The 72,089-nt window shown below is 37.4% G+C and overlaps 3 protein-coding genes across 6 annotated transcripts; 1 reads left to right on the forward strand and 2 right to left on the reverse strand.

Annotated features, from left to right (window-relative positions):
- Nucleotides 1-22,575: 22,575 nt before the first annotated feature.
- Nucleotides 22,576-32,047, reverse strand: LOC114319251 (pyrophosphate-energized vacuolar membrane proton pump 1). The gene is made up of 8 exons (XM_028266256.2): nucleotides 31,399-32,047; nucleotides 28,906-29,480; nucleotides 28,001-28,380; nucleotides 27,753-27,839; nucleotides 27,067-27,397; nucleotides 25,980-26,390; nucleotides 23,306-23,365; nucleotides 22,576-23,164 (listed from the first exon to the last, which is right to left on the reverse strand). The coding sequence occupies exons 1-8, from the start codon at nucleotides 31,625-31,627 to the stop codon at nucleotides 22,958-22,960; spliced, it is 2,280 nt and encodes a 759-aa protein (XP_028122057.2). The 5' UTR covers nucleotides 31,628-32,047; the 3' UTR covers nucleotides 22,576-22,957.
- A 4,370-nt stretch (nucleotides 32,048-36,417) lies between these two features.
- LOC114319252 (Pseudouridine synthase family protein) lies at nucleotides 36,418-42,665 on the reverse strand. Its single transcript, XM_028266257.2, has 3 exons — nucleotides 42,263-42,665; nucleotides 39,947-40,676; nucleotides 36,418-37,451 (listed from the first exon to the last, which is right to left on the reverse strand). Exons 1-2 carry the CDS (start codon nucleotides 42,645-42,647, stop codon nucleotides 40,000-40,002), a joined length of 1,062 nt encoding a protein of 353 aa, XP_028122058.2. The 5' UTR covers nucleotides 42,648-42,665; the 3' UTR covers nucleotides 36,418-37,451; nucleotides 39,947-39,999.
- Nucleotides 42,666-47,078: 4,413 nt separating this feature from the next.
- On the forward strand, nucleotides 47,079-60,249 carry LOC114319253 (Peptide chain release factor 2). Of its 4 annotated transcripts, none has more exons than XM_028266258.2 (7): nucleotides 47,079-47,614; nucleotides 48,636-48,848; nucleotides 51,224-51,325; nucleotides 51,568-51,705; nucleotides 58,281-58,585; nucleotides 59,186-59,339; nucleotides 59,739-60,249. In XM_028266258.2, exons 1-7 carry the CDS (start codon nucleotides 47,186-47,188, stop codon nucleotides 59,871-59,873), a joined length of 1,476 nt encoding a protein of 491 aa, XP_028122059.2. In that variant the 5' UTR covers nucleotides 47,079-47,185; the 3' UTR covers nucleotides 59,874-60,249. The 4 variants fall into 4 exon arrangements, 2 of the variants coding, with proteins under 2 accessions (XP_028122059.2, XP_028122060.2); XR_003649358.2 differs by having other exon boundaries at nucleotides 47,097-47,614; nucleotides 58,281-58,611; nucleotides 59,186-59,364; XR_003649357.2 differs by having other exon boundaries at nucleotides 47,097-47,614; nucleotides 58,281-58,611.
- The last annotated feature ends 11,840 nt before the right edge of the window (nucleotides 60,250-72,089 follow it).

Consider the following 72,089-nt stretch of genomic DNA (forward strand, 5'->3'; position numbering starts at 1 on the left):
GTCACCTCCACATACCATCTAGCCATGAAGTTCCCCACCGACCTTGGAGTAGACACCGTGAGAGGCGAGCAGACGATGGCCAGAGAATGCTACGTCGCCTCACTAAAAGAGGTCAAGCTGAAGGAAGCTATGATCATTGAAGGACTCGACGTCAGAGACAAAAAAGAGTTAGTTAGAGGGAAACCAGTGGAAGAACTTGTCGAAGTCCCCATCGATCCTAAGAACTCAGCCAAAACAGCCAGAATCGGCAGTCAACTATCCTCCCAGGCCAAGGTCGACCTCACAGCTCTCCTAGCCAAGCACAATGATGTGTTCGCATGGACCCATTTTGACATGCCAGGCATCGATCCCTCTTTCATCACTCACCGTCTCAGTATTGACCTCCACTTCCAACATTTCTGCCAGAAACAGCGTATCTTTCACCCGGAACGCAATGCTCTTATCGCCTCTGAGATAGACAAGCTACTGAAGGCACAGTTCATTCAAAATGTGAATTACCCCAGATGGTTGTCCAATGTAGTCTTGGTCTGCAAAAATAATGGTAAATGGCGACTCTGCGTCGACTATTCCGATCTTAATCGAGCTTGCCCCAAAGATAGTTATCCCCTTTCCCGGATAGATCTGTTGGTCGACGCCACAGTCAGACACCAGATGTTTAATTTCATGGATGCCTTCTCCGGCTACAATCAAATTCTGATGCACCCGACCGACCAGGAACACACTTCCTTCATCACAGACAAAGGAACTTATCACTATTGTGTTATGTCGTTCGGACTGAAAAATGCCGGAGCAACTTACCAACGTCTGGTCAATACTGTCTTTCAACACCAGATAGGCTAGAACATGAAAGTCTACGTCGACGACATGCTAGTCAAGAGTAAACTCCCCTCTGATCATTTGGCAGACCTACAAGAAACTTTCAACCTTATGCAAATATCAGATGAAACTGAATCCAGAGAAGCGCACCTTCAGCGTAGGATCTGGAAAGTTATTGGGTTTCATGGTCAGCCAACAGGGCATCGAGGCCAACCCTAAAAAGATCAAGGCCCTAATAGAAATGCGATCTCCCAGAACGATCAAGGAGGTTCAAAGGCTTACGGGTAGAGTCGCTACCCTCAATCGCTTTATTTCTCCAGCAACAAACAAATGTCTTCCATTTTTTAAAGCCCTCCGACAGGCTTTTGAGTGGAACACCAAATTTGAGGAAGCTTTTCAACAACTTAAGCTTTACATGGCCGAGCCCCCCTCATTTCCCAAGCACTCCCAGGCAAAACTCTCTTCCTCTACTTAGCCGTATCAAATACTACAGTCAGCGTTGCCCTCATCAGGGAAGATAGCTTGGTACAACGTCCAGTCTACTATATCAGCCGCACTTTCAGGGAGGCGGAACAGAACTATCGTTTGTTGGAAAAAATAGCCCTTGCCTTGGTCATAGCCTCAAGGCGACTTCGACCGTATTTCCAAGCTCACTCCATAGTGGTTCTTACTGATCAGCCTTTGAAGAAAGTCATGCAATAGCCAGAGTTGTCAGGCAGACTTATGCAATGGTTCGTTGAGCTCAGCCAATTTGAAATCTCTTACCGACCTCGAACAGCGATCAAAGGCCAGGCCATCGTCGATTTTATCTTAGAATTCACCAATCCCACTCCTACCGCGCCCCCTCAGCCAACGTAATTCGACACTGAGACAGAAGACCCCTATTCTTGGACCCTCAATGTCAATGGATCATCCCGCAAAAAAGGCAGTGGGGCTGGTCTCATCCTCACCACCCCCGACGGCGGTTATTTCAAGTGTGCCCTCCGTTTCATGTTCGACGTGAGCAATAATGAAGTCGAATATCAGGCCTTGATAGCAGGTCTTTGCCTAGCCAGAGACATTGGTGTAAGCCACATCCAAGTGTTTAGTGATTCCCAATTGATCGTTGGGCAGATTACGAGGGAATTTGATGCCAAGGAAAGCACGATACGAGCCTACAGGGACATTGCACCCTCTTGTTTGCCTTTTCAATACTTTCCACATCAAACACATCATTCGATCAGAAAACTCTAAAACATACGAGATGGCCCAATTAGCCTCGGCCGACCAATCAGACCTCAGCCATGGCGTCCACATTGAATATTTGGTGCATTCGGCTAATTCGCCAAACCAGCAGGAGGTTCATTTTCTCCAAAACGAACCTATCCCATGAGCTGCAGTTATTCTTCTATTTTTGACAAATGAGGAGCTACCAGACGATAAACAGTAGGCCGCCAAGATTAGAGCCCGGTCGGCCAATTACATCCTCATCAACGGCCTACTATACAAATGCGAATTCTTATGCCCATACCTCAGATGTCTCAATCCTGCTCAACCGACCTATGTGATGAGGGAAGTCCATGAGGGTGTATGTGGTAATCATTTGGGTGCCAGATCATTGGCCTATAAAATTGTAACAACCCTCATACTGTTTACCGATTAATGACTGATTGATTACCGATAACCATCGATTACCGTTAAACTGAATTGATTATGACTGATTATGACTGATAATTGGATTGATTAAAGTACTGAACTGACTGACAGGAATCTGGAATTAAGTGACTGAGTCTATCTGTTGAATTGTGCATCTATCTGTTTGATTGATTATTTGATCTGTTCGTGTTTTACGTTTAAACTGCTAATTGAAGGCCTTGTCGGTGGCCGAACCGGGAATTGATTGATGTTTTAGGATCCTCATAATTAATGTGATTTTATGGTATAATTATCTGAAAATTGATTAGGTATGATTAAATTAGATTAATGGTGCTAAATTACATGAACTGGACTTATTACCAAATTGCCACCCTTAGTGGCCCACTCAATATAACACATTGGAGCCCTTGCATGCTTGAATCAAAACATTTCATTAGTTCTCCTTGTTCAACCGGCCTTAGAGAGAGAGGAAGGGAGAGAGTTGAATTGTTCTAGTGAATTGGCTTGAATTGCTTGGAATTGAAGTGCAAATTGTCAAATTGGACACCTAAACCTTGAACACAAGACGAAGGTAGGACATCATCTTCTTGTTGTTGTCATAGACTTGATTCTTGCATGATCCATGCTTCATTTGTAGAGTTAAGCCATGTTTTAGTTCATACATGTAGGATTAGAACATAATTCATGCATGCATGTTTGAATTGATGAGTTTTGAGTTGAATCCATCGTGAAATGGAACATGTGTGTTCATAATTTTGTAATGGTCCATGTTTTCAACTTGTTTTTGGATCGATTGGCTCCTTAGAGCATCAAATTGGAACTTCCAAGTGATTTGAATTCATGCATGCTTGCGTGTTCATATTGTTCATGAAATTGGTTTGAAATTGAGGTTGAATTAAACACCCTTGGGCCTTGATTTCTCAAAATTGAGCTTTGAACTATGATATTCTATGTGTTTATAAATGTTTTCCAGAAAATGGGCCCAAGAGGATTGGTTTTGATGCATTTGAATGTGAGTTTGAGCTTGGAGGTGCAATCTGGAATTCCCAGATTCTGCACTTCTGCTCGAGCGGGGGGAGTGCCGCTCGAGCGTGGAATCCGAGCATCCAGTATCTCTGAACTGTTTTATAGTCCGCTCGAGCGGAGGATTGGGCGCTCAAGCGGAGTCATGTCTCAAGCTCGAGCGAGCGTCGAGCGGAGATTTCACCCATCCAGTACTTTTACAGTATGCTCGAGCAGGAAAGTTGACGCTCGAGCGTGTACCTTTGTTGCATGACCGCTCGAGCGGGAAAACCTGCGCTCGAGCAGGACTCTGTTTTTTTGAAAATCCTGAAACAGTCTTCTGATCACATCTTTGCATCCTCATTCCATTCTAGGCATTCTTAGGCCTAGTTTAAGACATCTCGTTGAGGATAGATGTAGAACACACCGAGGCATTAGGGGTTAAATTATGTTATCTTCCAACTGTGTAGCTTAGTGTGTGTGTTCAATCTGTTAACTGTGTAGGGTTGGCGACTGGGGAGACGCGCTCTAGCATATTGTAGCCCAAACTCTATGAGTAACAACTGTGTAAAGATATGTTCAAAAATGATTATCGTCTGAACAATTGAACTGTACTGCTTTCTGAACTGTTACTGTTAATTGAATGAATGAATGTCCTCTATTCTGAACTGTATTGTGGCATCCTTAGCAACTACTGTTACTGACTGTTACTGTTACAGAGATCTCTGTCGGTTCCCTCGTGGAACCACTACTGTTTACTGATTGATGGCCATCATTACTGTTCGGTCTTTAAGACCTACTGTTTACTGCTATGCTAATGGATGTACCATATATGATTGAATAACTGTTCTGACTGAAAGACTGAAGTATTGTTTAATGAACTGATTTCATTACTGTAAGGACATTTCATTCTTAACCTCCTTACACATTATGTTATTCACTGGGCTTTAGCTCACTGTTTATATATATGTAGGTGCTCAGCCACCAGATCGGAGCTAGGAGCGCGGGTTAGACTCCAGTTTTGTCAAGCCAACCTTTGTGCCTCGCTGCGAGGTTCCGGGTTGCCATGCTATGGCTTTGGGGTGTCTTGTTTTTCCCCCGTCTGTCTCCGTACTGTTTGGTTTACTGTATAGACTGTCAGCTACTAGCCGTACTGTTATCAAGGGATTTGGTCCCTGTACTGTGTGACTGTAAATTTTGTATAGACTGTACCGTTTGTATATGTGAATGCATGAAAAAAATCTTTTTGGCATACAGACTGTCACAGCTCAATGGACATTATTTATTTACTGTATTGGCTTCCGCCAGGCCCTGTACTCTGTTTTCTGTGTTACTGTTCAGCAGGCCTTTGGTAATCTCGGATTACTGGCCGGTTACGGTGCTAAACCCATGGGGCCGGGTTTGGGTCGTGACAGAGTGGTATCAGAGCGATACTTAACCACGAGTTATACCGCACACACGTGTCCAAATGAGCTATAGGGTGTCCTAGAGAAGTGATTAGGGCATTTCATGAACTTGAAAAGTGTGTGGCTATGTTATGACTGAATACATGTTGATGTGATAACTGTCTAAATATGCAACTGTTTATGTTACAATTGCTATAACTGTTATAACTGCTTATAGTGAAATGGACAATGCAAATGAACCTGAATCCTCATCTACTGAGGCAAGAATGGAAAGAATGGAAAGAATGATGGAACTGATAACCGCTAGACTTGAACAACAACAAAACCAACAGCCCCCACCTCCTCCTCCGGTACAGCCGGAACCTAATGCGAATGCGAATGATGGGGATATTATTGCTCTCACCCATAAATTTAGCAAGATGAAACCGCCATCCTTTCAGGGAGGACTGGAACCGCTAAAGGCTGAAGCTTGGGTGCTGGAAACAGAAAAACTATTTAAGGTGTTTCCGTGCTCAGAAGCGAATAAAGTATTGTTATCTACCTTTACCCTACAAGAAGAAGCTAGAAGGTGGTGGCTGTTGATTCGCGATACAAATACTGTTATGACTTGGGCTCAGTTCAAGGAGTCCTTCTTTGAAAAGTATTTCCCTCAGTGTGTCAGGGATAGAAAAATGACTGAATTTGAACAGCTGAAGCAGGGCACAATGTCTGTTGCGGAATATGAGACGAGATTCACCGAGCTTGCTAGATATGCACCGCATATGGTGGACACTGAATATAAGAAGACCAGAAAATTTGAAGGCGGCCTTAATGTTGCAATTCTCGATAGAATAAATGTTTCGAAGCTACCGAACTATGTAAATGTTCTTGACCGAGCCTTGATGGCTGAGTCAAACATTGAAGCACTCTAAACCGAGACCGGGATTCAAATTTGATAATAATGTACTGAAATTTCAGGAAAGCCTGTGTGTACCGAATGATATTGAACTGAAAAGAAGAGTTCTGCAAGAAGGCCACAATTCGAAATTGTCTATCCACCCGGGGAATACGAAAATGCACCAAGATCTGAAACAGAATTTTTGGTGGCCAGGAATGAAGAAAGAAATTGCCGACTTTGTGTCCAAATGCCTTCATTGCCAACAGGTCAAAACTGAACATCAACGACCTGCCGGATTATTGCAACCCCTACCCATACCAGAGTGGAAATGGGAGCATATCACGATGGATTTTATCGTTGGATTACCTCGCTCCAGAAAAGGTATGGATTCAATTTGGGTTATTGTTGATAGACTGACTAAATCTGCTCACTTCTTACCTATCAAAACAATTTATAATGCGGATAAATTGGCCGTGATTTATATTGATGAGAAAGTGAAACTGATACAACAGAGATTGAAAACTGCACAGAGCCGTCAGAAAAGTTATGCGGATGTCAGAAGACGGGACAGAGAGTATGAAGTGGGTGATCACGTTTTTGTGAAGGTGACACCAATGAAGGGCCAGACTCGTTTTGGAGTCAAAGGCAAGTTAGCGCCAAGATACGTCGGACCATATGAGATCATTGAGAAAATTAATCCGGTGGCGTATCAAGTCGCGCTCCCTCCTGAAATGGAGCATATGCATAATGTTTTCCACATTTCGATGTTAAGAGATTATCTCCAGGATCCCTTCCATGTGATTGAGCCTACTCGAGTAGTGTTGAGTGATGACTACACTTACGAGGAACGGCCTATACAGATTGTAAACAGACGAATCAAGAAGTTGAGAAACAAAAAGATCCCGTTGGTGAAAGTCGACTGGCAGAACCATGGTGGCATATATGCCACTTGGGAAAGGGAAGACGACATGGCTAAAAGATATCCTGAACTATTTCCACTGAACCCTGTTTTCTTTCACAATGAAGGTAACTCGAGTTTAGAGGACTAAACTCTTTATAAGGAGGGGAGACTGTAACAACCCTCATACTGTTTACCGATTAATGACTGATTGATTACCGATAACCATCGATTATCGTTAAACTAAATTGATTATGACTGATTATGACTGATAATTGGATTTATTAAAGTACTGAACTGACTGACTGGAATCTGGAATTAAGTGACTGAGTCTATCTGTTAAATTGTGCATCTATCTGTTTGATTGATTATTTGATCTGTTCGTGTTTTACGTTTAAACTGCTAATTGAAGGCCTTGTCAGCGGCCGAACCGGGAATTGATTGATGTTTTAGGATCCTCATAATTAATGTGATTTTATGGTATAATTATCTGAAAACTGATTAGGTATGATTAAATTAGATTAATGGTGCTAAATTACATGAACTGGACTTATTACCAAATTGCCACCCTTAGTGGCCCACTCAATATAACACATTGGAGCCCTTGCATGCTTGAATCAAAACATTTCATTAGTTCTCCTTGTTCAACCGGCCTTAGAGAGAGAGGAAGGGAGATAGTTGAATTGTTCTAGTGAATTGGCTTGAATTGCTTGGAATTGAAGTGCAAATTGTCAAATTGGACACCTAAACCTTGAACACAAGACTAAGGTAGGACATTCATCTTCTTGTTGTTGTCATAGACTTGATTCTTGCATGATCCATGCTTCATTTATAGAGTTAAGCCATGTTTTAGTTCATACATGTAGGATTAGAACATAATTCATGCATGCATGTTTGAATTGATGAGTTTTGAGTTGAATCTATGGTGAAATGGAACATGCATGTTCATAATTTTGTAATGGTCCATGTTTTCAACTTGTTTTTGGATCGATTGGCTCCTTAGAGCATCAAATTGAAACTTCCAAGTGATTTGAATTCATGTATGTTTGCGTGTTCATATTGTTCATGAAATTGGTTTGAAATTGAGGTTGAATTAAACACCCTTGGGCCTTGATTTCTCAAAATTGAGCTTTGAACTATGATATTCTATGTGTTTATAAATGTTTTCCAGAAAATGGGCCCAAGAGGATTGGTTTTGATGCATTTGAATGTGAGTTTGAGCTTGGAGGTGCAATCTGGAATTCCCAGATTCTGCACTTCCGCTCGAGCGGGGGAAGTGCCGCTCGAGCGTGGAATCCGAGCATCCAGTATCTCTGCACTGTTTTACAGTCCGCTCGAGCGGAGTCATGTCTCAAGCTCGAGCGGGCGTCGAGCGGAGATTTCACACATCCAGTACTTTTACAGTACGCTCGAGCAGGAAAGTTGACGCTCGAGCGTGTACCTTTGTTGCATGACCGCTCGAGCGGGAAAACCTGCGCTCGAGCGGGACTCTGTTTTTCTGAAAATCCTGAAACAGTCTTCTGATCACATCTTTGCATCCTCTTTCCATTCTAGGCATTCTTAGGCCTAGTTTAAGACATCTCGTTGAGGATAGATGTAGAACACACCGAGGCATTAGGGGTTAAATTATGTTATCTCCCAACTGTGTAGCTTAGTGTGTGTGTTCAATCTGTTAACTGTGTAGGGTTGGCGACTGGGGAGACGCGCTCTAGCATACTGTAGCCCAAACTCTATGAGTAACAACTGTGTAAAGATATGTTCAAAAATGATTATCTTCTGAACAATTGAACTGTACTGCTTTCTGAACTATTACTGTTAATTGAATGAATGAATGTCCTTTATTCTGAACTGTATTGTGGCATCCTTAGCAACTATTGTTACTGACTGTTACTGTTACAGAGATCTCTGTCGGTTCCCTCGTGGAACCACTACTGTTTACTAATTGATGGCCATCATTACTGTTCGGTCTTTAAGACCTACTGTTTACTGCTATGCTAATGGATGTACCACATATGATTGAATAACTGTTCTGACTGAAAGACTGAAGTATTGTTTAATGAACTGATTTCATTACTGTAAGGACATTTCATTCTTAACCTCCTTACACATTATGTTATTCACTGGGCTTTAGCTCACTGTTTATATATATGTAGGTGCTCAGCCACCAGATCGGAGCTAGGAGTGCGGGTTAGACTCCAGTTTTGTCAAGCCAGCCTTTGTGCCTCACTGCGAGGTTCCGAGTTGCCATGCTTTGGCTTTGGGGTGTTTTGTTTTCCCCCGTCTGTCCCCACACTGTTGGACTACTGTATAGACTGTCAGCTGCTAACTGTACTGTTACCAAGGGATTAGGTCCCTGTACTGTGTAACTGTAAATTTTGTATAGACTGTACTGTTTGTATGTATGAGTGCATGAAAAATCTTTTTGGCATACAGACTGTCACAGCTCAATGGACATTATTTATTTACTGTATTGGCTTCCGCCAGGCCCTGTACTTTGTCTTACTGTGTTGCTGTTCAGCAGGCCTTCGGTAATCTCGGATTACTGGCCGGTTACGGTGCTAAACCCATAGTGCCGGGTTTGGGTCGTGACAAAAATCCTTCGCACCGGCTACTTCTGGCCTACTCTCATCCAAGATACCACCGAATTTGTGCTTAAGTGTGATAAATGCCAACGCTTTGCCAACATCCCCTATGCTCTACCGACAGAACTGACTACACTCTGTAGTCCCTACCTTTTCGCCAAGTGGGGCATCGACTTAGTTGGCACGTTGCCCACTAGTAGGGGCCAAACCAAGTTCGCTGTTATCGCCATTGACTACTTCACTAAATGGGTGGAAGCGAAAGCCCTCGCCACAATCACTGAGCGGAACACAACCAGATTCATCTAGCAGTCGATCGTGTGCCGATTTGGAATCCTTCAAGCCATCGTCTCAGACAACGGCAAACAATTCGACAATGCCAAGTTCAGGAAATTTTGTGCAGGGCTCCACATTAGACCATGTTTCTCTTCCCCAGGTCATCCCCAAGCCAATGGGCAAGTCGAAGTCACCAATCGTTCCCTCCTGAAGATCATCAAAACTAAGTTAGAGGCCGCTAAAGGACTCCGGGCTGAGGAGCTACCAAACGTACTCTGGGCTTATCGAACTACCGCCCGAACCCTTACTGGGGAGACCCCTTTTCGCCTAACATACGGCGCTGATGCGGTCATCCCAGTGGAAATTGACCTGCCAACCCCTCAAGTTTGGCACCCAGATCCAGAACTAACCGAAGAATTACGTCGGGCTGACTTGGACCTGATTGAAGAGCTCCAAGAGATGACTGCTGTCAGACGGGCGTCATATCAGCAAAAAATAAGAACACATTACAACAAAGTTTGACCGAGAGAGTTCGCAGTGGGGGACCTAGTCTTGCGCGAAGCAACCCTTGCCACTAAAAATCCCACCGAGGGCAAGCTGGCTGGCAAATGAGAAGGACCTTACATTGTCAAGGCCAGACCCTGCCCGGGCACTTACCGACTCCAAGATATGGAAAGGTAGAGACCTCCCTCATCCATGGAACACTGAGCACTTGAAGCGTTATTTCCAGTAAAATGGCATCTCCTATTTTTGTATTGATCGATTGTTGTTTGTTCTTTTCGACGATTTACACACTTGTTCATTTTTGCCCTTTCCATACATGGTGTAAACTTGTGATCGACAGGCTGCACTTTAAATGATAATAATTTGACATCTCCATTATTTGTGTTACATTTCAATAACAACTCTTTACCTAAAGCCTCAGCCAGACTGAGCACGAAGAGCTCAGCCAGACTGAGTTAACTAAAAGCCTCAACTAGGCTGAGTAGCTCAGCCATACTAAGTTAACTAAAAACCTCAACCACACTGAGCACAAAGAGCTCAGCCAGACTGAGTTAATTAAAAGCCTCAGCCAGACTGAGCACGAAGAGCTTAGCCAGACTGAGCTAACTAAAAGCCTCAGCCAGACTGAACATGAAGAACGCAGCCAGACTAAGTTAACTAAAACCTCAACTAGACTGAGCCCTCCAAATCTCGTCCAGACTTCGTTAAAACCCCAGAGCATGATCATTCGTTTTTTACTAATCACCCGTTTAACATTTTTTGCATCATAGTTTACTTATAAAATTTCATATTCCCAAATTTGAACATACAAGTTAACCTGATTGCCCATTTCTTCCATTTTTACATCACAATTTACTTACAAGTTTCATTTTCTCACCCATTTTTTATCCAATTCTGCTTAGCCATTTTCACCATTCAAAATTTACAAATCAAAAAAAATAACAACAACAACAATAAGTAAGAGAACTCGTTGTTTTGTTAACTAACTTACACTTTCATACAATTCGTTGCAAAAATTACATGTAAAAAAAAAAAAAAAAAAAAAACCAACAACAAAAAACAAACAAAAATAAAATTTTTACACTTAGTTACAGAGATCACTCCCCCTCGCTAGAGGCGAGATCTTCTTCTTCAATCCCCTCGTCCAAGGAGGTCTGGGCAACGTCGTCTTCCCCTATCTTCACGAGACTGAAGTCCACACCTGGGAACAACTCTTGTGCTTTATACTTGAAGCTCATCCAGCCGCTGTCCCAGTACTGACTGATCTCGTGCTTGTAGAAGTCTGATCGCTGGAAGCTTTGAATCACTTTTTCTTCGCTCCTCCCTCCAGCGGCCACTCCCGACAACCCAGCACCCCCTTCCCCCTCCTTCGTTATGCTCCTGGCGACCGTAGCATCAATGGCCATCTGGAACTCGGTGGACCCCTTGAATTGCTCCACGGTCGCCATGCACAAGTCGGGGTACGCCGCCCTCTCAGATGCCAACTTGGCCCTCTCTTCTGCCATGGCCTTCTCCAACTCTACGATCTGACCATCTACCTTTTCTTTGTCTTTGATCGCCTAGTCGCGCAGTTTTTCATTGTTGGTAAGGGCCTCTTCCTACCTCTTATTGGCGGTGGTGCGGGCTTGTTGGACCAGGTCTAGCTTCCTTTTCTCGCCTGCCAGCTCGAACTCTAGCGATACCACTTTGTGGCGTTTTGCTTCCAGCTTTGATTTGGTCGCGAGGAGCTCGGCACCAATACATTCTATTGAGTAGCTCTGCACCATGCAAGTACTTCCATCTTTTTTGCCCTTTGCGCACACTTCTGCCCCTTTGCGCACGCACTCCGAGCAGCCTTCCTCTAATCCGCTATCTCAACCCTCAGGTTCTGCAACTGTGCCTCCACCCCTTCTAGCTGGGCCCTCAGCGGCTCTATCTCTACCTTCGGGCGCGCTGCTTTATTCATCAGGGTAGCCGCCAAGGTCGTTGCCTCCATCTGCGCCGAGCAAAACCTTCTCAGGAGGTCGGCCTCTATCAACCGCACCATCGACTGCATAGCCACGTCCTCCACTACTCCAACGAGGCGGTCGACTGCGATCCTGGCTTCCCTCTCTTCTTTTGCCAAGCGACCTGCCAACACGCGCGCATAGTACATGCCGATTTTCAACGCAACGCTCGTCTTTGGTTTGCTAATCCCAATCTTCCCTTCACCTGGGCTGAGCGATACTTCTACCATAGGCCCCACCGTTGCCGCTGCTTGGGCACTTGGGCCCATGTCTACTTCGCCACTTGGGCAGTCTTCCTTTCTAGAGCCTCCTCCACCCTCGCCTCCTTCATCTTCTTCAAGACAGGGACGTCCTTATTTCCTTCTACCGCCGCCCTCTATTTCTTCATTTTCTTTAACACTGCCTTCACCTTCTGTTTGCCCTTCTCCTTCAACGGGTCTACTGGGGGCGATAGTAGGGCAAAGTTGGTTAGGTCTTTGTCTCCCAACGGTTTGGGACGCGGTCAGACCTGCTCCATCATCACCAGTTTAGGTGCAGGCCCCAACTGTGCCTCCTTATATTTGTTCACTTTGGCGAACGCTCTCCGTTCCTCTGCCTCCTCCGCCTTCCTCCTCGCCTCCAACTCCTCCTGTGTCGGATCCTCCTTCGTCGGCTGTGGCCCCAGGCTCAAGGCAAACAGGGTTGAAGGTTGGATTAAGTCATCCCACTTCGCCCCCTCCTTCTCCCTCCACTCCTTCACTATCTTCACCCTATTTTCAGCCTCCGCATCCAGTCTTGGCTCCATTGACTTTGTGGGGACTTTCCACATTGTGCGAACCCGTCTCCTACCGTTCACCGATACATAGAACCATCTCGGCCTCCACCACTTCACCGAAGATGGCAAGCCTGCCACTAGACCACGACCCGCCACCACCTGCAAGGTCACCCACGTTTCTTGCTGATCGGAGGCCTTGTAGTAGGAGAAGAATTCCTTTACCGTCATAGCCGCTCTCTCTGTCACCTGTGGCCATATGACCGCGGAGGCCATTAATAGCTTCCACACGTTGGGCATCAGCTGTCCTGGCGCCACTTCCAGTCGATTCAATACGTCCACCACTACTTGGGGGAGCGGCAGCCTCAGCCCCCTCCGCAGTGCCTCATCGTACAACGTGAATTCCATCGGTCGTGCGTCCGATGCCCTCTCCTTAGACGTGGACAACCTTAGCTCTATCTCCACCGAAATTTGGTACTTCTTTAGAACTTCCTCCAACTCTTTTGCCGTGAACGTAGATTTTCCGACCTTGGTATGCCAGTGGTTCGGTTCCACTTGGCTAATCGGCCTAGCGACTACAATCATCGTCGCTTGACGAGCCCGCACCGTTTGTCCGGCCCCTCTTTCCTCTCTCCTCTCTACTCTATATTGTTCAGGCAACTCCACTGCATCGTCCTCTTCCAATGCATCTAGCCTCATAGTTGACACTTCATCTCGAGCCATCTCTTCTACGTGTCTGCGTATCGCTTCAGACACTGGCAAAAGGAAGTTTGCAAAGTGTCGCAGCAGCGTGTCACACAAAACAAATGATTGCAGCTCTGGGATGTGTTGGTTTTTTGCGACAAGGTAAGTAAAACAATAACTCCAAATGCCCACGGTTTCCCTACATCCCAAGGATCGAGATTCAATTTCGCCAGTTTGAAAAATTCAAAAACTTATGCCCCCGCTTTTTCAACGCCCTATATTAGCCAATCCATTCGCTTCCTGCTAACGCATCACCTCCCTTCTTACGGGATTATGCCATGTGTACGACCACGATTCACTACTCTTTTCCCCTTCCCTGTCTATTCCACTTCACATCACCACGTACCTCGCCATTCCTCGAGCCCTGCGCACCGTCATTTCTTCCTCGCAGTCGGTCTTCTCGCTCGGTCACCCTTTGCGGTCAGCCCTCCTCTCAGTCGGTCTTCTCATTTGGTCACCCTTTGCGATCGACCCTCTTCCCAGTCGGACTTCTCGTTCGGTCACCCTTTGCGATCGGTCCTTCTCCCAGTCGGACTTCTCGTTCGGTCACCCTTTGCGGTCGACCCTTATCTCCGTCGATCCTTTCGTTCGGTCACCCTTTGCGGTTGGCCCTCCTCCCAGTCAGACTTCTCGTTCGATCACCCTTTGCGGTCAGCCCTCCTCCCAATCGGTCTCTCGCTCAGTCACCCTTTGCAGTCGGCCCTCCTCGCAGTCAGTTTTCTCTCACTCGGCCACATACAATCCCCGTCTTCTTCATTATTTCCTTCGTTGGACTGACGCTACACTCAGGAATGGGGGACTACTGACATAGGTGGGCCTATAGAGGCTTTTGGCCCACCATTGAGAGCCCAATACACGATTCAAACACTAAAGCCCAACATTACTGAAAGTCAACGTTACACCAAGAACCATTGACATCTAAACACTTGTCAAGAGAAGAACCAGCCACGTAAGCGGACAAAGATCCTGCAGAGTTATTACATCGCACATCAGTCATTAATGAGGTCCCCTACAGCATTTAATGCGATAACCCCTTCACGTCTGAACAAAACGGCCTCACCATGAACAAGGTAAGCTAGAGTATAGACTTTCAGGCAACATGACAGGTCGGAGTTGACAAGGAAATGATGAATAAAGGATATAACCAGGTTTCTAAGGAAAAAAGAAGGTTAAGTTCCCTATCATTACTTTATTCTCTACACACTATTAATCTCTCTCTTTTCTAACTTGCTCGTCGGAGGGTTCGCTGGAGGACTCCTGTTCCCCGTTGGACTTTTGTGCAGGTATCTTAGCAAGCCAAGCGACCGGTTAACAGTGTTGGGGGAGTGGATCAACCTGACCCGTCCATCAGGGACTAGTAGTATCATCAATATTGATGGTCCAAACTTAACTAAATCAAACTATTCTATCTTTATATGGTGCTCTAAATCAATCACGTAAAGGAAAATTTATAATTGAGACATGTTGATTCACTTTTGTTAGGTTTAGAACATATATGACAATTGATTGTTGCAATTTTTTTTATAATTAAGACTACTATATAAATAATATAACATAATATTTTGAATGTATCTACTAATTTTTCATTTATACCACTCATCGTCAATGAAAAAGAAAAAGAAACTTATATCCATAAATTATTTTTAATTTTGCTTATTTTGAGAAGTTATTTTTATTTTTTTTGTGTTTTTTGTTTTGGTGAACAGAGGAGATGAAACAAACAGAGCTGAACAAAAACAGAGCTAACCCCAAAGCTACTCTAGCCAAACCTTGTAGAGCATGAGGGTGGGAGAAGTTATGGTGTGTTTGATTGGACGGATTGGATAAAAAGGGATTAGAATTCATCGGACTTGAATCTTGAGACTAAAATATTCCGGACTATTTGGTTGAACTAGATTTGTATTCTATGTTTGTTTTCTCATGAGATTAGATGTTTGGAAAGAACTATTTTATTAAATCCAATATTTGATTGGATGGACTTAATAAGGATAAATATTCAAAAGACTATTTTACCCTTGTAATTTATAATTTATATTTTTTATTTAATATATAATTTTAAATTTGTAATCTATAATTTTTAATTTTTAATTTAACAACACTAAAAAATTTTAATTTATAAGGCCATAATTTTTAATTTATTATTTTTAATTAAATTAAATTTATAATTTATATTTAATATATAATTTTAAAATTGTAATTTATAATTTATAAATGTTCAAAAGATTAGGGGAAAATGTAATAAAAACACTAAAAAAATTTAATTTATAAATATTTTAAATTTTAATTTTTTTATCATTTAATTTAACAATACTAAAAAATTTTAATTTTTAATGCCATAATTTTTAATTAAATTCAATTTATAATTTATAAATATTCAAAAGACTATTTTACCTTTAGTTAATTATTTACTAAATAATAATATGAGGGTAAAATAAATATTTCACGCATTAGTTTTATGGGATATCAATCTCATGAAAATAATGATATCCTTAAGATTATTTAACCTCTTATATAAGAAATATAAAGTATAATCGGACTCCATATCTAACATATTAAAGTTACACCAATGGATGGATATCTTCTTCTAATAAATTCAAGTTCAAATAATATTTAGGTTAAGTTCGGCTAACCTAAAAAAGTGCACTTATTTCATCTTTTTATTTTTTTTAGGTCACATCAATCAATATCTCCTCTCTACTTTTTCTATACATAATACAAAAAAAATCAAAAAATACACTTATTTAATCTTTTCAAACTCGGCCTTAATCCCCTCCCGCTCAAAAAAAAAAAAAAAAAAATATTAATCCCCTAATCCCTTGAACCAACCACACCGTTGTTGTTTTATTCTCAATCCAATAACCCACTAGCTGGTTGTGAATTTAATGTGAGGGTTGGTCCATTCAACTTTAAAACAGTCATGTCATAGGGTGAAGGTGGGTGAAAGAGGATCCTCTCCTTGCAGTTTTTGTTAGGGGTGAGCATGGTCCGGATTGGACCGGATTGGGGTAAAACCAGGACCAATCCATTATCTACGGTTCTTGAAAAATTGGAACCAATCCAATCCGTTTAAATCATGGAACCAATCCGAACCAATCCATTTAAATACGGATTGGATCGGTTTAGGACCACGGATTCACATAATTAAATAACAAATATATATATATATATATATATAACACTTTAATTTCATAAAAATATAAACATAGCGCTATATCATTTCCATAATAGCAACATGTTTTTCTATAATAGTGACATACTATTCTTGAATTTAAACAACCATAAGAAAATACAAACAAAAGTAATAAAATAAGATATTATACGGTTTTAGGTTTGAGTTTAGATTTTATATAGAATAAGAGAAGATACTATGGGGGATGATGTATAATAAAAATATAGACTATTTGTATACGGTCCGGATCGGTTCCAATCCGGAACCGTGGGGTTCAATCCGGAACCAATCCGTGGACTACGGATTTTTAATTCTTCAATCCGGAACCGAACCGCGGATTCAAAAAACCAATCCAAACCTATCGGATTGGACTGGACTGGATCGGATTACGGATTTCACGGATTCCTTGCTCAGCCCTAGTTTTTGTACTTGTGTCCATCTTTGCAGGCTTTTGGGTCTATTTTTAGGCCTAATTTTGTTAATTCGAACTGTTCATATTTTATGATTTATTCAGTATATCATATTTGTAAAAAATCAAGTTGATCGGATATCAGAAAGTATGTGTTCGAAAAATTGAACTAAAAACTATTTTTTAAAGAATTTAATAAACAGTTTTCCGAACATATGCTTTCTGATATCCGATCAGCTTGATTTTTTACAGGTATGATATACTGAATAAATCATAAAATATGAACAGTTCAAATTATTAAAATTGGACCTAAAAGTAGACTCGAAAATCTGTAAAAACAAACACAAATACGAAACTGTAAAGAGAGAACCTTGGCTCGAAGGTTGGTACCATAACCCAATTAGGCTTTTTTTTTGAGATTGTGAATTTAATGTGAGTGTTGGTCCCACTTAACATTAAAAAAGTCATGTCATAGGATGAAGGTTGGTACCATAACCCAACTAGGTCCTTCTTTTTTTTCTTATTTTTTTTTTTTAAAGATACGAGTTGATTTTTTAATTTTTTAATTCAAAATTAAAAAGGTAAGATAATTTTTTTTAATTTTTATGAGAGAAAAATAAAATAATTATAACTTAAATGTGACATTTTATCTTACTAATTTATTTTATCTTTTTATAACTATTTTAATCAAAAAATTTAAAAAATATATATATATACCAAACGAGAACTCTGTAATAATTTAATGCAAAAAAGTAATTACCTTGAATTTTGTAGAATGAAGGCTATAATACAACAATATAAATTATAGGGAAAATTGATAGAAAAATAAATACAAAATCTATTGTTTTAGGTGCGCATGGCATTAGGGATAAGAATTAATTTAGGTCAAGTTTGACATGTCTTGAAAAAGATAAAAAGTCAAAAAGTCAAAAAATTACTATCCTATCTAAGTCATATCATCTTATTTAAGTTACATTACCTCTCTAATACATCACTTTAAATCAACTCAAATCCAACTTATATTTCATAAAAAATCAAAAAGTATACTTATTCAAATCATCTCAAGTAATCTCTTAATTTGATAAAAAATTACAATTAAAAAATTACTTGGTATGTGAAACAAATTAATACTTTAAAGATTTTTTTATTTTATTTTTACTCTATTGCTACCAGACAACCAAACCAAACCAAACCAAACGAAGCCTTAAGTCCCATCAAATGAGGTCGGCTACATGAATCCTTCTTCTCCACGCGGCCCTATCAAAAGCCATTTCATTAGTCAAATTAAGTAGATTCATATCTCTATTTATAACGCTAGTCAACGTTAATCTAGGCCTACCCGGTCCCCTAACACTTTCATCTACCGTTACAGCATCGCATCTCTTCACTACTGCCTCTGTTGGTCTCCGTTGAATATGACCAAACCATCTCAAACGATTCTCTCTCAACTTATCTTCTATCGGTGCTACTCCTACCCATTCCCGAATACACTCATTCCTAATCCTGTCCTGTCTAGTCTTACCACACATCCACCTTAGCATCCTCATCTCAACCACACTCATCTTATCTACATGTTGTTTCTTAGTTGCCCAACACTCCGTCCCATACAACATAGCTGGTCTAATAGCCGTTCTATAAAACTTACCTTTTAGTTTAGTGGGTATTCGTTTATCGCACAATACCCCAGACGCACTTCTCCACTTACACCATCCCGCCTTAATCCTATGGGCCACATCTGCATCAATCTCTCCCGCTGTTGTGATAATCGACCCTAAATAACGAAAATGTTCACTCTTAGGCAGTTCTTGGTTCTCAATCTTCACTTCTCCTCTGCTTTCATTATTACTGTTACTAAATTTACACCCCATGTACTCTGTTTTAGTTCTGCTTATCCGAAATCCTTTAGATTCAAGAGCTTTTCTCCAGATCTCCAACTTTGTGTTAACTCCTTCTCTAGTCTCATCCACTAACACAATATCGTCTGCAAAAAGCATACACCATGGCACGTCATCCTGAATATTTATCGTCAACTCGTCCATAACTAAAGCAAAAAGATAAGGACTTAAGGTAGATCCTTGGTGTAACCCTACAGTGATAGGAAATTCATTTGTTTCTCCAGCTGGCGATCTAATAGTGGTCACCACCCCTTCATACATGTCCCTAATCACGTCAATGTAGCATTTGGTCACCCCTTTCTTCTCTAACGCCCACCATATTATATCTCGGGGCACTCTGTCATATGCTTTCTCAAGGTCGATAAACACCATATGAATGTCTCTTTTCTTTTCTTTATACTTTTCTATTACTCTCCTCAAAAGATAGATCGCTTCCATTGTTGATCTACCAGGCATAAACCCAAATTGATTCTCTGACACCTCTGTTATGTCTCGCAATCGACGTTCTATCACCCTCTCCCACACTTTCATTATATGACACATTAGCTTAATTCCTCTATAGTTGTTACAATTCTAGACATCACCTTTATTCTTATAGATTGGCACTAAAATACTCTTCCTCCACTCATCTGGCATGTTCCTAGTCAACAAAATTTTGCTAAACAACCTAGTCAACCAAGCAACTCCCTTTTTACCCAAACACTTCCATGCTTCAATAGGGATATCATCAGGTCCTAAAGCCTTATTTGATTTCATCTTCTTAAGTGCAATCTCCACTTCAAAATTCCTAATCCTGCGATAGAACATATAGTCTTGGTTTATCGTATTACTGATTATTTCTTCCCCTATTGTCGTACTTCCATGTTCCTCATTTAACAGTTTCTTAAAATAATTCTTCCATCTTTCCTTAATCTCATCGTCCTTCACCAATACCTTAGAATCCTCACTCTTGATGCACTTTACTTGATTAAAATCTCTTGTTTTCCTCTCCCGTATCTTAGCAAGTTTGTATACCCTCTTCTCTCCCTCCTTACTATCTAGTCTAGTGTATAGGTCATCATAAACTTTCAACTTAATCTCTCTCACTACTTTCTTGACCTCCTTATTAGCCAATCTATAGCTCTTAAGGTTTTCCTCAGTTCTATCCTTCTGCCACTTTTTAAAGCACTCCTTTTTTGCCTTAACTACCGCTTGGACCTCTGCCCTCCACCACCAAGTTTCCCTAGAGCTGGGTCCCGTTCCTTTCGACTCTCCAAGCACTTCCCTTGAGATTCTCCTCATACAATTGGCCATCGAATTCCACATAGTGTTAGCATCACCTTCTAAGTCCCAAGTACCTTCCTTATCCATTCGATTCTTAAATATTTCTAGTTTATCCCCTTTTAAGTCCCACCATCTCGTCCTACGACAACCATCGTCAGAAAAATCATCAAAGATGGTTGTGACAGTGACTGCTAGGAACAGCTAGTGACAATAATAATTTGGACAAATAAACAACTTACATAAATAGATAAACGCTGCATGAATAGATGGTAAATAGATAGATGTAATAGACAGACAAATTGACGAATAAAGCTTAAGTCCCCCACCTCCAGTGACAATCACCCACGTGGCACTACGTGATTGAAAGGGAAAAAAAAAAATTTGTCTATTGGGGGTGCTATGGGGCACCCTAGCACCGTTGTAAATTGACAAAGAGGAATGCATCAGACCCCAATGGGGGTGACTCCCAAGATCCCAGTAGAGTCTAATTGGTTAAATTTTTTTATTTATTTATTATGTTTTTTTTCTTGAGAGTACAGGAGTTGAGAGTGCAGGGGTCATCCCCACTGGATCCCAGCACGGCTCATTGACAAGGAAGTAAGTGATGTAGATTAATAGAGTTTATAAAACTGTCTATTAACTTATTTTGAATCAATTAAAATTTATATTTTATTTACATATTTATTTTAATATAGTATATGAATAAAATGGGGGATATTTTCGTATAACTCCTAATAAGTGGGTGTATTGTCCAATAAGTCCTATGAAAAAAATTTGTCATAAAAAAAAAAAATAATTATAAGTTTTAATGATAATTTATAAAAATTATGATAAAAAAAAGTCACTAATTATCAATTTTTAGCGACATATATAAAAAATTGTCATAAAAAAATTATTTTTAACAACAATTTTATCAAGATTTATTTTCAATAGGACATGATAAAAATTAAATCCAACTATTAAGATGTATTACTAATTTACCTTAAAATGGGACCCCATCGGTATTGGCAAAAGAATCCAAAGCATAAGATAGTTTTGGTAGGCTAAGAGCATCTCCAACCTTGAATCAAAATTTTCATCAAATCTCAGTAAAAAAATGACTTTTTTCTCAATTTGATACCGAGTGCTCCAACGGTTGATTTTCATCAAATTTTCGTCAAATCTGTGCCGGGATAACCAGTTGATCGACCGGCCGGTCGACCGGTTAAGTCAAAAAAAAATTTTTTTTTTTGAACTTTTTGAACCTTTTAGTGGTCGACCGGTAAGGCAATTTTTTTTTTCAACCGTTTGACCTTTTTTTTGGAACTGTTTGAACCTTTTGGTAGTCGACCAGTTGGTCTCCCCCAACGGTCATGCACAGTGTTTTGATGAAATGCGGAGCCTGTTTTCATTTTGGTGAAACGTTTGGTGAAATCTCGATTTGATATCAATTTGGTGAAACCGTTAGAGCATGAAAAAATATCTTTTTTACCAAATTTTAAATTTAGGGCTTTGCTTCAGATCTTCAGTGACGTGGCGCGCTGTCACTCGCTGAAACCAAAAAAAAAAAAAAAAAATTTTTTTGGAGCCAATCATGGGTCTACACGCACGACCCCCAGTGACCCCCAGTGGAGGTCTTAGGCATTTTTCTTAAATTTAATACCAGATTTGATTCAAGGTTGGAGATGGTCTAAGATTGTACCTAATGTCTAACCAGAAGCGGCTAGGCTATGTATCATCTGCTTGGCTCTTTAGTTTGGAAGCTATTGAAAAAACTCATATTTTCTATTTTGATCCTTTGACAATAATAAAAATCAAACAATTCTTCTACGTGTACCAAATCGGAAATGGCTTATCTCCGTACCACTATCTTCCTATATTTTATTTTGTGAGATCTACTCTGAGTCTATAACAATTATTCAAATCATCTATCTCGGATGAAAATTGTATATGTAAAAAATTAATTTTATCAAATATCGATAAATAAGCCCTAGCTTAGCTATCATTGTGGGACTAAAAATATACAAAATGACAAAATAGGTTAAATAAGTTAATAAGATAATCATTATACTTTTTTTTTTCACAAAAATCAAAAAAACCAAAAAATTCAAACCAAATATGACTAAAAAAACCAAATTAAAACAGTTTTAACACAAAAAAATTAAATATATTAACCAGTGTCAAGCGAAATTTAAATTAACAAATCACAACTTTTGATGGATAGATGAATTGAATATGATCCATTGACAGGCCTAATGGGACCAAATAATAACCAACTGCGACTTCACAGCTTGTTCAGTTCATATAACATTTGACATCAACAGCTTCAAAGAAAAACATCAGAAACCAACACACAAGATATACAAACATCAAATTGTTGCAAAATCTGAAAGCAAAATCAGAAGCCCATATCACTTTTTTCCCTTAAAAAATAACCTAATTACAATGGATAATTATTCAGCAATTCAGGAATATAAACACGTGATATTTCATAGTATTGTGATTGGTGGAGGTGGTGGGTAGGTAAGACATTGTGTTGAGTGATTGAAAAACATGAGAGGCATATTGAATGATAATTGGTTAAGGAGTACAAACACGTGGTTCTCCGGAACCTTCCATAATTTTCCAATTACATCAATTTAAAACTAGAATACAAACTATATGCTATGTTTTTTTTTTTTTTTTTTTTTTTTTTAACCTCATTACTGAACAAAATTAACATGCCCATATCCATTGGCAGAAGGATGGTTGCATAATAGTACTGAAATCTCAGAACAATTTGAAGAGTAAACCACCATGAGCAGCAAAGAATGGAGCGAAAACCAATGATTCAACAGCCATGAGTTTGATAAGGATATTGAGGGAAGGACCCGAAGTGTCCTTGAGGGGGTCTCCAACTGTGTCTCCTATGACAGCAGCCTTGTGTGCATCTGATCCTTTGGGACCGAGCATACGAGCATGTTCAGTAGCTCCAGCCTACATGAAGCACATGAAAATAGCAAATGAAAATCCGAATAATTGGACAAAATTCGAGTGTCTCATTCAAAAAGTCAAAATGAAATTATGAACTAAAATGGCACCACAAAATATAATGTTGCAAGAGAAAAATAACTTCACCTCTATGTACTTCTTTGCATTATCCCATGCCCCGCCTGTGTTAGAAGCCGAGATGGCAACCTGGAGAGAGGGAAAAAAAGGGAAAGGTTGGCCACGTATCGTTGTGGCAAAAAAATGTGAATTTATAAGAAAATGGAACAATTATGTTTGAATATATCATAGTAGAGCGATTGGTAAAGCAGACATGCTTATTTAAATAAGAAAGGAAAAAAAAAGACGACTTAGTGCACAAGGGATGCATTGTGGCTAGATAGAAAGTCCAAGGAACAATTTAAGTGTTTGATGGCAAAATGGTAATTTAAGAGATTTTCCAAGGTTGTCAGATCAGGAAGACCCATATTCAATCCGAAACAGGCTTTTGGCTTTTTAATGGAAAAGGCGATTCAAAAAATGCAAGGTTGGAAGCGTAATCTCTTATCACAGGCAGGGAGAGAAGTTCTTATCAAATCCGTTGTCCAAGCAATCTCGGCTTATGCAATGGCGTGTTTTGCCTTCCCAAAGAAATTTTGCGACCAACTCAATGCCCATTTAAGCCGATTTTGGTGGGGAGGTGATCCAGATAATCGAGGTATACATTGGCTTAGTTGGGACTCTATGACTCTGGCCAAATCAAAGCGAGGATTGGGATTCCGGGATTTCAAGGCCTTTAATGTTGCTCTCTTGGCTCGTCAAGCTTGGCGTTTATTGAAATACCCAAACTCATATTGTGCTAAAATTTTAAAAGGAGTTTACTACCCACACTCGGATATCTTGCACGCAGTAAAAGGTCGGAGTGCATCGTGGGCCTGGTCAAGCTTGCTTCAAGGGCGAGACTTACTGCTCAAGGGGGTCCGTTGGCAGGTAGGGAATGGCGATTCTATCAACTTTTGGGAGGACAATTGGATCCCCAGTAACCCGAACTTTAAACTAATCTCAAGGCCTGCTCCTCACTGTCAAATTTCAAAGGTGCGGGACGTGATTAAGCCACATACCAAAGAATGGGATCTTGATAGGTTGCGAGTTCTAGTGTCCAAGGAGGAGCTTCTGAAAATCATATCTATTCCCATCTCTCACGAAAACCAAGCAGACTCCCTCGTTTGGCACTTCACAACTAAAGGTAACTATGAAGTTCGAAGTGGTTATCAAGTGGCTATTGAGGATCATCTTGGTAAAAGCACAACAAGGGCCTCCTCTTCTTTTCTTATTCCAGAGAAGATGTGGAAGCTGATTTGGTCCTTACAAATTCCTCCCAAGATCCATCAATTCTGGTGGAGAGTATGCAGTAACAGGATTGCCTCAAAAGAAAATTTGTTTCGTAGGAAGTGTGCATCTTCTCAAGAGTGCCCTATCTGTGGGAGCAAGGTTGAGTCTATTGAACATATACTCTTTCAATGCCCTTGGACTAGAGGTGTGTGGTTTGGAAGTGACCTGGGGTTCAAAGCTGACCTGCAATCCTTTGGTTCGGTGGCAGAGTGGGTTGTTAGGCTGATGAGTTTTTGTCCCAACAATGAACATCGCAGATTTTTGGTGGGCAAAGTGGCAATTATCTGCTGGCAATTTGGAAGGGTAGAAATGAGTTTATCTTCAACCACCAACCTACAAATCCGTCGCTTTCGTTAAGTCTTGCTACATCCCTATGGAAGGAGGTCCTCACCGTGAACCAGCCTTCTCCAAGGCATCCTGTCACACCTGAGGGACCGGTGAATTCTCTGCAATGGATTCCTCCTCCCCAAGGGCAGTTCAAGCTTAATTGTGATGCTAGCTTTGCTTCGGACAGTCATAGGACTTCTTTAGCTGTGGTTCTTCGAGACTGGAAAGGACATCTGCGGGATGGTCTTACCTTTACTGTTCAATCATCTTCGATTACCCAAGGGGAAGCACGAGCGGTTCGACTGGCCTGTGCCTTGTCTTCAACCCTCGATCTCTTTCAAGTCCATGTTGAAAGCGATAATAAAGCAGTTATTGAGCTAAGTGTGTCCGAGTTGGATCCTCCTTGGGACTGTCAAGCCATTATCTATGACATCCTTCAAGCTCGAGCTCGTCACAATATCATTTTCAGCTGGTCCCCCAGAGATTGTAACCGTGTCGCCCATTGGGTTGCCTCTATGCACCTAAAGGGCTCACTGCCTTTGGACTGGGTTGCTCATCCCCCGTGTGAACTTTCTGCTCTGTTAGCTAATGATGTTCTATAAGCCGTTTGGCATTTTCACGTTCAAAAAAAAAAAAAAAAAAAAAAAAGACTAACACACAACCTCCTGCCAGATGGACAACAAAGTGATCGACGCTCGATTTTGGCCAAATTCCTTTTTCTATGCCTTTAAATTTGAAATTTTACTATTTTTTTAAAGACTTGACTACTGGATTTATAATGTGTTTGGTTGGGGGGTTTGGAGAGGGATTTGAAAAGAGAAAGGGAAAATATGTGTGAAATTAAGTGAAATATAGATATGTTTTATTTGCATTTCACCTACCTTTTCCGTTTTCCTTTTCAAATTCCTCCCCAAATCTTCCAATCAAACACAGCATTAGAGATTTAGTCAATTTTGTTTTGAATTAGATTTTTTTCGAGAAAGTTGATTTTTATTTTAGATTCCATCACTAACAATGAGATATCGTAATTTTGGCGTGGATTATGAAAGTGAAAGTTAGAAATGAATCGGAAGAAGAATTCAAAAGAGAAAAAAAAAGAAGCTACCTGCACGCCAGAAACAAGCGAGCCAGCAAGTACGCCAGCAAGCGTTTCCACTCCAAAAAAGGTTCCAGCAATCAGTGGTGTGAGCATAACAAGAGCGCCGGGTGGGATCATTGCCTTGAGTGAAGCATCAGTTGAAATCTTGACACAAGTCGCATAGTCTGGCTTTGCTGTTCCTTCCATAAGACCTGGAATATCATTGAACTGTCGACGAACCTCTTCAACCATTTTCAAGGCTGCACTTCCCACACTCTTCATTGTCATTGCTGAAAACCAGTATGGGAGCATGGCCCCCACCATCAACCCGATGAAGACCTTTGGAGTCAACACATCAACAGTTTTGATTCCGGCTCTGCTCACAAAGGCACCAAACAAAGCAAGAGAAACTAGAGCAGCTGATCCGATTGCAAAACCCTGACAAGGCAAAATGGCTCAACATTTCAGCAAATTTTGTTGTTTGCAGTGAAAATGGAACTCTAGGTTTCACAGATTTGTCATTACTCATCACAACTTGACCTATATCCTGTTTCTTACTGTTGGTTTAGACTGAAAGGTCTTACTAGCTGTAGAGACTAAAAGGTACGGACATTTCTAAAAAGGTGGTGTATCTGTATTGAACATTGACACTTAACACGAGACACAATTTGGACGCTTTGGGGACACACTATCCATTGCCTAGACACACATAAAACACGTTACAAGTTTGGACAAAATCACCTATGATTCAATGATAAAAGAAAACCAATGCAGATTAATAAACCTACTAATCACTCATCCTTTAAATTTTCGAATTAATGTTAGGGTGTAATTTTCTAGTAGCTTTGAATGAAGTATTGGTATACACAACATATAATAAATATATCAAACTATAAATTTTGCATGTTTCCCTCACATGATTGTCCTACATTTTTTGAAAATTGTCATGTTGGTGTATTTGTGTCGTGTCACATGTCTGTGTCTATGTTTCTTTAGCTCACAAAATTATGTTTTCTGATTTTTCAGTTATATGATGATAAAATTGTCATTGACATTTCAGCAAGCCCCATTGTAGTCCATGTTTATGAAAACTGTATATCAGAAAGAAGCCTACCTTGCCAATCGCAGCCGTAGTGTTTCCAGCAGCATCCAAAGCATCTGTTCTTTCTCGTATTTTGTGGCTCATTCCAGCCATCTCTGCAATACCACCAGCATTGTCACTTATGGGTCCATAAGCATCAATTGCCAGCCCGGTGGCAATAGTGCTAAGCATCCCAAGAGCGGCCACTGCAATTCCATACATAGCAGCCAAGCTGAAGCTCACATAGATCGCGATAGATATAGCAAATATGGGAATAATGACAGATTTGTATCCCAACGCCAAACCAAATATCACATTTGTTGCTGCACCAGTCCTGCAAGAATCTGCCACGTCTTGCACTGGACTGCAAGATTTGGCAATGACAAGAAGCGTCACTTTTAAGATTTTCTGATCCAATATTGCAACAGAAAAAACATATAAATCTAAAGATTCTAAACATTTTGATCCCAATTAAATTCGAAATATGAATCCCATCTATAACAAAATCCCAATATTAAAATGAAGACTATGAACATTTCTTTTTTCCCAAACTTCATGGATTTGTCTTAATTGTGGCAGTTGTTTAAATTTGTTTCGGAAAAAAAAATCTAAATCCGTGCTGGACCAGGCTGGTTTATCGACAAGTCTCAACCATGCCAAGTATGTGTGTTAATATCAAAATCATAAGCCTATTTGCTTGAAGATTGATGACAATTTACCTGTAAGCATTGCTAGTGTAATACTCAGTAGTATATCCAATTGCTAGGCCAGCCCACAAGCCAATGGAAACACATAAAAAGAGGTGCCTGCATTAGAGTAATATTTAAGCCAACATTATGTAATTCCATGGGGAAAGAAACACTCAAAGAAGGAAAAACCGAGAAGGAAAATGCTATACAACTAACCAACTTTACAAAAAAAATTAAATTTGTTAGTTTGTATAACGTTACTCAAGGGAGAAGCATACCAGTTCTTTACGAGCTTCTCGGTCCCAAAGTCATAGAGGGTGAACTCTGATGGTAAAGCTATAAAGGTAACTATGGCAATTCCAGCAGTCATCAGGACCGTTGAGATAAGAAGTTGTCGCTTCAAGGATGGTTCGATCTCACTGACATTCTTAATTTTCAAAATGTCAGTTGCAAATAGTGTAGTTATCAAGCAAACCACAATCCCCATCGAGCTTATAATCAGAGGATAAGACATAGCCGTGTAATTATGACTGATACCGATCGATGATATTGATGCAACGAAGAGTGCGGCACATGATGATTCAGCATATGAGCCAAAAAGGTCTGAACCCATCCCAGCAATGTCTCCTACATTGTCACCCACATTATCTGCAATAACCTGAAAAATGTACTACATTTGTGACACCAATCCACTTTGACCTTACAAACCATTCTGACAAATTTAAGGATTGATTTAAAAGTTTAGAAACTGTTGGAAATATTTTTGTAGCCACAAAAATTTATGTTCTTTTAAATCTAAAAGTTGTGTCCCTAATGGAGAAAGACACTACAATGACTATATAAGACATTGGAGTTCTTTAGTTTTGAATAATTTATTTTGTTTTCCCTCTATTGTTTTTCTTTGATTATATTCATATATTTATAGGCAACTTCGATGATAGACAATTCATTGACCTTTGAGTGATTTGAGTTGTATCTTGAAGTTGTTCATTGTCTGCTAATACCTTATCATGGGGAGGCAATAACAACTTTAGGAAAGCAATTACATGCCTCTCATAATCATCAGCCAAATTTATCTGCTTTACTTTTGATTTACATTTTTACAGTGTATTTATTGATTTTCTGTGATCATGATATTTATGGGGGGTTTTCCCAAAAGTAAGTACCAGGGATAAAAACTTACAGCTGGGTTACGCGGATCATCTTCTGGGATATTTCGTTCAACTTTCCCGACAAGGTCAGCACCAACATCAGCTGCTTTCGTGTATATACCTCCTCCAACTCTGCCAAATAGCGCCATTGAAGAACCCCCAAGACCATAACCGGTTATAGATTCATAAAGTCCCTCCCAATCATCCCCATAGTAGAGTTTAAAAAGATTGATAGAGACATAAAGAACCAAAAGGCCATTGGCAGCTAGAAGGAATCCCATCACCGCACCAGAGCGAAAAGCTGTTATAAATGCTGTCCCGACACCCTTCCTTGCTTCTAAAGTGGTTCTGGCATTAGCATAGGTTGCGATTTTCATTCCAAGAAAACCCGAGAGTACAGAAGTGAGAGCACCGAGCAAGAAGGCAATTGTGGTAAAGATGGCATTGGCAAGGGCAGGTTTACAAAGGTTTCCTTGATTATATGTGCACGGTTCACTTTTGGTGCTGAATCCATTAACCGATCCAAGGAAAATGAACATGATAGCCCCAAACACAACCGTGAAGATGCTAAGGTACTTGTATTGAGTAAATAGAAATGATGTTGCTCCTGGGAACATTCGACGCATCAAAGTAAGTTTAGGTAAGATTATGAGATTTCTACACATAAGAAATTATCAGTTTTGGGGAAAAATGTTCATTGGTTTTACATTGAAATTTTCAATTGTTAATCAAAATAGTTAACATGTGCTGATAAGTATGGAATTGTACATATATACACATGTCAAGGTCCATGTATGGATTAAGGTTTCTAGGAAAATTATTGTACTCAATCAGAATTATGATCAAAATACAAAAAAAAAAAAAAATCAGAATTATTCATGTCAGAAATCGTACTTCTCATCCTTTTACGTCTGCAACCAGCTTCATTATTGGTTTTTTTGGTCTTCGGTTGTCTTTTTTCAATTTTTATTTTATTTTTACTTATTAGGGACTTGTAGTCTAAAAGCACCTAAAAACTTAATAAACAAAGGAATGAAAATTGGAGAAGTCAACTAAAGATTAACATTTAAAAAAAAAAAAAAAATGATTTAATTGAAAAGCAGTTTTTAAGCACTTTTGTCTTTTGTGTAATTTTTTCAATTTCCATTCAATTTTTAAAAATATTTTAGAGACTTTTAAACTAAAAGTCCCTAAAAATGGGAAAAAATTAAATGAAAATTGAAAAAGTTCTCTAAAAACAATAGCCGATTAAAAATGCTGATTTTTCATAGGTATGCCAAAAAAAAGAAAACATGGGGGGGGCTAACCACCTAGAGAAAAAACAAGATAAAGATATAGTGTAAGAGTTCCCCAAAAATCTATGATTTGCAGGAAAACAAGAAGACTGAAAAGAGTTTTTGTGAATGATAAGTTGCATCAAAATAAAGGACAAAATAAAGAAACTTCCTTTTTTTTATAAGGATTTGTATTGTTTCTAAAAGTTTATGGGACCATTTTAGCATATGATCCAACTGAATTCATGGCCTATTTACAGATATGTAAGAGAAGGAATTAAATATCTACTGATAAAAATTTGCACCAAAATCTTCACAGCCACATGTACAATATCTGAAGGACACAACCATGAATGCAGTCTTCTATAGAACATATTAGATAGAATGTGCAGATCAAGTAAAGTTGGTAAATCCGAAGCACAAAAACACAAAGAAAAAGCCCAGGAACACAGAATCGGGCACAATCTTCTCATACGAGGTGGGTTCCATCTTTTTGTGTGAGTATTGTGTCCAGTTCTGTGATTGGTTTTTGTGTAAGTAAAAAGAACTGAAACACAAAATAATAAAACCAGAAGCGCCTTGTATAGTGATGCCCCCAAAATCACTTGTTATATAAAAGTCATGTCTTGATTGTTAGTTTTACATATTTTTGAGTTGGGGAAGGGAGTGAAATCTTTGTGTTTAACAACTATAGTATTATCACAATGATCAGTCAACAAAGGAGACATAATTATGCAACAAAAATTGAAGAAAATGGTGATGAAAGCTACTAACATCAAATTTGAACAGTCACATTGTATTTTCAAGGTTACTCACTAGAGGAATACAATTTATCTATGAATATGAAGATCTAGTTGTTCAAACACCATATCCGTATAGCAATTGAAAAGGTGGGGAAAAAGAAAAACATGTAAAACCAAGAACAATAAAACAAAACATATATAGGAAAACAATCATTGTTGCAAAAAGCAGCAAATTCTGTTTCAAAAAAAGAACAAGAAAAAAAAAGGACTTTTTTTTTAAATAAGCATATGCTAAAATTAAAACACAAAAAGAAGTAAAATGATCAGAGCAGAACAATAAAGAAACAAATTGAAAGTTTTTAAACAGAAATTGAAGTAATCACAATGAAACTAAATGCCCCAACTTGAACAACACAAATGGACCAAAAATCAATCATGCTGAATTCCATTAATCACAATGCAACAAGGCACAACAACTTATGGAGAGAGAGAGAGAGAGAGAGCTGACCAACAGAAATGGCATTTTGAATCTCAGCACACTTGGCAACAGCCTCCTCAGAGTCAATACCCTCCTCTGGTTCATCTTCTTCGATCAACCTGTCCTTATATCCATCCAAACCAGACCCAATTACCCTCACCTTTGACACCAAAAACCACTGAAACAAAGCAAACACAATCCCCACTAAAGCAGCCACAGGTATTGCAATCTGTGTTAGGTTCTCACCCATCAAACCCATTTCAAAAACACTCCCAAATGTGTTCTGTTTTTGGAAACTACAAGTCTATGGTGGCTTGTTTTGAAGAACATACAAAGATTTTGAAACTAGAACAAGAGAAGAGAACCTATATAGCTATTTTCCAAAGGGTATAATAAAATTAGTGGCTCTGCTTTGCATTGGGTCCCCATTTAGGAATTTGATAAACAAAAACAAAAACAAAAACAAAAACAAGGTTGGTTTGATTGACAGATGGGCCAGTGATGGTTTTATTCCATGGAAGCTGTTTGAAAAAAAAAAGGTAGGTTTGATTATCAGGTAGCCATTTCACATTTGGTGGTATTTACCAAATTTTACCTTCAATTGAATAGATACTTCTACCCAAATTCCACCTTCCATGTTAAGACCTCATTATCATTGAATTATGTAAAGGCTTCACGTGTAGCTCTTAATAGCTTGCACTTATTGTTTAATAACGTTTTTCATTAAATATTATTAAAAAAAAGTCATTAATTGTTAATTTTTAATGATGGCTTAAAAATTGTTACAAAAAAAATGTCACTAATTATAAGTTTTAACGATAGTTTAAAAAAACCGTCACAAAAAAGTTACTTAGCCTCCGTTTGGGAAGTGGGTTGGCTTTTTGGCTTTTTGGCTTTTTTGGCTATTTTAGCCTGGGCTAAAAAGCTTGGTTTGGGAAGGGCTTTTTGGCTTTTTGGCTTTTTTGACTTTTTTTGTGAGAGAAGAATGTAATGATTATGGGTTGGATGTGATGTTTTGTTTGTTATGGCTAAAATAGCCTATTTTATTTTTTATGGCTAAAATAGCCAAAAAAGCCTGAAAAAGCCCTTGCCAAACGGAGGCTAATTTTTAAATTTTAGCAACAATTTAAAAATTCATCACAGAAAATCACTAATTGTAAGTTTTAACTACAATTTATAAAAATTGTAATAAAAAAAAGTTACTAATTATCAATTTTTAGCGACATGTAAAAAATCATTACAAAAATTATTTTTAGCAAAGATTTTACTAGAAAGTACTTTCAATAGAACTTGATGGTAATTAAGTTCAACTATTAAGATCTATTGATAGTTTATCCTATGTAATCTCTAAATATAATTCAATATTTTAAACGGTATAGTTTTTTTTTTTGAGTTTGAGATAACTTAAGAGATTTGTGGGACCCACTACAGATCTTGTTTAATGATATGAATTATTCATTTTGTAGGACCCTTTGTATATATTATCTATAAAAAAAAATAGATTAATTAGATGATTATAACCTTTTTCATTTTATCGCGTTTGTTTCTTAAAAAATGAATGACATGTTGTTTTAAAAAAAAATAGATGACAAATATATTTTTTTACATAGATCATCTTTTTTTATAGAAACCAACGCAATAAAATGAAGAAAAAAAATACAATTATCGGATCATCATACCCGTAATTCCATCTTCCTTTTTAAAATATTCATTATCATTGGATTATGTGGAAAATTTAAGATATGTAAATTTCAGAATATAATTCAATAATTTGAGAACACAAGATCTTGTGCCCTTTTAATAGAGGGCAATTCACATATAATCCAATCCAAAAGAGTTTTTATTTAGAATAATATGATCAATATTTACAATTTACAATACATACTTACGATTCAATATTTTAAAATAAAAATGTCTAAGACCCCCTTTTTTTCTCATCCCCTTTGACCCCTCTCTTTCTTATTGGTTGGATTTTCTTTTTCTTTTTTTTTGTTTTCCTTGTCCTCCAATCACCACCTGCTACATGTGTGTAAGGGGGTGGTGGGGTGGTGATTAAAGGGGGTCTCCATTACTCATTTTAAAAAATAAATCAATACATATCAAGTTAAATTAAATGTATCTTACGGCATGTATCATCGATACTTTTACATGCATCTTAAGTTAGTTTGTTACTAAAGGTTTTTGGTCTTAAATAAACAGCAAACTCAGATATAGTTTTACTTTTCAAATGTTATGCTAGGTACAAGTATTCAAAATTTTTACTTTTCAATAAATTGTAAACTTGGATGTCCTTAAGTTTTGTTTTTTTAGTATTATGGGGACTCTTAATTAATATAAATACTTTATTATTCAATTTTTTTTTTTTTTTTTTTTAAGAATGGATCTGATGAACTTTTCTTGTTAGGGAAAAAATAAAAAGCCTATCATGTTTTGGATAATTTTTTAATCTTTGGCAATGTGAGATTTGTTAAAATCAAGTAACATGTGGAAAAGGCTTGGGATGAGTTCTGGTCCACCATGAATGCTTAATTGATAGATAGGGATAATCCCACCTAGGACAGAGATTATTCATTAAATAGATTAATTAATAACAACAATACTAGGTAACTCAAAATTTTGTGGTTCAAATGGCTCAAATCACTCAAAACGACGTCGTTTTGAGTATAAATGAGTGTAAAACGATGTTCTTTTGACAGATTTGAGCCATTTGAGTCACAAAATTTTGAACTACCAAATATTTTCCAATTAATAATTGATGAATTCTACATGTCAACTCACTTTGGATGAATTCTCATTAATGGATGTGGTCCCAAAATTCCTTTTTCATATATTATATGCTTTTTTTAATGTGCTAATGCATGAAAATTTATTGCTTGCCTTGTTGAATATTCTTAAAACTTAACAATGACAATTTATATTGAAATGCTAAATTAATTTAGGATGGCATTCCCAAGTCATAATTCAAAATTATGTACAAACTTTAAATATATATGTTGTTAATTAGTAACAATTACTTTAGAAATATCAAGAAAATTACTGTACGTTTAAATAAAAATACAACAATATAAAATTATACATATATAATAAAACTTAGGATAAATTATAATACACCTCCTGAGGTTTGCTTAAAGTATAGATTGTCTCATGTGATTTGAAAAATTACAAATATCTCTTTGCTAGTATTTTTTATTTAACATAATTAACTACAAAAATAAAATTCATAATTGCTCTCCTATACAATAATAAAATTACATAAATTATTAATTGAAACATATTTCTAACATTATTAAAAATTGTTAGTTGACTTGATGATTTATTAATAAAATGAGTGATTTATTATGAAATTAGAAATCTCAATAGATGAAATGTGATTTCTAAAATTACAAAAAATAATTCGTATTTTAATCAAACTGTAAGAGATATATTTGTAATTGATCCTAAAACTTAATAATAATGGCTACTGCATCAGCCAACTTTCGAGAAAGTTTTACTCAAATACTTGAAGGGAATAATATTGTCAATTGAATGTCATTGAACCACACAAGTATAGACTTGTACAACCTGGACAATACGAAAAATAAATAAATAAATAAAAATCAAAGTCCTTTACAATCTTGAAATATAATATTAGCAAATGCTAACAAGTGTTTTTATTGTTTGATATTAACATTTGCGTGAAATAGTGAAAAGGTTACGAAAAGTTTTTAAATTAGTTAAAATTATTTTGAACCAAACAACTTGGCCCATTTAGGAACATGTTTTTTTAGTAATTTTTTGATTTTTTGGCTAAAATATGATGTAAAAAAACTAATATGTTTGGGATGACTTTTTAGTTTTTTACGAAAAGATGTGCAAAAAATAGAGAGAAAATAGAATTTTTGACTTTTTGGTATGAATTGTTGGCTTTTTAATTTTTTTAGTAATTTTTTGACTTTTTAACTAAAAAAACCACTTGCCAAACGAGTTTGTATAATTCAAATAAATTATGAATAATGTTGATGAATCAATCTCATCTTATCTTATCAATGCTTGCTTAACTAATAAAAGTACATTTTTAACATAAAATATTAACAAAAATGGCCTTTACTGGAGCTTCAATTTAACTCAATCCACCTCAAAAGTCAATTATTTACTATTTCTTTGATTAATTCTCTGTCACCCATGTTCAGGGATGAAGCTCAACTATTGAGCCTAATATTTTGACAATTGCACCCAACTTGATTTAAAATTATAAATTCTTTCTTAATGAAGAAGGTTCATAACAACATACCTAATAAACAAAGGTTTCTCCATTGAAATGCCACTTGGGTTCAAAACCTTAAACTATAAGATATTGACCCTGCTTGGCAAAACATAAAAATTAGTTTTTTTAAATTATTTACTTAGAATATTTTGAATAAGTAGTGAAAATGTTTGATATAACTTTGTGTATAAGATATAATATAAAAAAAATTAAATACAACATAAGAGCACTTAAAAAATAAGGGTCAAATCCATCACAAACTGCAAAAACAAAAAATAAAATAAAATATTAGTATAACTTTCAATAAATACTATCTTATTCCTCATCTAAGAACAAATGCAAAGTTACGGCCAATATTCAAATTTGATCAAACCTTATAGCAATTTTATGGGACATGCAATTGTAAATTTTCCATTCTCTTATTTTATTGTCAAAAGAACATGCATATAAATTTTAATGCATCAAGGATAACACACATTCAATCCGCCTAAAACACTTTTTTTTTTTTTTTTATAATAAAAATACCCTAATTTTTCAAATTATAAAATTTCATAACTTTTGGTGAAAGATTTCCAATTTTTCACCACTTTTGATGCACATACCCATTTTCCTTTATATAAAATTGATATTGTTAGAATTATCTCATTAAAATCTATCAAACAAAACTAATGTTGATTATAAAATTAAAGAAACAGTAAAATTTCACTTCCGAGCTAACAGAGGGCATGATGAAATTTTACCATCTGTATCCAACACTAAACAATGAAATTTCACAGTTACCAAAAAAACATATATATATATTATCATGCAAAAATACATGAAATTATTTTATTGTTTTGAAAGTTCCAAACAAATGAATTGCAAAAAAATTGTGATCAATTGAAGTTTAGAAACTACAAATTCTCTATTTACAAAAAAAAATTCACCACCGCTACCTTTACCACCATCGGCAAATCACCATGGAAATACTAACAGTGAAATTCATCAAAACCATGAAATGCTTAAAATTGCTTTGCTAAACAAATACACAGTGGAAATGGCTTCAGCTGGGTAGTTTACTATGCTTCCGCATCAACTGACTGTCATGTCATAAAAGCAAAAACAAATTTGAGCACAAACTTAATTAGTTTCCTAAGCTAATTTAGTATGAAGGGGTCAACTATTGATATTCTGAGGATGCAAAATGTATTAACACAATCAAATTACATATGAGACTATTGAAACAAATTAAGGGTAGGAGTCAATGGTGGACAAAAGGAGGGGCTGAGCGGGGCAACCAGTTGATATTCTGAGGATACAACGCATATAATACAATAGAACTACTCAAATTTTGTGGAAACATACGACACAAATTTGTTTCAACAAAATCCGTGTAGTGCTATTGTGTTTGATGCTTTGCATCCTCAGAATATCAACAGTTGGCCCCTGTCAGCCCCTCTTTTCATCCTCCTAGGATTCCTGCCCTTGCCCAGTTTGCTTTTTCAACAAAACGTACATAGTTCTATTGTGTTATATGTCTTGCATCCTCAGAATATCAACATTCCCCCCCCCCCCCCCCTCTCAGACCCTCCTTTCGTCCGCCACTGACTCCCACCCGTACCCAGTTTGCTTCAATAGTCCCATCCAGCTGCAAAAAGCCAGGAAACTCTGCTGCAATTCGGTGATCATAGCAACTTCTACTTCCAAAACTCCATGTTCCTCAACATCACATGCTACCTGTGAGAGGTCATTTAAATCCTCAGCTGATAGCTCAAGTAAAGGGCTACATCAACCAACCCCTCTCACTCCCATAAATAGAGATCTCCATTCCAGAGCAAATATTAGCTTCCCTCAAGACAACCTGTGACAATAAGGATGGTGGTTTTCATAAAGAGAGCATAAGTTGCTAATATAACAGCATCAGTGCAAAAATTTTCAGCTTATCAGTAATGAATGATACAAATTAAGCGATCGGCGCTTTTTTGTCTTTATCTTTTTCACTAGCAGCTAACTAACTTTCATAGAGATGGATTTAACATTTAATTTAGTTTGTCAAGCAGACAAGCCAAGATTTTACTGAAATAAGTTTTAAAATAACTGATCTGTCCTAATCATCTGTTTTACGAGTAATGTAACGCTTATAATCTGTTTTGGTTGTCTTGCAAGTAGATGTTGTTATAAAAGATTTTTTTCAAATAAATTACATATTTAGCTCATTCATATGCACTAATCTGTATATTAGTCCTCTAAAATGTTAGGGCAAGTTTCACAAATGGTCCCTCTAATTTCACTCGGGTTTCAATTTTGTCCCTCACGTTTCAACATGAGAACACATTTGCTCCTCAATTTTTGTTTGTGTGTCAAATAAGGACAATAGAAAATGAAGGTTAAGTACTCAGACAGAAAATGGTCATGCGCGGCCATGTGCATCGCACATGACCATCTTTCAAGGGCAAAAGGGTCCTTCCCCCTTCTCTCTGCAATTCATCTTCTTCATCCCTCCCACCACCACCACCCACAGCCACCAAAACACCTCCTCTGCCACATCCCGGCTAACACCAAACCATCACCACCCATCACCACCACCAATACTCCCAAACCAGGACCAATTCAGCCACAAACCAATGCCAAATCCAGCCCCCTTGATGGCGAGATGGTGGTGTGGGGTTGCAGGAATGGAGAGAGGGATGAGGTGAGTGTTCCTTGGTTATGAAGGAGGATGGGTGGGGCAGTCAGCCACAAAGGAGATAAGGTTGGTTGTTGGCGGTGGGCAGAGGAGAGGGAGAAATGATTTAGTGTGGTTAGGTGAATGGTTACAGAAAATGAACGGTTTTGATTTGTTGAGACAGAGTTTAAGTCGAAAAGACCGCTTTACCATTGAAAATTGGTCACGTGCAGTACATATGACCATTTTCTGTCCATAATTTGGATGGCTGTTAACAATTGTCCTCAATACACACATACACGAAAGGATGGCAATGTGTTCAAATTGAAATGTCAGGACCAAATGGAAACTCCAGTGAAACTAGAGGAACCATTGGTGAAATTTCCCTAAATATTAATACCTTATAAATATCGAAGAATACTACTTACAAAGACCTATCAAAAAAGATTACAAACACAAAACCAAGCTGGTATCTTGAAAGACTGAAATATAAGAGATATCAGATGTTTCAATTAATAAACACTAATTAAAACAGAGCTTGCTGCAACGGGTAATAAAAACAACAACAATTCATAGAAAAATGCATGGAAATTGTCAATAATACTTGGGTTTCTAAATTTGTGAAAGTAACCCAAATTATTGAAAGAAATATTTAAAAAGTAGTATTAAATTTAGTTGTGTCCTAGTGTTCTTGGGCGTGAGTTTTCTTCAATGAATGAATCCGACACTTAAACACATACTTGCACCAAACACCCATAATCGAGTCGATGTAACATTAGAAATAGTTAATCTTTCTTGCTAAAGTATATATAGTCATGGTGGATCAGGTTGGGTTTTAATAGATAAATAGTTATTTAGGCCTTGTTTGGGAAGTTGGCTATTTTAGTTGGCTATTTGACTTTTTAGCTATTTTAGCCTGGCTAAATTAGTTGTGTTTGGCAAGATAACCCTTTTTTTTTTTCTTTTTTTATAGTTGATTTGATGGTTGTGAGAGAAAAAATGAATGATTAAGGTTGGATGTAACATTTTGTTTTATTGGCTATTTTAGCCTATTTTTCTTTTAATAGGCTATTTTAGCCCAATCCTCCTCCCAAACAAAGCCTAAATATTACTTAAAATAGACAAATTGGCCAAATTAAAAATTATAGGAGACTAGTCTTAGTTTAGACATGATACTCACTTTTCAAAAGCCAATGTAATTGTTTGAATATTACTCAATGTTCTTAGGCCCATTCACAAGTGGTCCGATTAAAAAACTATAGGAACCCATATAAGAAACCAATCTCTTTTCTCTAACAGAATTTAAGTGCTTTTAGCAAAAGTGTTTTTTGTTTAATGTGATTTCACATCAATCAAATAGACTATATTCCTTGTTTATTGCAAGGTTTTTTCAACATATGGTTACCAATGGCTTTTTAACAAGAGAACAAATTAAATCTTTGGAGGCCATTACAGGAGTCCTTCAATTTGAAGGGCAACACTTATACCGAGTGGGCTTTCCAAAATTTTTGGATGGGATGCAATTAACCAATTAAGATTTTTTTTCCCTTCTAAGTAATCAATAAAGAAATTTTTAACAAACTAGTGTTCTTCCAAATTTCCATTTTTTAAAAAGAAAACTAAGAACAAATGTCAACAAAATTGTGTGCACAACAAGAAAAAACCAAAAAGGAAGAAGTTTATTATCTTACCATGTTCTTGAGATCTCCCTTGAAAGTTATGGATTGATGATAGGAAACTACATTTAACATGGTACTGGATGCAGTGCTTGGCTTGCCCACAGTGGCAAAGGCGCATGAAACACAACTGGAAGACCTGTAACAGGGTGCTCAAAAGACAAGCTCTCTGCATGAAGTTCATGGCCATCATATTTTCTCCCTTTCCACTCAAAAACACCCTCGTATTTCACATCTCCTCTTATGGGAATTCCAAGATACTGGCAGTGCAAGCGAATTTGATGAGTTCTTCCACTTTGTGGGTATGCTCGCACCAAAATTTCGTCTTTCTTCACATTAGTGTCTGTTACAGACTTTTCTTCAACAACTATACCTTTTTCCTGATCCTTGGTGAGTTCAGATGACTCTTTGGAGCACCCCTGCCCATTTACCGATATTACTTCAAAAATAGTTTGCATATCTCTAACAACTGATCCACCAGGTAATGACCGACCAACATCTGATGTGGCATACACACGCCAAGCTCCAAACTTTGATCGACCATGACCTGACTTAATAGTGATTCTTTCCCATTCTGGAGCTTTCCCAACACAGAAAGCAATGTATGTTTTCCTAACCTTGTGGTCTGTAAAAGCCTTCACTAGCTTAGCAGCTACTTTGTGTGATTTGGTTATTAACATCACCCCACTTGTGTCACGATCAAGCCTATTAGCGAGATGGAGCTCTTGGAGGTTGACTTGGGTCCCTGAGATTCAAAACACGTTAACTCAGTACTAATAAATTAAGTTGACTCCTTCAACACTCTCATTTACTTTACATTGTTATATCTACCAATTCACTCTTCAACCTGTCTATCATTCTTCATTTTTGCATTCTCTCTTTTTCTTTATACTCTCTGTTCAGTTCCAAGAATTTTATGGAAAAGAAAGGAATGTGTACATATTTTATAAGTTACGTATGTATATTTTGAACACACATGATTTTATCATGTATTTATTGCATCTACTATAAAATTTGACTCTAAATGAAAAGTTCACTTCAACAAAGCCAAATAGATATTTGGGACAAGGTAGAATGAGCTTTCATTCTTTTATATTAATTGTCCCTACATTTTCTTCAGCCAAAAGAAAATGAAGTTGCCACCTCTAGCTGTTGAAAAAACCAAGGAGTTCACTTCAACAAAAGCAAATAGATATTTGGGACAAGGTAGAATGAGTTTTCATTCTTTTATATTGTCCCTACATTTTCTTCAGCCAAAAGAAAATGAAGTTGCCACCTCTAGCTGTTGACAAAAACCAAGGAAAAGAAAGGAACTTGAAATCATGAACGTGTTAAACCGAAACAAATTTAACTTTCCAAATAAATTAAAAGTCGTAAAAAAAAAATCATATTATTCTTCAGTCAATTCCTTTTTCATCCTCATCATAACATTTCTCAAAAAACTGAAAAGCTATGTGAAGCTATCCAAGTACTTAACTAACCAGAGGCATTTGTCTTCATTTAAGGGTTCGTTTGGGATGGTGGTTGGCTTTTCGACTATTTTAACCTGGGCTAAAAAACCTCGTTTGGGATGGACTTGTTGGCTTTTTTGACTTTTGTGAGAAAAAAAATAAAATTATTATGATTTGAATGTGAAATTTTGTCTTATTGGGTTTTTAGCCTATTTTGTGGCTATTTTAGCCAAGATTGGGATGCCAAACGAGGCCTAGGTTTCAAAATTCAATTTTGTCCTTTCCATTTCAATCATTGATCTCAGATGGCAAATAAATCCTTCAAAAAAAAATTTAAAAAAAAGGAACACATTAAAAAAAAAAAAAGGGAAAAACACTTTAGACTCTGTTTGGTTGAGGGATTGAGGAATATCTTTTCTCTTTCCCTTTTTAAATCCCTTCCCAAATCTTCCAACCAAACACAGGCATCGACGATTTCTATGTCATGAGAGCATGATAAAACTGAAAGGATGATTTGAACCAAGCACAATACCCTTGTTTAAAACATAATTCCTGAGGGTGTGTTTGTGCTGTAAAGATTTTCACAATGTGTAATTCTTTTACCTTCCTACACGGAAACCCTAATGCTAAACGCTAAACCCTAAACGCTAAACATCTCCCTCTTTTCATCAAATCTTTTTGAAAAATTTCAAATTTATCCAAAAAACATCCTTTAAACATCAAATTTGAATAAAAATATGATTTTTGGAAATTTGGTTCAATCTTGATTTGGTGAAAACTTTGCTTCACCCTTTACTTGATAAGTTTGAATTTGATGGAGTAGTAGAGATGCTCTAAACGATAAACATAAAAAAAGGTATAAAGCAAATAGAAACCTCACCGAGTTCAGCCGAGTCGTTGGAATCGTTGAGCAAACTCGGGATCGAAGACAAGACGGTCTCGCAATACACCCCCTGAGGCTTATTCACAACAATGATCCACTCGTCCTCGAAGATCACATCAGTTCTAGAGAGAGAAAAAAGGTTCGATTTCGAAGAAGCTTCCATGGCTCTGCTCAGCTCCATTTGCTTGGACACGGCTGGCAATGGCGGAGACAGTGGCACTGGGTAATTTATTGCAATATTTGGGTCATTTTGTAACTGGGTTTTCTGAGATTCGAATTGGGTTTGGTCCGCCATTGAAGCAAACCTAGCGGCTCCGAATATTTTGAAGCGGGAAGGAGGAGAGAGAAGGCCAAGTGAAAGAAGACGAGGGCAAAGGGGCATATAGACATCCAAGCAATGAACATTGGGGCTATTGCGTAATATATATATACTAGCGGATGCCCATGAAGGCACGGTGTAAATAATGTTAAGATTATAATATAATTATAATCGCAACACTATTTAAATTTAAGATTAAAATGTAATTATAAAAATATATTTAATAGACTATACTCTACAATTCCAAACAAATCAAATATAAAAAAAATTAAATATCTAATGTCAAATTAAATATCAAATAAAAATTAAAAATAAAAATAAAAAAAGGCCTCAGATCTATCTTACTCTCTTTCTCTCTTATCTATTGAAAATATCTAAGCAGCAAATAAAGAAATGATAAAAGAAAGGACCTCTCCTGTGAAGCAACAAACTATACGTACTGGAAAAAAAAAAAAAAAAAAAAAAAACTAAAAAAACACATTGGTTAAATCATACCCACTGTTTTTAATTATAGGAAGAGAATAAAATAAATTTATCACCTATATATTTTTCATAAACACATTGGTTAAACAAAGTCTTCTATAATACTATTTAACACCTTTCAATAATTTTTCTGTTGGTAAACCATAACAGCAATAATTTTTCTCTGAATTTTATCTGTCATTTTTTTTTAGTCTGTTGCAATCTATTTCGACAACAACTAAAAAAAATAAAAAAAGAGGAGAAATTTGTTCGAATCTAAGCCTTGAACACATATATGAGCTCAAATCTTTTTCTTTTCTTTTCTTTTATAAAAAATTAAAAAAATAAATAAAAAAAGGCCTCAGATCTATCTTACTCTCTTTCTCTCTTATCTGTTGAAAATATCTAAGCAGCAAATAAGGAAATGATAAAAGAAAGGACCTCTCCTATGAAGCAATTCATCAAGCATTTAGCAGACAAAGGAGAATAATGTATATTTGTTGATCCAACTTACCAATTACCAATATTGCTTAACTAAACAAATTAAAATCACAAATCTAACAGAAAAGCAGCAATAAATTGTAAATAACGTAAAATTAATTTTTATTGATACAATAGTCAAAAATAAACAATTTCTCTAAAATTAATATTACTATATAATATTCTAATAATTTAATATAAGACTTATTCCATACTATATAAACAACATAAAATTTATTATTTTAGGTAATGTATTTATTATTTGGTTTTTTTTTAAGTTGAAATAAATGGATTTATTTTTCTCCCACAATTTACATTACATATTTATTCATGTGTAAAAAATTATTATTTCATATTTTCTCAATCATATATTATTTTCAATTTTCAATTTTTATTTTCGAGTCATTAAACTTCTAATTGATGCATATTTAAAAAATACAAGTTAATATATCTTACATAATTACAAAAATTAAAAAATAAATAAATATAGAAGTTAAAAATTCAAAATAAAAAATCTAATGTCCTTCCAATAAATTACAATTTTTTGATAGAGAATGTAAGATGAAGAATTCATTTGACAATAATAAACAATTCAAACAATCTCTCATTTATTACACCTAAAATTAAAATTAATCTTTATTACACCTCTCCACTCTCAGTGACACTTTTTTGCTCCACTTCACCTGTTCCCAAGGTATCTACTGCAAGAAACCAATAAATACAAAAAGAACAGATACAGAGTCAAATACAACTGCCTAAAACAATGACGCCAAGTGAAAGGAAAGAAGTGGAGTAAAAGCAATATTCCAAAAACTTCAAACTTACAGCACACTGTTGATTTTTCAACAAGGGTATCGGCGATATTGGAGGATTGAGGGACCTCATCAACAGATGAAAATGCATCGACCTTATGTTCGACTTGCGATCAGCTAAGTTCCTCTAACCCGTGCTCAATTGCTGCAGTAGATGCTACAGATGTGTTACATTGGGAATCAATAACATTAAGCTGCACCTGTGAGTTTACAGTTGAAAGCTCAGGTGCAGAATCTGGATGTATCAATTTCTCACTATTTGAGAAATAAATAAAACAAATAATTTATAATGAAAAACGCCAAATCCACCAAAATAATGATAACATATTAGCTGATTTGTTTCAAATCGGGATAGATACGAAATTAGATGCATTCTTTATTTGTTTATTTATTTTTAAATTGAATGTACACTTGACAGAACTAACTCACTCTCTCACTCGGTTTTTCTATCTCTCTCTTCAAATTGAAGAACACCCAAGACCAATGAGAGGATGTCAAAATCCTGTATAGAGAGAGTGAGGGAGAGAGTGCCGATGTCAAAACACCCAAACCATTATGATCTGTGTATAAGCTAAAGAGAAATAGTCACGAAACATAATGAACCCAACTAACGGATCGAATCAAGCTACTGCAAAATGTGAAATTCAATTCCAAACACTAACTAAACTCTAGTTGTTGAGAAAACTGAGGAAAAGAAGAAAAAAATAATTAAAAAATAGAAGAAGAATACAGTTTCAAATCATAAACTGTGAGAAGTTCAAAAAATAATTTAAAAATAGAACTGTGAGAAAACGAAGCATTAGAAGTTCAATTAGAATCTCACCTGAATAAACTCTGGTTGCTGAGAAAACTGAGAAGCAAAATTTCATCGAATCAAGCTACTGCAAAGAGAGAGATAAAGATAAAATAGAGAGGAGATGTGGGTAAGTATTTGCGCGGGAAGTATTTAAAGGGGTTCATCTCATCCGTCTATGTAAATATACAAGTGAATCATAACCATTAAAATGTCCTAGTAGGACAATTGTCTATAGGATAAATTCAAAAACCCTCTTCCCATATTATATATATATATATATATATATCGGTTTATTTCATTTTTGTCCACTAAATTAAAATAAATTACAAATGCATTCTCGAAGATATAATTAAAATACCCGATTTGATCTTTATAGTTTTAAAAATTACTTCTCAAAATTTCTAATTTAACGACAAATTATCCATTTTACTTATAAATCAAGACAATTAATAATTTTTAATGATATCATAAATTTATTTTAATTAATAATTTAAATAATTTTATCATATATAGGAGAACAATTAAAAATTTTATTTTTTTAACTAATTCTATGAAATAAAAAATCTTGACAATAAAATATTTGTAATTTTTTAAAAAAACCATACAAAGTAATCTATATTTTAAGTAAAATTTCAAAAGGTGTATTTATAATTTACCCTACATACCATTTGTAGTGTTTAGAAGTCACTTTTGGAGCAAAAATTGTTCAAATGTAGATTATGCTCAACTGTTTATATCCAATTAACTATTTTATATTCAAAAATTTATATCTGAATATTTAATTTTGTTTGGAATTTTATATCCAACATCATTTGTGGTGTGTACTGAGATTTTGTATGTGTGGAAATAGAATTACCTAAATTTATTATCAATATTTTTTTTTATTTTATCTCTAAACTTTTTGTTTTATTTGTTTAGTCTTTAATTAGAGGTAATTGATAATTTAAAGCATACAAACCAACAACTATTAATTAGTTGTGGGGAATAATTTATTTAAAATTATAAGAAAATTAAGTTTTTTTTTTTTTTTTGTATGATTTAAATTGTTCAAGTTTCAAAATAATTTTTTTATTAAATTAGATTTCAGCAAATATTAATTTGTACAAAAGAAATGATATACAACTAAAAAATTTATATATAATGAATAGAGTTATTCTTGTATAGTCATCTTTAATTGAATCATATAAACATAAATAAATTAGAAACTTTATGGGTTAAATAGACAAAATTGATAATTTAAACATAGGATTAAAAAAAAAGAAGATAATTTACAAATACATCCTAAAGTTTTCCTAAATATGACCTTTTGTAATTTTGAAAATTGCTTTTTCTCCTTTTAAATTTATAATCACATATTAAATAATATATTTTTATTAATTAACTATTAAATCAATTAATAATTTCATTCTTTTATAGATGATTGTTACGAATTTTATTTCTCTATCAATTTTGTTAAATAACAAATTCTGATAGCATGAAAAAAACAAATTATATTTTCAATAAACTCCAGGGGTGTATTTATAATTTATTCTATAAGAAAAATAGTTAGATAAATTACAAATACATCCCCTATGGTGTGTTTAAAATACAAATTATTTCTTGTGGTTTGAAAATTACAAATACTCATTTGTCAAAATTTTTATTTAACAAAATTAACCGAAAAAATAAAATTATTAATTGTTCTCCAATACAATAATAAAATTATTTAAATTATTAATTGAAATAAATTTTTGACATCAATAAAAATTGTTAGTAACTTGATGGTTTATTTAATAAAATGGAATAGTTGTTATGAAATGAAAAATTTTCAGAACGAGATGTAATTTCAAAGATTATAGGGATATTTGATATTTTAAGTAAATCTGAAATATGTTTATAATCTATCCAAAATAATTTTGGAGAGAGAAAAGTAAAATTAACCTTGTATATTTACACTTTCAACGTCGTCGTTTAGAGTACCATGTGTCTCTTGCAGCTTGAACCCATCTTGCTCGGTTAAACCCTTCATGGTTTGAAGCCTCTAGTCTGGAGATCAATCTGAGTCACTGAAAATGTCATCTTTGATACAGAAAAGATCATCACTGCTCCCTCAAACTCTTACCCTTAGGCGCCACTTTGTCACCCGTCTCTTTTCACCGTCTTTCTCTGAAACCCAAACATGTAATTCATCATTTTCCAATCGAAAACACCCAATTCATGGTTCTGGGTATGATTTTTTGAGGAAGCATTTTACTGGGTCTTCGTTGATTTCTGTTGGAAACTCGAAATTATCTTCTGGGTCTGATTTGGGTCTCCTCAATTCAATCCATTTTCGATTGTTTAGTTCTCAGGTTGCTGTTGAACCCTCAACTTCTGATGGGCTTACTGTTGAAGGCATCATTGCCAATCAGTGGCCAATACTTGAAGAGAGTGAGAGTGATTGGAAGAGTCATGCCTCTGCAATTGCTCAGTCCATTCATCTAATCAAGAAACGGTTACAGGTATTCATTTACATGTACATACAACTGCACAAAAAACATATCTTACTCATGTTGAAAAGAATTTATTTTCTTCATGTATGGTATTGCCAATTTGTATTTTTGTGTTCAGACTCGGTAATTTTTCATTAAGTTTGGAACAAATTGTGGGGCTGTTTGGTACGGTTAGCTTATAGTTATTATTATTATGAGTATACTGTTTAGTGCAGCTTTGTTCAGACTTGGTGATTCTCCATTCAATTCGGAACAAATTTTACTTCTATGAGGCTGTTTGGTGTAGCTTATATGAGCTGCGTATAGTTTTTTTTTTTTTTTATATATATATTTTTTATAAAATTTTATTATAGAATATGTGCCAGACTATTTGTTGCAGCGGCTGCCTATGGCTTAAATAAGCTGGAAAAAAAAAGTTGATTATCTTGAAATTGGGTTTCTGATTATGAGCTTTTATCTTACAATAGGCTGCACGAAATGTAGACAAATTATTTTTCAGATCATGTGTGTATATTAAAATGCAGTCAAATATCTTTCTTTGCAGTTTTTCTCATCTCATATGATTTTTTATTTTATTTTATTTTATTATGCATGGAATATTTATGTATCTGCTTTCCATTGTTGTTTTTGGACTTGGTCTATTTTCCGTTCAATTTAAAGGTGTGCTTTGATCCCCAAGGGGTTGGCCTGGTGACAAAGTCTTGGGCCTTGGGGGTGTGCTCCCTCCAAGGTTCAGGGACCAAAATCTCTTAGGTTCTAACAATTCCTTGGGGCCATCGGATTAGGAAAAAATCTTTGAATTAACCGTGGTGCACTTGCGGGAAACTCCTTGCCGAGGGCCTGTGCACCCTTGGGGATTAGTCGGACTTTGATCTGGACACCCCAGTGCCAATAAAAACAGACAAGGTGTGCTTTGCACTAAAAATTTAGTTACTTGGTCATATACATTGGTATTATTTTGTGATCCTTAATTATTTTGGGACCTATTTGGTTGGACTTTAAGCATATTATTGTTGTTTGTTGGTTATAGTGGAAGAAATTATTATTCAGATTAGAGTTGTTATCGTCACAACTAGATAAGCCAGACCTCTGGGATGATCCTGTTCGTGCTGGGAGGATAAGCCGGGAGCATGGTTTGCTCATTGGCAAGATGAAAGAGGTGAAGGCATTTGAGCAAGAACTGCTTGAGCATATTGAAATGATTAAGCTTTCTCGAGAAGAGAGTGATGCAGATTTGGAATCGGTGGGCCCTTGATTCTTTTAGGCATGTATTCATTCTATTTAATGTTTCATGTCTTGTATCTCATTTGATTTGTTGAAGGATCTTTGGGATATTTTATTTGCTACTTTTGTTGCATTAATTAGTCTCACACTAGTTGAGCATTCAATTCATTTGCATAGGCAGTGATTCGTTTTTAAGCATCCTATATCCTGAACCCATATTGATTTAGCCATCAATATGGATTAATTTCAACATTTAGAACTTCCACATCATATGAAACTTCAATCGTTTCAAAATTAAAAGTAATTAGGTTCTTTTAGTTTATAGAAATACTGAGTTTTTCCGTAGAACTTCAGTGATAAAATTGGAACCTTCACCCATAAGGCCAAACAAGTGATATCATATGTTTTCCTCTGATGATCAGTGTGTTCGGGTGTATATTAGTATTTGGCCATTCAGAAAAGCTGATACCAAATGGAGATGAGTTACATAACTAATGCAAATGTGTTGTTGTGTAGCGCTTAGTACAATTTGAATGCATTCGTACTTCGATCATCATGATGGTTTTTTCTCTCTCTCTCTCGTTTTCTTGGTGATAATGTCATTTTTTTTCCTTGTAAAAGACACATAATTGGTAATGGAGATCCATTTTGGTTTGAGTTTGGACTGCTTAGTTAGTTGTGGATACCCATTGCAAGAAAGAGTCACATGGCTTGACAGGTTAAACAAACTCATCTATCAACAGTGTTCTTGGGCATAAAAAGAAATTTATAACCTTACTGTTGACAGATTTGACAAGGAAAGAGTTAGATATTTATAGTATGATTAAGGCCTTGTTTGGCATCATCTAAAAAAGTCAAAAAGTCACTATCCTATTTAAGTCACATTATCTTATCCAAATCACATCACCTCTCTAACCCATCATTTCAAACCCAACCCATATCCAACCCATGTTTCATAAAAAGTCAAAAAGTGCACTTATTTAGATCATCCCAAACCACCCCTAAGTAGATCTTCTAGAAACGGGTGATTTCACCATATATAACTGTGCATTTGTGACACAGTAACATCTTGCGCGTCTGTGCATGTCTATGAAGCACGGGTACTCCGAAAATGGTGCCGTACGAGTACCGGCTATGTACCGGGTGTGGGTACACGTACCGGCTACGGCCAAAGGAGGTCCGGTACGTTTGGCACATTTGGGTATGGTGTGGGTACGGCTTGGGTACGCCGTGGGTATGAAGGGAGTACGCTGTGGGTACGTTTTGGGTATGCCGGGGCAAAAAATCAAATTGTAAAGAGATTTAGGGGTACCGGAGCAATTTATTTATGTTCTTTATTAAAAAAAAATAAAAAATAGAGGATTATATTGTAATATTAAAAATATATACAAACCTAGGTTTATTGGGCATCGTAATCTTCAATCTCAGTTCTTTGAGGGTGTTGAGGGAGTCGTGGAAAGGGAGGGAGAGGGGGAAGACGAAGTGCTCATTCCAGATGGAGCCAGAATCGTCGGACCTAGTGGCTAAATGGCGATTTGAATCCACCCAGAAGATCGCATAGGGCTTCAGGTCGCCGCTACGCCAGTTGACGTTCTTCAGCTGCTTCGCAGAGACAATCGTAATCACCAAATCCAGCGGCTTCTAAGCTGGACGGGAGAGAGAAAGAGAGAATGGTCTGCAATTGTCTTTGTTGGAAGGGGAAATTGGTCATATGCTTTTATTTACACCCTCTCTGTCTTTGTTGGAAGGGGAAATTGGTATGCTTTTATTTACACACACTCTCTCTCTCTCTCTCTCTCTCTACAGTATAATAATAATATACATCGACTTATCCTTTTGAAGGGAAGAAAAATTATAAAAAAATAAAAATAATTTAGAATTTCATTTTAATGATAAATCAAACTTTAACTTTTAATTATTTTAATTTAAGTTTTTAATTTTTAAAATGATATTAGTTATTATGATCATTTGGCAATTATATTTAGTTTTGTAGTTTTCTTTTTAGTTTTGATATTAAATTTTAATTTGTAGGTTGGATCCTTTAACCATAATTATAAAAATAAAAAATAAAAAAAAATATCAGCGTACCACCGCCGTACTCGTATCATATTTTTTTTGAGTTTTGGCGTATCGGCATACCCGCACTCGTACCCGTACCGTACTCGTACCCGCACCCGTGCTTCATAGGTGCATGTAGACACATGCATACTGCATCTAAAAATTAATACATTTTGTGCAGGCCACTATATCAGCAACATATTTAACAGGCTTCCCTTCTAATTACAAATTCCTTATAGTTTTAAGGTGTAAGCTAATTAATCTAATCAACATCTTTTCTTATGACCTATATTAGTATATTCCATTTATATGTAAACTCCCTTCTTCCATTTGCAGGAATCATTTAAAGCTTTAATTGAGATGAGAAGAAGTGCAAAAGAGAAAGAGCTTGAGGCTTTGTTATCTGGAGACAATGATATTTACTCTTGCTTTATAGAGGTCACTTTCTCCACTTTTCTGAATCTTATTTGACCAATAAACATTATCCTTGCATTTTTGTACTTGTCTCCCTCAACATTGAGTCTAGTGAATGGAGTGCAATTGCACCTCTATTTGGTGATATCCTTTCCTTCCTTACCATGAATATGTTAAATATTGTGATTATAAAGTGGAGAAGATTGAAATTGGAACAGTGGTCATCTACTCCAATTGCAATATTAACCTTCTGGTACAAAATATAGGTTCAAGCTGGAGCTGGAGGTACTGAGAGCATGGATTGGGCTTCAATGGTCATGAAAATGTATAAAATGTGGGCCCAACGTCGTGGATATGGAGTAACCGTAGTGGATGAAATGCCTGGTGAGATGGCTGGAATCAAGGTTCAATTTCTTTCCATCTTTTTTTCTCAATTTTTAGTTTTACTTCTATGCAACAGCCAATATTGGTATATGTTTTAAGTTAGGCGCTGAAAGAGAAATCATATTCTCCATAGTTAAAACAGATTAAATTTTTGGTAAAGAAGAGAAAACCACTAATGTAGGACAAGTCCATGGAAACACTCCTCTACCAGCGCTCATACAAAATTGATGTACGATGGCACTAAGAGTGTTTTTGTGGCTATATTATTACTTTTTTCGTGCTTAAAGGTTAGTAAAAACATGGAGCTTGAAGGTTTGTCAGTGTGTATACTTCCTTTTGTACATGGCTTGTACCCCATTTTTAGCATATCCTTCGGTGAGTTTTTGGGGGGTGATGTAGTAGATGGTTGAAAGAGGAAAGGGCAGGGCTTGTCAAATGGGAGTTTCTAAGGGTTGAAAAAGGTGTTAATAAGGTTTGATTTCATGTTTTAGAGGCTTAAAAACTGTATATAGGTTAAAAGTAGAGGAAGAAGCACCATGAGGGTTATATTCCTTTTCTACGTCACACCTAGTGTTCAAATGCATATACAATCCTAAAATAGAATAATTGTTGAAGATTTTTTTAAAAAATTGTCACACCCCACCCCGGAGGTAGCCGACAAAATTACCTCAGATAAGGTGGAATCTATACATTTGCCACATACACTTCAAGGATACTAATAATAGATACAAACAAAAACACCGGCCTGGTGTAAAGAAAATTCAACTTCATCCTACAACATATATACAAAATTTAGTGCGGAAAACATTTACTCAAAAACATTTGCAAACTAGGGTGTAACTCCCACCTATGTACATATATAATATTTACATATGTACATATATAATATTTACATAGGTGGGAACATAAAACCTAGACTTGGCAGTGAACCCATAAATCTCTTGCACACCTGAAACAAAAGCACAATAGGAGTGCGAGCTATCAATAAGCTCAATGAATGTACTAATTCATGATAATAATTGAAAAGAGAGATAAAAAGCTCAATAGCAATTAACATTCACTTAAGTACATCTCATGCATGTTACGCAGCGGCCCCAGGCCATCGATAATATATAATTAGCCTCAAGGCATCGTACCCAGGACAGTTTATTAAACATCTCTAAGACAATGTAATATAATGTTCCCTGGACAATAAGATGTAACATCTCCATGACAATGCAAAGAATCAGCCCGAAGCCAAATGAATTTGTTGCATCCATTAACAAGCATCACATGAATAATCCAATTAATACTAAATATGAATTTATACACTCACCTCAAGGATCAATACCAAATACTACTCGCAAGGTCACTTCTTAGGTGAGGGAGTGCTTTTTGTTGCTTCAGTACCTAATATATTTAGCGCACACTTAAATAGATGAAAAAAATATGATAATTGAATGCTCATAATATTGTATCACGATGAAAGAGAGAAGTCATAATACTATTTAAGATAAATGGGATTTGAACTCAAGGTTACTATGACATAGGTGCACTTTAGAAAAATACTTTTAAAATGCTGAACATCTAAATGTGATATTGATACATTGAAAGGTGAACTTAAATTGCTTCAGAACTATAGCTCGTGAGAAGAGAATGGAGTTTGGACAACAAAGTTGTGTCCACCCGAAGAATGTTTAATAACAGAGTTGTAGATGCAGTTTTTGGGTCAACTTTGAACTCAAATCTGTGTTCACTCAGCTGGAATTAAAATGCAAGACCTACACCGTTTGAAAGGTATCTGAGTCTAGTTTCTAACAAAAAAAACAGTGCGTGATTTCGAGTTTCCTAGAGAAAGTGATGCCCGTTTTCCCTCGGCTCGACAGTGTTGCCTATTCTACGCGGGTTTGTATTCCATCATTGCTTTCACTCCCTTCTTTCTTTAAGTTTCTAACCTTCAATTCAGCACCTATCAAACTAGTTTCCACATAAGAATTGACTCCCAGCAAATAAATCAAAATAGAAATCAATAGCAACATTTGGCATCAATTTCCTGCAATAAACTTGTAAGAATTTATGTATTATTGATTGATGTAGATTCTTGTGTGTTTACAAAGAGATTTACACTCTCTTTATAGAGAGGAGAAAGCCAACATTGGGTGCCAATTGAGGCACCGAAAGCATAAAGCAAACTAAACATAATGATACCACTAGCATCACTAACATATAATATTAACATATTTTGCCAACATTGGGTGCCAATTGAGGCACCGAAAGCATAAAGCAAACTAAACATAATGATACCACTAGCATCACTAACATATAATATTAACATATTTTAACAGCCCCTCGCAAACTCAAGGAGGATAGAAACTAACCAACTTGAGTTTGGAGAGAGGAACAAAACAAGAAAATACATAAAAATAAAAAAAAATAGGAGACACTGTATGGTCGTGTCAGACCGTTGGGAAGGCACTGAATGGTGGTGTCATAACGTGGTAGAGGACACTGCATGGAGGTGTCATAACGTTGTAGAGGACACTGGAGGGTGGTGTCATAACGTTGTAGAGGACACTGTATGCTAACCGGAATCAATGTCGGGACAGTTTATAGGGTCATGTCGGACCGTTGAAAAAACTAACCGGAATCAAATGTCGGGACAGTATATAGGGTCATGTCGGACCGTTGAAAAAAGTTGCACCCTCAAAAGGCGTGCCCAATTTTAGCAAAAGGCGTGCCATCAAAAGGCGAGCCCAATTCATCAAAAGGTGTGCCGGATTCATCATGGCGAGGCACGTGAGTGCCTTGGTTTGCGTGCCCGTTTGTCGGCTGTCAAGAGGCGCGCGATGCGCGTGGCTGCCTCGGCTATAAGACGGAGGCTGAGGCTGAGGCTGAGGCAGAGAAAAGCTGCGAAAAAAACCTCTGAAAAAAAAAACTTCATTGTGCTGAGAGAGAGAGTCTGAAAAACTCTGCGGTGTGAGAGATATTCTGTAACACTCTGTTTTCTGAGAGAGATACTGTGTAACACTCGGTTGCCTAGAAAATGGCTTCATCGTCTTCCCGCGGGCTGCTCACCCTCTTTCCCGACCTCAACGAGTCAACGAGAGAGAGAACTGGTGCGGTGGCACTGGAAACTCAACCAAGCGCCCCGGAGTATACTCCGTTGAACTTTCCGATGCGGTCGGTGGAGCAAAGAATGGCAGTGCTGTCGGATGTGGAGGCCAACCAGTATACTTTGAAGACATGTGTGGAAAGCATGACGGCGGTCACTAATTTGTCAAACCGGCTGCAGAGTAGAACAAATGAGGTGCAGCATTTAAACTCCCAGCTGGCTCTGCTCCAACGCATGTATAAGGATGCGCGAGCAGAGATAAGCGTGCTAAGGGCAGAAAACAAGGAGCTGAAACGGAAGGCCACCGTGATGTTCCGTTTTGGAGGTCCGCCATATGCTGCAGCGGAGGAGCAGGGAGTAGTGATCATGCCCAGTGGAGTGGGAAATACGGAGGCAACACCGGCAAGGACCGCCCAGGACGGAGGCAAAAAGAAGAGACCGGCGGCAGAGTAGAGAAGGGAGAAAAAAAAAAAAAGTCCGCCTGTGGGTGGTGGTTGTGGATGTGGTTGGTTGTTTGTTTGTCTGTGTTGGTGTTTTTTTTTTTTTTTTTTTTTTTTTTAGTGTAAAATTGTGATTGGGATTGATCCCCGGCATGAATAAAAGAAGAGTGGTGTGCAGTTCTTCTGCTGCTTTGTTTTGTTTTGTTTTTGTTTTTTTTTTTTTATTTTTTTTTTTATTTTTATTGTTATTTTATTTTTGTGTTTGTATAAGAAAAAAATAATAATAATAATAATAATAATAATAATAATAATAAATAAAGAAATAAAAGAAAATAAAAGAAAGAAAGTGGAAAATGTGTTAAAAGAAAAAGGAAAGAGTGAGTGGGGAGGTTTGTTTAAAAAGGAAAAAGTAGAGAATATTAAAGAGAGAGAGAGTATGCACGGAGAGAACCAAAAAAAGAATAAAAAAAAAATGGCTTGGGGTAATGGGGTGGAAAGTGATCAACTTGGTAGAGGTGCTTGAGTAGAGAGAGAGAAAAGTCATTGATATAATTCCCCTCATCACACAATTTGCTGCCACTCCCAAGCTTGTCCCTTGTGCCCGCAGTCTGAGTGGAAAAATCTCCGAGCTGTAGACCCACGTGATGGGCCCCATCCCAATCGAGAACATGGCAACATATGCTAGGACTGACGTGATCGCCAAAGCAACGGCCCAGATCAATTTCTTCTCCGAGTGAGCTATAATAGGCAAACATTTAACCTGAAACTCATTCAGCTCCATATCATTCAGAGCACCATCCAAATCGTGAGCACAAAGAATAAATATCCGTTTCAATGCTCTCACACAGCGAGGTTTCAAAGCCTGGGTTTCTTGATCAAAACTGGAAGAAGGATCGATGATAGGAACGGGGATGCCGTCGGGGTAGAAGTCGGAGGGGAGGCGAGGAGGAGGCAAAACGGAGGGGACGCTTTCGGGAAAGTTTTCGGAAGCGGCGGCGGCGATCAAGCTTGATTTGCCGGTGCCGCGGTCGCTCACGACGGCGACGCGGACGGTGGTGCGGCCGCCTGCCATTGGAGAGCTGCTGCAATCAATGATCTGCATATAGCAGAGAGAGAGAGGGTGTGGGTATTTTTGGTTACAGAGATTATTGAAAATTCAAATGGACATGCACAGAGGATATATGGAGACTTGTTTTGTTCTTGTGTTGCTGTGGTGGTCGACGAAATGTCTCAGAGGAATTTTGGGTTTGCTTCGGCGGTTGAGGTCCGGCGGACGGCTAAGGTGAGGTTACCGTCCGCCGGTGAAGCGAAAATATTAGGTTCTAAACCCGCTCTGATACCATGTAAGAATTTATGTATTATTGATTGATGTAGATTCTTGTGTGTTTACAAAGAGATTTACACTCTCTTTATAGAGAGGAGAAAGCCAACATTGGGTGCCAATTTAGAGAGGAGAAAGCCAACATTGGGTGCCAATTGAGGCACCGAAAGCATAAAGCAAACTAAACATAATGATACCACTAGCATCACTAACATATAATATTAACATATTTTAACAAAACTTCCTATAAATTTTTAGTTCCCAACTCACACCTTTAACATCTAATGGCAATAACACAGCTCCAAACACCAATTTCATCAATTAGACATCTAGACCCAATTTTTAAATACAATTCCAGCACCTAGAGAAGTGTATTCAACTTCTAAGAATTAAATTTCTGCAATATATGTTCTTTTTTTTCTTTTCTTTTTTCTTTTTTTTTACAGCTTAAGCAACAACATCAACAATTAAGCACTTTGCCCTAATTTTTAAATAACAAATTCAGCAATTAAAGTGTTCTTTTCTAGCAAATTAAATCTAAGAACTAAATAGAATTCTTCAATCTCTTAATCAAGGCAAACTTAACCAAATATAAATAAATTTAAAGATTGAGAATTATCTTCACAAGTTAATGATGCTTTAATTCAAGCTTCCTCTTATCTACAAATATATACACACGCACACATATATATATACATTACATAGCTTCAAACCCACAAAGCATATATAAAACAATCAAACACAAAACATGATTGATAAACTAAAGAACATGGCACCAAAATACTTTTACAATTCCTTGATTTCCCTTTTCCCCCTTTTTCCTTCTTTTCTTCGTTTCTTTCTTCCCACAACAATTTCACAATTTCTTTTTCTTTTATTTTTATTTCCCAAAGTTAAATACATCTAATAGAAGTAGGAAGACAAAAGAGTTGGGTTGCTAGGTGTTGAACATGCAAGCAATTGCACGTGTTTTAATGAAATTCAAAACAAATTTTGAAGCTCTTCTCCTATTTGCATTCTCCTCCCCCACAACTTCTTAAATTGCACTTAAACTATTATAATTTATTATAACAATTATGTTAATCATCCCTAAAATTTTGTAATCATAACCAATGTTTTAATTAAGTTATAAACCTCTATATTTTAGAATGTGAATATTACAAAAATTCTATGAAGTTGTTATGGAGGTTTGTTGTTGAGGATGAGAAAGGTTGTAGAGAAATGTAGTGGAGGGAAATATTGGCATACTTGAGGGTAATTGGTCCACAGGAAGATTTGTGGGGCCTTATAGGGTGGGTATTTGAGAGTTTGGGAATAATTTGCAAAGAAAATTGTGTGCAGTGTGGGTAATGGAGTTATCATGAAGTTTTGGCTTGATTTCTGGTGTGATCATAGTCTCATAGACCTTTGAGGGAGGTGTTTTTTGACTTGTTTGCCTCGTCAATAGATGAGAATGTTTGTCTGCAAGACTGTTTGGTGGTTTTGGATAGTGGTGTTGTGGAATTCGTAGTTTAGGAGTGCTTTGGAAGATTGGGAAATCTATCTAAGAAAGCTTCTTTTTTTTTTTTTCTTTCTTGTGTGTGTGTGGCTTATATGAATGGGGGAAGATTGTGTGTCCTTACTGAAATTGAAGTTTGAATTTTCTTTTCTTATATATATATATATATCTTTTTACTCATTATCTCTGTGGATCTCTTGAAAAATGGGCTTGGTTTTCTGACCTTGAGCAAATCTTTCTTTTAGCGAGCAACAATCAAAGTGGATGGGGAATATGCATTTGGGTATGCCAAAGCAGAAGTAGGAGTCCACAGGTTGGTACGTATTTCACCATTTGATAGCGCCAAGCGCCGGCATACTTCATTTGCTGCTGTGGCTGTAATACCGATCTTGGGTGATGCATCTGCCCATGTTCAAATTAATGAATCTGATCTCCGAATTGAGCGAATGCGAGCTGGTGGCGCTGGTGGCCAGCATGTCAACACAACTGAGAGTGCTGTGAGAATAACCCACATTCCTACAGGTGTCACTGCTTCTTGTCAAAATGAAAGGTGGGGTGTCCCTTGTGTTTGGCAATGTAAGTTATCTATGAAGCATGTGTACGGGTACTAGTACTAGCATGGTATGGGTACATTAATATGGTAAAATTTTAAAAAAGTAGGGTACGGATACAACAAGGTACATTCCAAAAAATACATATTTTTAATTTAGATTAATGCAAAAATTAATTAGATGATTTGGTTAAAATTCAACCTACAATTCACATTTAATGCCAAAAATAAAGTATAGATTAAAATTAAATGTCTTATATTAAATAACTTACAAGTCAAAACTTAATTTTAGAATTATGCCAAGCACTAAAAAAATAAAGAAGTTTAATAAAACTAAGTTCACCTTTATATAGAAGAAAATATTATTCCGGCTGAGGTACAACTTGGGTTTATACTAGGTACCTCTGGATTACGGCAAAAATTAAGAAGAAAAAATTTGATTATGTGTTTTGTGTACCTAATACATAGGTAGAAATACCATGCAAAGTACTAGCATCTATTACGGATTCGACATGTTTGTTAAAGTACCCATGCTACATAGTAAATTATGGAGCTAGAAGTTGACTGCTCATTAATTGATCTGCTTTGATACTAAAACAGATCACAACATCAAAACAAAGCCTCCGCCATGGCTGTTCTTCAAGCCCGCTTAGACCAGCTTGAGATGGCTCGCCAGGCTCAGATGAATGCACAACATACGCAATCTCTCACAGAAATTAGTTGGGGCAACCAGATACGCACTTATGTGCTCCATGTATGCAGAGGGCTTACAAATATTTGTGGGTTAATTACACTTTTCAACCCCTTATAGTTTGATCCAAATTTCATTTCAGTCCCTATTGTTTCAATTTGAACAATTTGGTCCCTACACTTTAGGTCCATTTTCAATTTGGTCGTTCCGTTCAACTTGAATGTTAAAATTAACACTTTTTAATCTCCTGAGGTGTACTGTTAGAAAAAAATTAGCAAATATTTGAATTGAATGACCAAATGGAAATTGGACCTGTAGAGACCAAATTGTTCAATTTATAAAGATGGGGACCAAAGTGAAATTTAGATCAACCAACAAGGGTTAAGTGTAATTTACCACTTTTTTTTAACGGCTAACATTGACTATACAACCACCTTATTTGCCCTTCATGTTTTTTTGCAGCCTTACCGCATGGTGAAGGATCTTCGAACTAACTATGAAGTTTCAGACCCGGATTCTGTCCTTGAAGGAGACATCGATAGCTTCATCTTGAGCTTTTTATCGGCAGCCTTGGATAAAGATGAAGCTGACATGTAAGATGAGTTCAATCTTCAGTGAAATCTTACATAGCAAGGGGTGATAGCTACATCTTGAAAATCTAACAAGCGATTTTGGTTGGCTGACACTGATGCCCCCTTTCTAGACAAGGGACAGATATTGTGAATCTCTTATGTGATCAGAATCAACAGCATTTGAAATAATGAATTTACAGATAAAATTATTGGTCGTTATTCATAGTGATAGGATTTGTAGAAGTAGTGAAAGGATGAAGTATTCTTTTCATTAATTTCTTCTGCATGACAGGCCTATGTATATATATATTTTTTAATTAAAATTCTGGTAATGTCAATAACTATGTAGTTCATTCATAACTCTGAACTAAATCTAAGTAGTTTTGATCTAATTCATACAATACTCGAGGTTCAAAAGTAGTTCTTTATGTATTTCTGCAACTTTTTATTTTGTTCCTGCAATTATGAAGCCAACATGTATAAGGTCCTGGACTTTATATAGGTCAATACTCTTTGTGACTCCTTCCATTGGGTTCTCAGCTTCTGATTTTGGTCAGGCGATCCTCAAAAGTGTTTGGCAGGTGAGGTTTGAGCAAGTTCATATAGATTGAGGTAATGCAAAAGGTACTGGCCTGCCATGATTAATCTCAAAGTATTCATGGAAGAAGATTAAACTACTGATTCGGCTTTCTTGTCTTTGTATGAGAAGTTCAGCATTGGCAGCCTATGGACTTCTCATGTTGAGGAAGATAGTTGTTTTCTTTGGTGTAATGTTGTTTATGTTGAATCTTGACAGCTTATGTCCTTTTGGTTTTTTTGGATTGCTTGTTTTCTAAAATGTTAGTTTTGTCTCACTGCTTTGCTCTTCTATGTGCTTTGAAGTTGTTTTACTTCCCCCAAAAAAATGTCATTTAATTTTGGTTCTCCTAGAAGTGCCCGATGGGTTCTCTCTGAAGTTTCATGTTCCAGCTTGGAAGATAAAATGAACAAACTTCGGCTACTTGAAGAGTGAAGAAGCAGCTACCATGTGTCAATGCAATACTGACCCAACAAGCAAACCTGAGCTTGTAGCCAACTCCTATTTACTAATAGCAACCAAGCCAGCCGAGTCATTAGTTCCACAGCTCTGGGCCAACTGTTTTATACTTTGGTGACATGGAGTCAAACCAAAGCATCCCTTTGATACTTTTGGGCATTCAGAGAGTGCATGTGCAAAATTGCTTGTGTCGACTATCTATTGAGAGAGTTCAAATAATCTTCTTTTGAGCACAGTTGAAAGGTGACTCAGTAAAAATTCACTACCATCTTTCTAGTATGCTTAGCTGAAATATCCTTTTTGTTTTCATGTTTGGTAGTTAGTCTAAATGAGATTTTCCCTGATTTTTATGCATTTTTAATATAACAAAATGAAATTTCATTTCTTGATTGAGCTTAAAGGAAAAAGAATAAAATAAAAATAGAGAAACACAATAATCTACCCAAAAAGCTACGACACCCTTACGTGGGTGTGGGCACCAATTGTGTGCAGCAAGTTTGAGATAGAATAAAAACCCTCATGAAAAGAATACTCCAAAAAACATGTGAAGATTGATGCTTTTGCTCCATAAGAAGTACATCAAATTGCATATGAGTAACAAGAAAGTAACTCTCATGCACAAACAAACCACAGACATAAGAGACTCAACCCTAGATTTTTTGTTTTTTTGACATATATCAATCCTAGATCTTAGTGTCCCTCCCATAACAAAACAAAATTGGAATAAATTACTCTAGAAATATAACTCAATCGGCCAAAAAATAACAGAAGGAAGTACTTTATTAGCCCTCCAAAGAGAGATGCATTCCAGCCTTGTTAAAGAGAGAGAGCAGGTGCATGAAATCTACTTGTGTGAGCTTGGAGGACCTCTTCTCTTCAAAAGCTCCTTGCTTCAACACGCCCGTAATCTTATCCTTAAATTCAGAGTCTTTCGTGTCCCCATCCTCAACTTCCATCTCCTCATCATCTCTTCCATCATTGATCTCTACACTTAGGTAATGACAAGACAGATATCTGTTTAAATATTGAACCTAGGGTCTTGTTCTTTCTATTGAAGCAATTTCAGACTAAACCATCCCATTCTTTAAAATTCACCGACGTCTATGGTTATCTAGGCTCGATTCTCACTATAGAAGAATCAACATCTGGTGGAGGCTAGAAGTTGACTTAGAAAATATGAGGAAGAAGAACTCCGAAAATATGAGGAAGAAGGAATATATTTCTGTTATATTCAAAACTTCTTATTTTACAAGACCAAATGACACTCCTTATATAGGAGATATTACAAACATCATTATAACCCATTATATGCCACTTACATATTATATATTACCACTATCTACCACTATCATATTATATACATGCCACTATCTACCACCAACACCACTATCATATTCTATACATGCCACTATCTACCACCAACACCACTATCATATGCCACTATCTTATTATATGCATTAACACAAATTTCCAGCACTCCCCCTCAAGCTGATTTGAAGATATCTTCCATAGCCAGCTTGCTAGTCAGCTTATCAAATTGCTTCTTGTGTAGTCCCTTCGTTAGCACATCAGCTAATTGTTCACCTGTTGGAAGGTAGGTCATACAGATTATGCCAGCATTGATTTTCTCCTTGATGAAATGTTTATCCACTTCTATATGTTTTGTGCGATCATGTAGAACTGGATTATGAGCTATAGATATAGCTGCTTTGTTGTCACAATAGACCTTCATAGGTGTCGGGTGAGAAAGCTTTAATTCTTCAAGAATTCTTTTAATCCACATTACTTCACAGATTCCATGGGCAACAGCTCTGAACTCTGCTTCTGCACTACTTCTAGCTACCACATTCTGTTTTTTACTCCGCCATGTAACTAGGTTCCCACCTACAAAGGAGCAGTATCCGGATGTTGATCTCCTGTCTGTAACACTTCCTGCCCAGTCTGCATCTGTGTATACTTCAACTTGAAGATGTCCATGTTTCTTGAACAGTAAGCCTCTCCCTGGAGTTCCTTTCAAATATCTTAAGATCTTATAAACGGCCTCAAAGTGCTCTGCCCCTGGTGAATGCATGAACTGACTTACCATGCTGACTGCAAAGGCAATATCAGGCCGCGTATGAGACAAGTAAATCAATTTCCCGACAAGTCGCTGATATTGTTCCCTCTCTTTGACTTCTTCAGCCTTAGCAGCTTGTAACTTCAAGTTAGGCTCGATCGGAGTCTCCACCATCTTACAACCAAGCATACCTGTTTCTCCAAGGAGATCAAGAACATATTTTCTCTGATTAACGAATATACCTTCCTTGGATCTTGCAAATTCCATTCCGAGGAAATACTTGAGAGCTCCCAGATCCTTAATGTGAAATTCTTTTGCGAGTTTCTCTTTGAGGGCTGCTAACTCTGCTTCATCATTACCAGTTAAAATGATGTCATCAACATAAACAATCAAAATTGCAATTTTACTGTTTTTTGAATGTTTATAAAATATTGTGTGATCTGCTTGACTCTGCAAGAAGCCACAACTGATAACTGCCTTCCCAAAGCGTTCAAACCATGCTCTTGGTGATTGTTTGAGTCCGTATAATGACTTGTTCAATCTGCATACTCTGTCGCTTCCAAGTTTCTGCTCAAATCCCGGCGGTAGGCTCATGAACACCTCCTCTTCAAGATCACCATTGAGAAATGCATTTTTAATGTCAAGTTGATGTAGAGGCCAATCTGAATTTACTGCAAGAAATAACAGTACTCTGATGGAATTTATTTTAGCAACAGGAGCAAACGTCTCCTGATAGTCGATCCCATAAGTTTGAGTGAAGCCTTTAGCCACCAGTCTCGCCTTGTATCTCTCAATGCTTCCATCTGCGTTACATTTTATCGTAAACACCCATTTACACCCAACTGTTTTCTTGTCTTTGGGTAGATCAACTATCTCCCAAGTACCACTTCTCCTTAAAGCATTCATCTCCTCCATGACTGCTAATTTCCAATTCGGATCATCCAATGCTTCCTGTATATTCCTTGGAACAAACAAGTGTGAAATCCTAGATGTGAAAGCTCTATGGTTTTTAGACAGTCTTTGATAGGAGAGGTAATTTGCAATAGGATGTTTAATGCAATTTCAGACACCTTTCCTAATTGCTATAGGAACATCAAGGTCGGAAATAGAAGGAATAGGATTACCTAAAATTTCGATGCCAGAACTCGGGTGGACATTCGGGTCATTAGGATGGACATTCGGGTCATTATTCCTCAGATGAAATCGCTTCCTAGTATAAACCTGAAGCTCAGGATTTAGATCATTTTGTAGTACTTCTCCCCCGAAACAAGAATCTTCTTGACTAGGCACCATAGAACTTGGTTCTCCTAAGTGATCATTATCAGACAGATGTGGTTTTTGTGTAGGATAAATGACATTGGGGAGCGGGATAGAAATATCCCAAAAACGGTCTTCTACTCCACTTGTCTCCCCCTGAAGAGAAGTGTTGGGGAAATAGGATTTTGTTTCCACAAATGACACATCCATACTCACATGAAATTTCTTGGTTTGAGGATCGAAACACTTATACCCCTTTTTGTTTGAGGAATAACCCAAAAAAACACATTTTATAGCACGGGGGTCAAGTTTTGAACGAAATTGACTAGGAACATGAACATAGGCAGTACATCCAAAAACTTTGGCGGGTAAATCAAAAAACAACCTCGTGTCAGGAAAAAAAGTTTTGAGACAATCGAAAGGTGTTTTGTATGTTAACACCTTTGTAGGCATCCTGTTTATCAAATAAGAGGCTGTTAAAATTGCTTCACCCCATAAATATTTAGGAACATGCATGTAAAACATTATAGCACGTGCTACTTCAAGTAGATGTTTATTTTTTCGTTCTGCAATGCCATTTTGTTGAGGGGTATCCCGACATGTAGATTGATGAAAAATTCCCTTTTTTTCCAAAAACTCACCCAACTGCTCATTGAAATATTCTGTTCCATTATCAGAATGTAAAATACCAATTTTGGTTTGAAATTGGTTTTCAATCATATTGTAAAAATTTGTGAATAAATTTTTCACGTCAGATTTTTTATTCATCAAATAAATCCAACATAAGCGGGTATGGTCATCAATAAATGTAACAAACCATCTTTTACCAGAAAGAGTAGTGATTTTAGAAGGGCCCCAAACATCACTATGAATCAAATAAAAAGGTTTGGAAGCCTGGTAAGGTTTTGGCAAATAAGTAGAGCGATGAAATTTTGCAAAAATGCAACTTTCACAATGAAAAGAAGAACAATCAATCCCTTTAAATAATTCTGGAAATAAATGTTTCAGATAAAGAAAACTAGGATGTCCTAGCCTATAGTGCCATAGCATTATTTTTTCTCGAACAGAGATTGAACTAGTACTATTAAAGCTCTGAGCTTTTTTATTACTAACAGGTACTTCATCAAAGTAGTAAAGACCTTCAAGCATCCTAGCACGCCCAATCATCATCCCCGAGTTCTGGTCCTGAAATTCACAATGGGATTCAAAAAATGTAACACGACAATTAGAATCCTTAGATAGTTTACTGACAGACAAAAGGTTACAGGCTAAGTTGGGGACGTGAAGAACAGCATTGAGATTAATTTTCTCAGTTAGTTTAATAAGTCCTTTTCCTGCAATAGGTGAAAAACTACCATCGGCTATTCTGATTTTGTCATGACCAGAACAAGGGAAATAGGTACTAAATAAATGGGAAAAACTAGTCATGTGATCGGAGGCACCGGAATCTATGATCCACGGAGAGAAGTTTAGGCAAGAGAAGGCTTTAGGATTTCTACCTGTTTGTGCCAACAAAACACTTGGAGTACCGGATGAGGAGTTGGATTTTATCAGCTTTAAGAGTTGATCAATCTACTCTTTGTTGAAGGGACCTGAATCGGCTTCATTAGCGGTAGGAAAGCCACGATTCTTCTCTCCTTGTTTGCTGCTTTTCCAGTTGACAGGTTTGCCATGGATCTTCCAACACGTTTCGCGTGTATGGCGAGGCTTGTTGCAAAAATCACACCAGACCCGTGGCTTATCATCAAACCTGCGCTGGTAATTTGCAGCCTTGTTGGCCGCAGCATCGCTAATTAAAGCAGAAATTTCAATTGATTCACCAGTACCTTTTTTCTTAAGCATGACGCTCCTTCGGCTCTCTTCCCTTCTGACTTCGGCAAATACTTCGCCAATGGATGGGAGAGGAGGTCTGCCAATAATTCTTCCTCGCACTTCATCGAACTCAATGTTGAGGCCGGCAAGAAACTTGTAAATACGGCTGTCTTCCACAGTTTTCTTGTGGTGGTTGCAGTCGTTAACCGATTTCCATTCGTATGTGTTGAAGATGTCAAGATCCTGCCACAACCTTTTCAACGAATTGAAATATTTGGTGACGGAATCATCTCCTTGACAAATCTCTCCCAACTTCAAAGTTAATTCGAAAACTTGAGATTGATTTCCTAGGTCAGAATACATCTGACTAACATTATCCCACAATTCTTGTGCAGTAGGATAGCACATGTAATTAGAGCTTATATCCTCCTCCATGGAATTGACCAACCATGTCATAACCATGGAATTTTCAGCGTCCCAACTGTCGAACAGCGGATCATTAACAGCAGGAGCCTTCTTGTCACCAGTGATGTAACCGATCTTTCCTTGCCCACGGATATACATCCGGACAGATTGTGACCAGCGGAGAAAATTATCACCATTTAGGCGGATGGTGGTGATTTGGACAGAGTGAGAGTTTGACGTTTTCACCGGAATGGCAGCGGCAGGGGTTGAAGTGGTTTCGGACGTGACTTCCGACATGGCTATGACGGTTTTAGGGCTGCTATGTTTTTTGTAGCTCTGATACCAACTTAGAAAATATGAGGAAGAAGAACTCCGAAAATATGAGTAAGAAGGAATATATTTCTGTTATATTCAAAACTTCTTATTTTACAAGACCAAATGACACTCCTTATATAGGAGATATTACAAACATCATTATAACCCATTATATGCCACTTACATATTATATATTACCACTATCTACCACTATCATATTATATACATGCCACTATCTACCACCAACATCACTATCATATTCTATACATGCCACTATCTACCACCAACACCACTATCATATTCTATACATGCCACTATCTACCACCAACACCACTATCATATTCTATACATGCCACTATCTACCACCAACACCACTATCTTATTATATGCATTAACACAAATTTCCAGCAAGTTGTTCTTTCCAACTTTCAGTAAATGGGAAATACGAGTCAAGAGTTGGGTATTCACATATAAGTGACAGTACAAAGTGTCACCAGGCTGAGCAACAAGTCTCATGGCAAATTCCCTTTAGAACATTATCACTGCACTCCTGAATAATGGTCGATGGGACAACAATTTGACAGTGAGTGGAGAGGAAATTTGATAAGGGATGTTCACAACACATCAAAGTATGGAAGATCACACTTGAGCACATCTCCTTGGATAACCTGCAACACATCGTTGTTTCCAGAGACGAATCAAATTTATATTCAAACATTTCTCCCACGTTAAAAAAGTGCCAATGACATAAACAAACTCCATAGAACAACTATAAAAGCATACAAGAATATGTGAAGAGAACTATGTCACTTGGAATGCAAATCATTCTGGTAGGAGAAAAAAAAATGGGAACAAGGTACAATTTTAGAATTCAAAGTTCTTCTATATGTGACAGCAATTTTATTTTAGTAAATGGACATCTTATAAAATATAGTTTATTTTTCTTCAAATTAATCATACAACAATACAAATCTAGAATCATTATGGCCCCCTTTTTTTTTTTCCACATTTTGTCAAGCCAAACTCCACTGTCTCTAGCTTTTGTTCATTATATTTAGGGCGAATTATACTAATAGTTTCTATAGTTTGGGATTCGTGTTGCTTTTATCTTTGACTTTTCAATTGTGACACACTTGACCCTGAATTTTGAATCTTATTCCAAATAAAGACAATTGAAAATACTATTGCTTTAATTTCAAAGGCAAAATTGTCAATTTGATAAAATATAAACTAATTTGACAAAAATAAATGTCAAAAAAATATTTTTTAATTTTTAAAAATAATTTCTATCCACTAAAAATAAAATTATGTAAAATTGATAATTCTTTTAGACATTTATTTATTTATTTTTTTACCAACTTAATTTTTATTATGTGTTTGGATGATGATTATGTAATGGGTGGTTGTTAGAATTTTAATGTGTAATTGATATATTTAATATATGAAATGTTTTTAGTTTTGAATTTTTTGATTTAATGGATTGGTTTAATAATGATATCAAAGTTGTCACCATATTTAACTTTTGAAAAAATAGAAACTAATTAAGGAAAATAAAAACAACTACTCATTACATGATCATCATCTAAACACATAATAAAAATTAATTTAAAAAAAATAAAAAATAAATGTCTAAAAGATTTATCAATTTTATATAATTTTATCTTTAGTGGGTAGAAATAATTTTTAAAAATTCAAAAACATTTTTTTAATATTTATTTTTGTCAAATTAGTTTATATTTTATAAAATTGATGATTTTGTCTTTGAAATTAAGTAATGGTATCTTCAATTGTCTTTATTTAGAACAAAATTTAAAATTCATGATTGAATGTGTTATAATTAAAAGTTAGAAATAAAAGTGACATAAGTCCTAAATTATAGAAATCGTTAGTGTAATTCGTCATTATATTTAAATTACCCTTCTCCTAAGAAAAGTCTCTTTTTAAAAAAAAAAAATTATATACATATATATGTATATATATATTGGATCATTTTGCATCAATTAGGCATTTTGGAACAATAGTATACCATGCTTGGAACTTGCATTGCGAAACATAAATTTCTAGGCTACTAGCATTGTCGGGTAAAAAACTAACATTAATAAAGCATTATGAAAGTTCAGAAGGGCATGACAAACCAATCAATCCAGCAGGATTCATAAACAGACATGTTATTGACTCAAAATTCATATTAAAATTTTAATTTCCAAATGAATTTGGACATCTTTCAAAGTAAATTACCTATTAGTGACTCTCTTAGCTTAATCAACAATTTCACAACTATCAATTTCCAAAATTGTGTACATTTTATCAAAAAAATACAAATACACAAAGCATGATTCTTATACGTGTATATAAATATACAACCCAAAATATATAATACATATTGAGAGAGTGATTTATGATCTGGAGTTGGGCCGAGATATCGACCGAGCAGGTTGAAAGCCCAGCAGTGCATTGGGCCGAGATGATCGACTGTTCGCCCAGAGAAGGGTTGCCAGAACTTGGGCCGGGCAGAGTTCGGGCTGTGTGTACCACCCCGGACCGGACAGAAACTGCTCGGCAAGGCAGTGCTCGGTCGGACCATGATGCTCGGTCCGAGGATGGCCGAAGCCAGATAGGCCGAGTGACCGGCGCCCGGGAAGGCGCGGACATCCGAGGAAGTTGTCTGACCGGCAGAAAGGCCGACCCCAGGAGGCACCTCGGGCTAGGCTTTGCCGAGATGCCGCCTAGCCCGGTCCTCCTCAGTCTTGGCCAGTGGAGGCACCTCGGGCTAGGCTTTGCCAAGATGCCGCCTAGCCCGGTCCTCCTCAGTCTTGGCCAGTGAAGTGCTAGGGTATGGAGCACGGCATGGCACAACAACGGATAGGGCAGCTCGGCTGCCGAGCTCCAGCTGTGATGACAGGCAGTTGAGGTTAGGTGATGAATGGCATGGTTTATGCTGACAGATGGGATAGCAGAGCCACGTGTCAGGAGATGACTGATAGTGGACATGGGGCTCAGAAGGTATATAAGCATGTCTGCGCCCCCCATACGCGACACACGAACATCTCTGTAAGGACTTCTTATACTCAAACACTCTCTCCCTTCTCTCTATCCATCCTAAGGTGTGTGCTAACTTGACCGTCGGAGGGTTTTTCCGGCCACACACCGCCGGGTAGCTCACCATTACTTGCTCGCAGGTGATCGGACATTGACGGAGCTCGGAAGAAAGGAATACGGGCTTGCCGGAATATTTGCTCCCCGTACAATTGGCGCCGTCTGTGGGAAGTTTTCAGACAAAACCTTGTCTTCCAGGTTCGTCTGATCGCCGTCCATGGCGAACAACGACGAGTTTCCGTTATCCGCCATCGACGGAGCCACCCCGGAGTATACCCGAAGGAGAGAGGGACCTCCTGCCGTCCATCCAATGGCCGACTTGGGGACGCCCACTGGAGGACAGTCAGGAGACGCGCGGGATAAGCGCGGAAGGAGTCATGGTCATTCACGGAGTCCAGACGGTCACCGGCGGAGGAGAGACTCGCACGCCAGGCGACTGGAAAACAAGTTGAGGGACCAAGACGCTGTCATCAGGCGGATGGCGGCGGAGATGGAGGATCTTAAGCGGCATGTCAAAGGGAAGGGTGTAGCTGGAGTGGGAGACCACAATGAGCGCACCCCATCCCGCCGGTCCGGCGATCAGAGTCAGCGACGTACTCAGTCCATTTCCATCACCAGAAGCTACCAGGTTGGTGATTCCGACGTGCATGCAGAAAAGTCTAGCGCGCAAGACAGCACCTACAAACCCTCATGTCCGGCGACGACGTCGAGGTACTCATACTCCGCTCAGTCAGAGGATTTACGGGCGGTCTTAAAGGAACGGGCCCGCCGCCGCGAAGCTCAGAGGATACCTGCTTTCCAGCGGTTATCCTATGGGGTTCACGCTAGTGAGGAGGTCGGAATGCCTCCACCCCGCATAGTAGTTCCACTCTTCGAAGATATGGACTTGGCCAGGCTGAGTGCCACTCCTTTTTCCCTGGAAATTGAGACAACACCACTTCCGGCAGGCTTCCACCAACCTAAGTTCACACTCTATGACGGAAAAATCGACCCTTACATGCATGTGAGTCACTTCCGACAGGTTATGGCCAGACATAGGCGGAATGACGGACTTATGTGCCTAATCTTCCAGTCAAGTTTGGGCGAGCTGGGCTTAAAGTGGTTTGAGAGGTTGTCGGAAGGGAGCATACAAAGGTGGCATCAGTTGGCCGAGGCGTTTGTTACGCGCTTCAAAACCAACACAAAAACACCAAAGGAAGTCGATCACTTGCTAAGTGTCAAGATGGAACCGTGCGACACACTGAAGGCGTACAATTCAAGGTATTGGGAAACCTTCAACGAGATCTTAGACTGCCCGGTCAACCTTGCAATCACGCAGTATAAGCGCGGTCTCCCGGTCGGACATAGACTGCGGGACTCGCTTACCATGCACCAGCCGACCTCCATGGGCCAGCTCATGCAGCGCATCAATGAGCACATCCGTGTGGAGGATGACGCGTCGGCTTCTACCGTGAAAGCCAGTTCGGTCGTAACAGACAAGAAGACAGCAGGCAAAGTGCACGCAGTTGGGCAAGAGTCCAGCCGCTCAAGTGACCGAGCAAAGGAACCAGACCGGGGTTCAAATCGTAAAAACCGGGGTAGAGGACGTCGAAATGACCGGGATGACTACCCCCGAGATGACGTTGAGGACGCAAACAGAAGAATGAAGGCGAGGACTGGCATAACCACGGTCTTCAAGATTCCAATCTATCGCATACTTAGTGAAATCCGAGACGAGGAGTATGTCCGGTTTCCTGCTAAGTTGGGCGATGGACAAAAGGGCTACAATCCGCGGTATCGTTGCACGTTCCACCCGGAGAGAGGCCACCGGACTGAGGATTGTTTGCCTTTGCGACAACACTTGGAAGAACTGGTTGCGGCCGGGCATCTGGACCTTTACATTGATGGCGGCGTGAAACCGAATCAGGCTCCGGTCGATCCCAGGGGACAGGATGACCGAGATGCACCACCACAAGGAGTTATTAATGTCATCCACGACATCGTGGAACTGGAGCGTGTTTGCGAACTCCAGGGCATGATCAAGAATGCAGAGCATATGAGGGAAGTTTTGTCGGTACAGCCCGCCATCAAAAAGGGGAAGACAGAAGAGAAAGACGTGATTAGTTTCACCTCAAGGGATTTAGAGCGTATCCAGACGCCGCACAACGATGCTCTTGTAGTAACACTACGCGTCAAAGAATTTGATGTTAGACGGATCTTGATCGATCAGGGAAGCTCGGTCGAGATCATGTATTATGATGCGTTCAAACAGCTCAAACTCCGTG

The sequence above is a fragment of the Camellia sinensis genome, chromosome 5 (genome assembly GCF_055761805.1).
Source record: "Camellia sinensis isolate YWXY chromosome 5, ASM5576180v1, whole genome shotgun sequence".
NCBI lineage: Eukaryota > Viridiplantae > Streptophyta > Magnoliopsida > Ericales > Theaceae > Camellia > Camellia sinensis.

What these genes read in the sequence shown, in the direction of transcription:
- LOC114319251 (XM_028266256.2), bottom strand. Translation starts at nt 31,627, where the DNA reads ATGGGTTTGATGGGTGAGAACCTAACACAGATTGCAATACCTGTGGCT. An exon ending in ATGATCCGCGTAACCCAGCT is followed by an intron (nt 28,381 to 28,905) that starts GTAAGTTTTTAT and finishes TACATTTTTCAG; the next exon opens with GTTATTGCAGATAATGTGGG. An exon ending in CTACGGCTGCGATTGGCAAG is followed by an intron (nt 26,391 to 27,066) that starts GTAGGCTTCTTT and finishes TTGCCTTGTCAG; the next exon opens with GGTTTTGCAATCGGATCAGC.
- LOC114319252 (XM_028266257.2), bottom strand. Translation starts at nt 42,647, where the DNA reads ATGCCCCTTTGCCCTCGTCTTCTTTCACTTGGCCTTCTCTCTCCTCCT. An exon ending in CAACGACTCGGCTGAACTCG is followed by an intron (nt 40,677 to 42,262) that starts GTGAGGTTTCTA and finishes TTTGAATCTCAG; the next exon opens with GGACCCAAGTCAACCTCCAA.
- LOC114319253 (XM_028266258.2), top strand. Translation starts at nt 47,186, where the DNA reads ATGTCATCTTTGATACAGAAAAGATCATCACTGCTCCCTCAAACTCTT. An exon ending in GTGAGATGGCTGGAATCAAG is followed by an intron (nt 51,706 to 58,280) that starts GTTCAATTTCTT and finishes TCTTTCTTTTAG; the next exon opens with CGAGCAACAATCAAAGTGGA. An exon ending in GCTTCTTGTCAAAATGAAAG is followed by an intron (nt 58,586 to 59,185) that starts GTGGGGTGTCCC and finishes ATACTAAAACAG; the next exon opens with ATCACAACATCAAAACAAAG.